Raw genomic sequence first — 68,049 nt, forward strand, 5'->3', positions numbered from 1 at the left:
AAAACCTCACACAAAAATGGGTATGCTGGTGCACACCTGTAATCCCAGCAACTCAGGAGGCTGAGACAGGAGGATCACAAGTTTGAGGCTAGCCTTAGCAACTTAGCAAGACCTGTCTCAAAATTAAAATGTTAAAAAGGGCTGGGGATGTGACTCAGTGGCATAGTGTCCCTGGGTTAAATCCCCAGTACTAAAAACCAAGAAAATCGAAAAGCTCAAACAGTCAAGTTAAAAAATGAACAAAGGATCTTATAAACATTTCTCTAAAGATGTGCAGATGACCAATAAATACATGATTATGTTCAACATCTAAGCAGTAGGGAAATGTCAATCAAAGCCACAACCAGGGACTGTGGGTGTAGTGCAATGGTCCTGAATTCTACCCCCAGCATGCATGCACACACATATACAAAACAAACCAAAACAAAAACCCCACAATGAGAAATCATTACAAATCCATTAGAATGACTGCTATCAAAGAGTAGAAAGAAGCTGGGTGTTGTGGTATACACCTGTAATTCCAGCTAATCAGGAAGATAAGGCAGGAAGATCTCAAGTTTGAGGCCAGCCTGGGCAACTTAATGAGACACTGTCTTAAAATTTAAAAATAAAATAAAATGGTCTGGGGATGTAGCTAAGTGGTAGAGTGTTTGCCTAGCATTCAAAAGGTCATGGCTCCAGTCCTGAAGCACCACAAAAATAAAATAAAATAGAAAATAACAAGTGTTGGCAAGGATACAAAGAAATTGGAATCTTGTGCACTATTGGTACAAATGTAAAATGGTATGCAAAAAATTAAACAGAATTGTCATATGATCCACCCATTCAACTTCTGGGTATGTATCCAAGAGAACTGGAAACAGAATATCAATGATATAGTTGTACACCCATGTTCATAGCAGCTTTATTCACAATAGCTAAAACATGCAAGCAATTCAGGGATCCATTGAAAAGTGAATAAACAATGTGGTACATCCATACAATGAAATATTATTCAGCCTTTAAAAAGGAAATTCTGGCTGGGTGCAGTAGCACATACCTGCAATCCCAGTGATTCAGGAGATTGAGGCAGGAGGATTACAAGTTTGAGACCAGCTTCAGCAACTTAGGGAGACCCTGTCTCAAAATTAAAAAATAAATAAAAAAAGACTGGAGGTGTAGCATGTAACTCCACGGTAAAGTGCCCCAGGGTACAATCCTCAGTATCAGAAAAGAAGAATAAGGAAGAGGAGAAGGAGGGGGAGGAGGAGAAGAAGATGATTAAGAAGATTATGACATGGATGAGCCTTAAGAACATTATACTAAGTGAAATAAGCCAGTCACGAAAAGAAATACTGTACGATTCTACTTACAGGTACTTAGAGTAGTCAAAACCATAGACAAAAGTAGAATGGTAGTTGCCAGGGGCTAGGAAGAGGGAAGAATGGGGAGTTATTGTTTAATAAGTATAGAATTTCACTTTTACAAGATGGAAAGAGTTCTGGAGATAGATGATGGCAATGGTTGACCAACATTATGAACGTATTTCATATAACTGAAATGTACACTTAAAAATGGCAGATGGTAAAGTCTATGATATGGGAATTTCACCACAGAAAATGGAAAAAACTGCATAAAAACACAGATTGGTAGATATTTTCCCTTATGCTTCAGGTTCCACTATGTCTTGGTATGCTCCTGTTGAATTTTGACATTGGGTTCATTGTGGATATTTTGCACTAATTCTGAATTTTTAAATTATTGCATTAATATACTATTTATCTTGGTTACTGAATTTTTTGGCCATTCCCTTACATTTTATAACAAATATGAGGTCCTCACTTGCCTTACCCTAATCCCAGCCATAATTATGTCCCAGCTTCAAGAACTTGCATGAATTTCCATCACCTTCTACAGAAAGCACAGGCCCTCAGCCTGGTGTTTGGCACCAATTCACCGTCTCTCCACTCTATCTCCCCACTTCCCTACTCCTGCTCCACTGAGCTCCCATGTTCCCTGGTCTTATCCAATCAACAGAGCCTCTACCTCAAAACTCACTTTTGCTCCCAGGCTATCCCAGTGGTATCTATTGGATATCCCATAGCTCCACCCCTCAAGAGGCACAAGTTGGCCCCATACTCCCAAGAGTGTCCCCAACATATCAGGCCATGCTGTCCTTCCTAGAAGGGGTCATCTTCCCACTTAATGTACAGTCCAGCATTGGGTACTTAATAAATACCAACAATTCATGATAATTAAGCCCTCCACCACCCCCTCCAAGAAAGGACAACTGGGACCTGATGCAAAAGTTTATTGCTGAGTCTGCTGTGCATCTAGAAAAGGGAAGTGTAGACTGTGTTCTGGTTTGGCCAGACAAAGCTCTTTATCCTCAACTATAGCACAGGCCCTGTCCCATGGGCATAAGCAAAGACATGCTGCTTGATGAGGAAGGAAGGAGCAGGAGATTGGGGACATGGTTTTTTATCCCTGATGGTTCAGGCATGGCTCTCAGTTTTCCCTACCAAGAAATAGGCCCTCGATAGAGAGGGCAAGAGGAGCTATTGGCAGGGACAAAAGGGTTACCTGGGTTTGCCTGTAACCCCACATGAGGTAGACTCCTTTGGGCACAGCCTGCACCTCCATTCTATCCTGAATCTTCTGCCTGATCAATAGGAGTCGGACTCTGTCCCCAGCCACCCCCTAGGACAGCTTGACTATTGGCCAAGGTTGGTGTCAACAGTTCGCTCCCTCAACACACCATCCCCCTGGCTGACCAGCCTGGAATACTGTGTATATGTGGGTGGGTGAGGTGGAGTATGGTTCTGATCTGGTGTCCAGGGACAGAGGAGGCAGATCCGAAAGGATGTGAGCTGGGGGTATTCTGAGTCTTATATTTGGGGAAGGGTCCAATTTATGTTTCTTACTAGCACCAGGGACTCCTAGCTCCACCCTGACAGTCACTGATTTATCTATGTAGAGGCTTCCCAGCTTGGACAGACCAGCTTGAACTTTGGATCCCTGAAACTGCTGAGGGACAGTCACTGGCCACTGAGTAGACAGGTGTCAGACTTGCCACATGGAGGTGGCAGAGCTGAACTGGGCTGCTGGTAAGCAGCAGGCCTAATTGGGGGAGGGAGTACCTCAAGGGTACCTTCATGAAACTGTGGGAGGGAGGGCTGTTTGCTGAACTTAAACCTGCAAGGTGAGTTGTGGGCCCCCGAGGGCAGGACAGCTGCAAGAGATTGGTCAGTTGGGCACTGCTGAGTCACTGTGAGCTCCAGCTGCCCCAAGTACTTCCATGTCCTAGCTGGGGCTGGCTACTGTGGGTCCAAGAGGCCAGAGCAGCCAGGCGGTGAAGAGCAGGGGTGGGGTTGTGGGGGAGGATCTGTGACTCAAGGCTCAGGGTTCAAGGCTTTGGTTTGTGGCTAATGGGGCAACAGACTGGAGTCCAAGAGTCCTAGAGATCTGATAGGGGGGCTACTAGGCAGCTAGGGCTACAGGGTCTCAGGGCAAGGAACATGCATCAGTTCAGACATCTGAAGAGAGAAGGAAACTAAGTCAACAGGGTCAGCATCCCTGAGATTCAAATTGGTTTAGGCATTTTGCTGGGGGATGCCCGGCAAGATGTGACACCTGGGGGAGGCAAGGTTGGGTCACTATATTAAATGGGTGGAGCTTTTGCGCTGGGGGAGGGACCTGTGGGCTGTGAAAGGAGCCTGAGTAGACCTAGTGGGGCCCTGGAAGAAGTGTGATGGGGATATTGGGGCGGGGCTCCAGGGAGTAGGGCGGAGTCTAACCAGGAAGACAAACAGGGAAGAGAGGACAGCGTCCAGCAGCGAGGATCCCCCACCTCAAAAGAGGCCGCAGTCTTTGAGATTCTCCTTGATGATGATGTCGGTAACAGCATCGAAGACAAATTTGACGTTCTGTGTGTCAGTGGCGCACGTCATGTGGGAATAGATCTCCTTTACGTCGCGTCGCATGTTGAGCTCCAGGAACTGCACCTTGATGTAGTTACCCGCATCATCGTACGTATTAGGCCCTGTGGCAGAAGGGAGCGCTCACTGCCCGCCTCAGCCCTTCCTGGTGGGAGGAGCGCGACCCAGATCGTGGAAATGGGTCGCCGCCTGGTGGCAGGGCCGGGAACTCTCACCGTCGTAGTCCGGGAAGCAAATGTTTAGGGGTGCCTTTTTTATCTTCTCGGAGAAAACGTCTTTCTTGTTGAGGAAGAGCACAATGGATGTGGTGGCGAAGTATCGGTGGTTGCAGATGCTATTGAACAGGTGCAGGCTCTCGTGCATGCGGTTCTGAGGAGAGCAGTGGCTGTCGGGCACCAGAGGACACCAGCAACCGCCTTCACATGGGCGGCGCCCAACACACCCGCCCAGTCTTTGGGCTCCCGGGCACGCGGAACCGCCCCGCTCCCAGCGCTTTCAGAGAACCTCCGAACTGCCCCCTCCAGCGGGGCTGCGGGCTGCCTGCTCGCCTCCTTCAGACTGCCCTGGAAAGACTCTCTGTTCTCAGGCGCTCCCCCAGTTCCGCTTCCTTCCTCAAACATTCAAGGTCCGGCGTGGCACTCACCACTTCGTCGTCCTCCACCAGCACCATGTCGTAGGCGCTCAGCGCCGCGATGAAGATGATGCAGGTCACTCCCTCAAAGCAGTGGATCCACTTCTTACGCTCCGAGCGCTGCCCGCCTACATCGAACATTCTGTGGGGCATATGGAACCTGAAACCGCGTATCTAGCCGCCCACCCGGGATTCCCTTTCCTCCTTGTGCTGGCTGGGGAGCTCTCAGATGGGATTGGCATCTGGGGGGGGGCGGACCTTTCTGTTGGCAGGGCATCCAAGAAGGGGCAGGGAGCGAGTCCGGCGCAGTGCTGAACAAGGGCGTCGGATCTTACCGGAAGTTGAGATCCTTGAAGGAGAACTGCGTCTCGATGATACCTGTGGTCTTGACACGAGAACGCAGCACGTCCTGCTCAGTGGGCACATAGCCAGGAGCCACCAAGCGCTCCAGGTCCGAGAGGTAGCTGCGGGGACGCCCGGGCGTGGGTTAGTTGGTGACCTACAGGGGCGCAGAAGGGTCCTGCCCGCGCCCTCACGCCCTCGCGCCCCGCCTGCGCACTCACTAGCCAGCCGAATCGTTGAGCTGGTACTCCGAGGCGCGTTCGAAACAAGCCTGGATACCCGAGTCTTTCCACAGCCGCTGAATGATGTCCGACATCTCCTTCGGCATCGTGCCCTCCTCGATAGTGTCTGCCATGTGCATTAGCTTCCGGGCATCGTCCTGGAGGCAGGGTGGGATTGGTAGTTGATGATGGTGAATTTGAGCACAGTTAGGTCCTCCAGTCCCCCGGGGCCCCACCAGCCCTCCTCCTGGCGCACCTGGCGCGCAGGGTCTCCGTACTGAATGTTGAGCGTGGTCATGGCCCGCACGATGGCCAAGATGGATTGCAGCGTGTTGCCATAGATGATGGCAATGAACTCGAGGCACTCTTCCAGCGAGTACCCGTCTTGGTGGATAATCCTGTGACCAGGGGGATCAGAGTCAGCGCTTCGTGGGGCAATAGTAAAGAATAGGTCCCGGTGTGCTTGCGCCCACCCCCAGGGGTTTAGGGAGGGCAGGAACACTCACTTCATCTGCTTGACAATGGTGCTTTTTCCGGACTCACCCGCACCTGAAAGGGAAGCTGCGTTTTAGAACCGCACTGATCGCCACCCCTTCCCTCAAGGAGGTGGGTAGATAAGTTAGCTAGGTGAACCCTCTTCTAAGGGGCCTGAACACCAACTAGATCCCTAGTCATACCTGCCTTCACCCTACCCACAATAAACACATAAGCGCTGTCAGAAAAACGTTTGTAAATGTCAGAACAATGACGAAAGGGAGCCAATGAGGAGAATCAGAGATCTTAACTATCCAGGGGAATTCCCAAGACCCTGGTGTTAGTATTCTTCATTAGGCTGTGAGACCAAAATAAAGAAATCCTGGAGCTCCACTTTGTGGGACTCTCTGGTACTGCATGCACAGGATTATTTGAACAGCTTCAACCCCTGACTTTCACCAGAAGGCCTGTTGTCTTCTAGAGGCTCAGAGGGAATTAGAGCCTTTGGAGGCAGAGAGGACATAGATGACATCCCTTTTGAGCTGGCCTCCTTGGGAACACTGGGCACAGTTAATGGGATTTCCAGCTTAGTTTCTCTGTCTTTCCCCTGGGGGGTCCTGGTTTAGTCCTTCTGCCTACCTCCAGCTGGTTGGCTGGATCCTGGAAGACTTGGGTGGAGCCTGCCCCACCCTCTTAAAACAGCTCCTTCCCCTTGGGGGTTTAGGAAGTGGCCTTGGGACAGGCTTAGATTAGCCCCATCTCCCTTCACTATCCATGGGACCATGAACTCTGGTTTATCTATTCCCCACAGTACCTTTCCATTCCCTTTAGCTGCTTTGCAGGTCTGCCAACAATAGAGTTTTGGCATCTGAGGGTCATTGTTTGGGGATCTGGATGGTCCTAGATCCTGTTCCCAGGATGACTTCTTTCCAAGGGAGCAGCCCTATGTGAGGCCCCTGGTTTCTAAGTGCTGCCCAGCTGGCCTGTTAAGCTGAAAGTGTGCCTCCTACACACTTGTGCAAAGGTATGTTTGGCACAAACTTCTGCAGTGGGGAGATTGCTCTCTGGAGATTGCCATGGGATGCCCAGCCTGTGGGAACTGGGACATCACCTGTCTGGTCTGGCCTTACCTGGCCAGGGCTCCCACACTGTATCCTACCCCATCATAGACTTACTTTCCCCCCCAAATAATCCCTACCTCACATAAGGGCTGCCCACTTGACTCCAGGTTGCTGACTCACAGCAGCTGCCCTTCCCCACCAGGGCCCACACCCCTACCCAGAAGCAGTAGTTTCACAGTTCGAGCATCCTTCTCGGCATCTTCTTTCAGCTTCTTTTCCAGCTCTCTGGAGTGCTTCTCTTCAGCGCTGGCCCCAGCCCCCATGATCCCAGCAGCAGGTGAAGGGACAAGGTGAGCAGGTGGCTTTTCTGGATGGAGGGGATCCCAAGAACTTGGCTCAGGCCAGCCTCTGGCCTCCAGGGACTCTCTTCTGGCTCCAAGACTAGTAACCAACTGACTCTCCAGAGACCTGTCAGGCCCTGGTGGGGGCTGCTTAGTGGGATTTGGGAGTTAGGGGTGCCCAAAGGCCAATCAGAGGCAAGGACAGGTGAAGCCAGCTCAGTTCCCCAACCCTTCTAATCAGGCTGGCATGGCCCCAATCCCTCAACTGCTGACTCTGCATCTCTTTGAGCTCCCTCCCTCCATCCCTCCAAGAGGTGGCCTGAGCAGTACTTCCCCTGCCCTGCAACAGTAAGACATATTTGGTAGGGTAGACCTAAGAAAGGGGAGGACAGGACCTGGAGCCCTGGGGGTGAGGATGGCAGGAGGAGGGAATGGAGAAGCAGGCATGGATCACCTGTCACTTGCCCAGCACTGGACGCAGCACTGCTTGTTCCTTATTTTTAAGCTCATGTTGGTCCTAGGAGATGGCTGTCCATTTCATGAGCCCTATTTTACTGATGAGTAAGTAGAGGCTCACAGGGTTACACTGAGGTAGCGGATAAGGAGGTGGTTAGCTCCAGACCAGAGTTCTATGCCTTGCTGGGAATCATGGTGGAAAAGGTGTGCACCACATTTACCCCATACTAAAGGCTATATCTGACCCTGAGCAGGGCCTCTGCATGCTTCCAATGACCTTGGTCGGCATGCACATCAGCTACATGTACTTGAATTGTGTATGTATATGTGTGCTATTGTATTTGCAGTGCTGGGGCTCACCAGGGCCTCACACATGCTCTACTATTGAGCAACATTCCCACCCCCCCTATGCATTTCTCTTCATGGACAGATGTGCTTGTGTGGGTTCACTTGTGTGCTTGAATGTGCACATGCATGTTCTTGTGCAATGCATGTTAGAATGCACCTGCCTGTGTGCATGTGTGAGCACAGTTGTGTACCTGAGCATTTATATGGGGCTGTATGTATGCATACATACTTGCCTCTGCCTATGTATACATGTGTATTTTGGTGCAACAAAGCCTCTGATCTACAGAGGTGGCTCTTCCAGTGCATCTTTTCCAGCCTGTTGTCAGATGGGGGAAACTGAGCCCCAGAGCAGGTTTGGTACCCCAAAAAGCATGGAGAAGTGGGGCTCTCCATAAGGTCTGCTCCTGTTCTGGCTCTAGGACCTGCCTAGGGGTACCTTTCTGATGGGGCAGGGGGTAGCTGAAGCTCTGTTCAGCTGCAGCTCATTGTTGGTGAAGTGGTTCAGGTTGTACCTGCAGGGCTGAGTTTGTAGGCTCAGATTTCCCACTCCCAATCCATCAGAAAACCCAAATCTTCAGCTCTCCAGCCCAGAGCCTCTTGACTGGACTCCTTCCCTGAAACCTGGATGCCATTTAGTATTTAACTCTGCCACTGACTCAAAAGACCACAAGGGGGTGCCAGGGTCCCAGACACTGAGCACTGAGGCTGTCTCTAAACAGGATGCATGGGAAGTAGACACTGGCTCTTTCCATAAGCTGGCAGCTTTGACATTTGCCCTGTTGGATGAAAGGGGATCTATCTAGGAGCAAGACTATTTCATTTGTGCCAGTTTCCGCCTTTGGGTTCCACACCCCATTCCCACATTGTAAGTGGCCCCAAAAGTCTCTGAGACCCTTTGCACTACCTAAGGGCTAGATTAGTGCAGGAACTCAGTCTCCTTAAACCAGACCTGGTTTCAACTGAGTTTTTAGAAGTGGGACCAATCTGCTGTCTCCCAACTGCCCAAGTGGCTCCCCTTACCCAGTAGGTATGGCCCTAACTCCTCCCACCACCACCACCACCAAGGAGAGAAGCCAAAGTCTAGTCCCAGAGCCAGTGTTTATTAGCAAGATGGTACCCAAGAGTGATTGTGATCTGGACAGCAGAGGGCTGCCAGGGGCCCCCACCCACCTACCCAACTGCCCCCAGAGCTATTTACACCCATTGCCTAAAGTGGTGGGCAGAAGGGGGCCCTGGGGAGCCCCTACAAGCCCCAGGCCTCTGCAATGGCCCCTCTCCTCTCAGGACTGGAGACTCCCTTCAGCCCTGCCTGCACCTGACCCCATTTCTATTTTCCCAACCTCCAGGTCAAGGTGGCTTAGGAAAAGCTAAGGAGGTAGAATGGGGCAGCCCTGCTCTATCCAGGCAGGTAGGAGAGAAGGGGCTGCAGGTCCTGCCCCACCCAGGTAGGACTCCTGTGCCCAATAAATAGAGAATAAATACCTGGGAAGGGCTGGCCTCGACTAAGTGCCCCCAACCCAAGCAGGGGCCAGCATCGTGTGATGACCCCTTCTTCCCTTCTGAGTTCCCTGAGCCCCCATACCCAGACTCCAAAGCAGTCCTAGCATCCGTGCCTACACCATAGCACAGCTGACAGCACACATTGACAAAGATGTATGGTCCATGGCCCTTCAAGTAGGGCTTGCTCCCTCCCTGTGTTCTGTAGATCTTGGCAGCCTTCAAACAAGCAGACTTCCAGCTGAGTCTGGGGACTGTGCAGTTCTGGACTGGCCCTGCCAACTCACTGGGCCTGGTTAGTTGGGTTCAGTTTTCTGTCATTTCTGACCAGCATGGGTCTAAGTTCTGGATGAAGCTGCCGCTGAGGAAGGCTATGTACAACCTACCAATAAATACTGTCTTTGCAGGGGCAGGGTGTGTATAGAATATAGATATTTTTATATATATATATATATATATATATACACATATATATATATCTTTTATATTAAAAGGGACGAGGGCTAGACTGGCCCAATGCAGGGCTCAGGCAGCTGACCTCATGTGTCTGGAGGGTGGTGCCGACGATTCCGGGGCTTTTTCTGGTCCTGGGGCTCCGGGGACCTGGGCACCTCTGGGGCCTCCCTGGGGCTGGGGGGCACATGACGCCAGTAACCCTGGCAGTACTGGTGGATGAGGCCCACTTCTGGCTGGGCCAGCAGCTGAGCCAGATCCTGGTAAGGAGGTGTAGGGAGGCCCACACCAGGGGGTGGTGGGGCGCTGACAGCCAGTGGGGGGAAGAGGGCAGCATGGACGGCATCCCGGCCCAGTACATGCAGCTGCACCCGCGTGACGATGTGCTTGAAGTTGTTCTCAGTGGCCGTGCAGGAGTAGAGGCCATGATCACCGAGCTGCAGGGCGCGAAGCAACAAGCCCTGCTCTGTACGCAGGAAGCGGTCCTCTGCACGGATCTGCAGGGGCAGGGGCGGGGGCTCAGCAGATGGATGACCACTTTGCTGCCCTAGCCAGCTTCCAGATGAGACCACCTTTGTGGCCATTCCAAGTAGAGGTACCCATGTGAAATTTCCATATACCAAGAAAAACCTACATGAAGTTTCCACATAATGAGAAATATGTGAATAAGGTATTGGCATATATTTCCATTTCAGGAGGGATGACCCTGCAAGGGTTCTATACAATGAACGAGAGAATTTTGGAGCACGCACACAGAATTTTCATTTAATGAGAATACCCAAATGTGGCACCCACATAGAATGTCCATGTAAAGAGGGACACCTGTAAGACTTTTCCACAAAATGAGGGCTACCACAGAATTTCCATACATTAGAGCTCACACACATGATATTCTGTACATGGAGTCATACCCCAATGGAGTATGCATATGAAAGTTTCATGAAGAGGCATGCCTATAAATGGTTGCTATATAATGACGCTTATCCTGCAGAGTTTCTACATAATTAGTTTCACTCAAATTATTTCCATACAGGGAAAGAAGCTCAGAAGGGGTTTCATAGCATGAGGGTGGCCCCAGATTGGTTCCTACACTACATTTCACCCACATGGAATTTGTACTGTACAAAGGACTCCCACATCCATGGTGTAGCACTGTGGGCATAGGAACTCACCTCTCGGCGTCGGTCACCAGGATCTCGCTGGAACAGCCACTTAACAGTGGCTTGGGGTGAGCGGGGCTGGCATTCAAGGAAGGCTGTGCTGCCCACCACACCATACTGCACGGACTCCACAGCATTCTTGTTGGCTGTGGATCAAGTGAGCACTAAGTGGAAGCAACCTTGCCCCAGGCAGACTGGGGAGGGGCAGGTACCCAGGGCACCTACCCTCAAAGGCAGAAAGGCACCACTGAGAATTCACTCCTTGAGGGGGTGAACAGGGACATCCTAGTCAAAAACCCCCAGTACCCTCACCCACAACTAACCATCTTGAGTCCTTACGGTGGGGACCCTGTGAGCAGCTCCATGGGCTGCACAGGGTTGTGCACTATGAGGAGCACCCCATGGAAGGCACAGCACACTCACTCACCATTGGAGTTGAACCCACGGCACTGCCTGATGGGGTTCCCATGCCGGACATCCTGTCGTCGACTCCGCCTGGATGAAGATAGCTCCTGAGGGAGTGTTCCCAGGAAGCATGCCCCCTCAGGTCCCTGCATCCCCAAGACCCCAGGGCAGAGCCTCATGTTCCCAGAGCAGTGATGTCTTACCCATACACCCTCCCAGGGTCATGTCACATCTACCTCCAAATGCCCAGGACAGGGGTTAAAGTCCCAAGTGTTTGGGGATCCACACCTCTTGGAGGATGCTGTGTAGCGGGAGCAGGATTGGCCATCCCAGGCACAGTAAGGGTCCCGGGCAAGGCAGCAGTCAGCACAGGCAGCCCCATATGCTTGGCAGCGGTGCAGGCTCAGGTGTGTGACACCCACAGCTGAGGCCACATACAGTTGTTGCTGGGAGCAGGGGCAAGGACTTGTCAGTTCTTTTCCCAAAGATGGCCCACATCAGCAGAAGTTGGGTTGGGCTCCTTTTCTTCCTTGTTCCATGCCTTAGTTTCCCCATCCCTATGCCAAAGGCATAACACCAAGGGAATGTGGGTGCCATCCTGACCCACAGCCCACACTGCCAAAAACTCACCCTCTTGGAAGAGATGGTCATAGTCTTAATGGGTGCTGGGTCCTAGAAGAAGACAGGGATCAGCTTGGGACCTTGGGACCTTCTCTCTTCCCTGACTTAGAGGTCTAACATCAGAGGCTGGTACTAGGGAGGGTCAAGACGGGGAAGATAGGACCACACCCACCTTGAAGACCTCCACCTCCTCCAGCATGAGCTCCTCCACCTCCTGGTCATCCTTGGGCAACACAATGACCTTCTGCACTGTCCCGCGGTCTGGAACGGGCCGGGCAGGACCTCAGTGGGGCTGGGGACACTGGGGAAGGGGCAAAGCTTCAGCCCCTTCCCCACCAGGGCCCCAAATGTCCTAGGGCAGTGCAGCAGGCATTCCTTGCTGAAGCTGAAGTATTTCCCTGGGTCTAGGATAAAGGGGTCTCAGCTGGGTTCTGCCTCCCCTCCCCCATTTTGGGCCCTGCTGAGAATAGGACACTGGGGCATTCCCCTGTGTTGGGAGTTGCTGGAACCTTGGGTGCATTTCTTTATGTGTGTGCACATGCCAGCATGTTAGTATTTGGATCTGGGTATCTCACATGCCTGCCATCTGTCTCAACCCCTTTTCTGTCACACAAGGGCTATAAGGTGCCCAGTGTCCCTGCTCCTCTGAGAATGGAAATGGAGTTTTCCCATCCTTAGCCTCAGCTATCCTGGCAAAAGGGAGGTTCCCAAAGATGAATATGACAGAGCTGACCTTGATGAACCTATAGTAACCCATACGAAGGCAGGTTCCAGCCCCAGGGACCAGCACCCCCACCCAGTGGGCCCAATGTGGAAGGGGCTGGGAGCAGCAGTGGGTACCTGTGCCCAGGAAAAGCACCTCATAGCGCCCATCGGCTGCATCCACCTGGTCCACAGCAATAGTGGTGAGACGGTAGGGAGCACCCGTGCGGACCACCAGTGGCCGCCGCTGCAATGGGTACACAGCCTGGTACATAAGTGGGTGACTACGCATGAAGTTGATCACTTCATCAGGATAGTCTTTGGTGGACTTCATAGATGGTGTGAAGGTTCCGCCAGGACACTGCAGGTAGGTGATGCTTGTCAATCCCAGTCTGCCCAGGTGGGGCACATGGACCCATTAGCTCAAGAGAGGCCTCTGTACTGTCTGTCCCCACCATATCCACTTTCCTGCTTTCTACCCTACACAAGGCCTCTCTGTGGGTTCTGTTGTGCCAAGGTCCCAAGGTCACACATAGTCAAATCTTTGGCCTCACATACCATGACCTTGTGGCAGCATCTGGCCAAACTGACTACTCCCATCCCATGTTCTCATGCCCACCCTGCTGTTTCCTTCCCTTTCTTTCTGGCTGTCCTTGGGATCTTGCCCCTCCTGCTCCTGCTAAGCTGGGTAGCAGGCATTGAAGTCATCCTAACAGACTAGAAATGCTCTCCTCTTCCCTGAGGCTATCCTTTCTGCCCTGGGGCTCAACCAGCCCACTACCCCTGTCATCCTTCCAACTCCAAGTTCACCTCTAGGGGGAAAGCTGTCCCTGACCTTTAGAGAGCCCAGCTTCCCCATGCCAGTCCTGACTCCATGGAGTGGCATCCACTGCTACATTAGATCAGATCATGTCTAAATCTCCTGCTGTGTCTCCTGAAGTGAATATCAGCAAGATGCCTCCCATTGCCATAGAGACCCTACAGGCCTGGCCTTGCTCACTCCCCACCTTCTTGCCCAGTATTAGCCAGCTAAGGTGACTTTTAGCTTCCTTCCAACTTTTGCTTGGAGATTCTTCCTTCTAACTTTCAGCTCCCAAATAGTCCCTCAGAGGGCCTTCCATGGAGCATTCTACCACAACCATCCACATCACAGGATCCTGGTTATCTCAGCTCCTTCACAGCCTGTGCTGTACATAAATGGTGGGTTTCTGAATATCATGGTCCACCTTCCCAACTGGCTGTAAGCTCCAAGATGGTGGAGCCCATGTTTGGCAGACCCAGAATATGCCTCTTAGAAGGAGATGAAGGTGACAGGCAGGGTGAGCAGGGGCTTACCGTGCCAGGTCGGGGGTAGGGCATCTTCCCTGAGAAGGGCATCCATTGGTAGTTGGGGCCCTCCTTGTGGGCAAAGGGTCCATTGAAGACCATGCGAATGTCAGCCATGGAGTAGACACACACAGCAGAGCCTCGGAACACGGAGCTATGTGCAGGGCAGGCAGTTGCTGTGGGTGGGGCAGAGCCTCGGCCCAGGGCCCCTACCCTCTTCAGCTTGCCCCAACCCCACAGCTTGCAGGCAGGCTGGTGTCCTCTGAAAGTCATAATACCCCAATCCTGTCACCCTGTCACTGCTGGCCTCAACCCCAGCCTCACCCTGAAGAGGTAAAGACAGCATAAATGACTGGGTTCCTCACATCCTGGGTCTGCTGGACAAACACATCCTCTGGGAACAGAGAGAGAAGGTACTGGAAGGGTATCTTAGGCAGGAGCCCCAGTGCCCTTCCCATTCCTGTCCAGGGATGGGGGTCCACCAGAGGTACCCTGGCCATCCATTCACCCTCCATCCCTCTGCAGCCATAGGACACTGCCTGCCTGCTGGGCACTCACGGAGCTCATCAAAGTGAGTCTCAATGCCATCCTCTCCTGGTACAGAGCAGACAAGCCGTGCCTTTAGGAATGTGCTCCACTTGTTGACCAGACAGCAGTGACCTCCATCATCATTCTGGGGGTGGAGAGGAGGTCAGGTCAGACCAGCTCACTCACTCCCAAAACCCTGCTGGGGTGAGCAGGGTTGAAAGAACCAGAGTTGGGCCTGAAAGGGGCCCCATGGATGCATACCAGGCAGATGCGTCCAATGCGGGCATATACAGCAGGGCTCTGCGTTGCCTCTGCTGACCGCTCTCGGAAGAAGAAGTAGAGCTTATCATCATTGCGTTCTGCACTATCAGGGATGAGCTCAGCGTGGATGAATGAAGGGTCTGTGGGTGATCAGGGTTCAGCTGTATGAGCCCCTCTTCTGAAGATACCCATTTTCCCCAACAGAATCCCTGGCCAAGTACAAGAACACCCCTGACTGTTTTCCAGACAAGAAACCACCCTTGCCCCAGCTAGTGGCAGGACAAAAATTCCCCATGTAGGCTTCTATAGGATCTCCTTGCCACATCCCAGACATGCTGTCCACCCAAAGTCTTGCAGATTGTACTCACCATTGAGCCACCGGGAGTTATACTGATCAGTGCGCATGGCTGTCTGCTTTCCAAGCGTGCGGAAGATAGCAGCATCGGTGCCCATGAAATCGATGTACACACCAGCATAGAGTTCCTCATCTGTGGGTAGCCAGTGGGTCAGTCAGGAGCTGTCCTTTGCTAGGGCCAGGGCGTGGCCTCAGTAACCCCCAGGCAGGGTCTCATGTCCCCCCTCAGGCTTCCCAGGGTGTGATTGCATCTCCAATAGGATGCTGGGAAGTGTTTAACATCTGGCTCTGGAAGGGCTGGGAATGGTAGCAATGAACTCTGATCAGTAGCAACAGCCAATTTCCATGATCAAATACTCCCACCACAGTTGATTCTGAGCTGTTAACACCCCACAAACAAGACTGGGAAGCAGTGACATTACCATTGTATAGTATTTCTATCCCATAGATACAATAGATGTAAATAACTCCAAGAGCATAGATACTAATAAAATGTAGTAAAATAATTAGGAAGTAATAAGCTTTGAGTAATACCTTTTGTTGTTACCTTTGTTTTTATGTAATTTATTTGATTCTAAGTTTTCTAATTTTATTTATCATTATTATTTGAAATTTTTTTCAGTGCTGGGAATTGAACCCCAGGCACTCTACCACTGAGCTACATTCCCACCCCTTTAATTTTTTATTTTTTTAAATTTTGAGACCAAGTCTCATTAAGTGCCCAGGCTGGTCTCAAACTTGTAATCCTCCTGCTTCAGCCTCCTGAGCCAATGAGATCACAGGCATGTGTCACCAGGTCTGACTTGATTCTAAGTTTGTGTAACTTAATTTTAAATAATATTTATGTTTAACAACTGGTTCACAAAATTCCTAAAAATGTAACCACTGAGCTGGCTCCAGCACACCAATTCATGTCTTCCCTCTGAGATTCTCCAGCGCAGGCAGGCCCTGTCTTTCCCTATCAGACTTCCTGGTCTGGAGCCTGCCATCGGGTTAGGACCTTCTCATTCATCAAGAGGAGGATGAGTCCTGCCCGCTGCCCCAGGGGCCTTTCCCAGGCTTGCAGATGGCACAGTGTCCAGCAGCTGCTTTGCAAGGCAATTTGGGTTGGACAGCCAGAAAGTAGGCAGAGTGCCTGGACCAGGGGCAGGATCCCCAAAGTGAGTGATCCCTCAGGGGCAATAACTGTTCTTGAGACAGATAGGACCTCTCCTCAGAGAACCTTCAGCTCTTCCTGACCTGCCCAGTCAAAAAATAAGCTCTCCCCAGCTGGTCACAGGGTCAGAACTCTCCACTGGTGCTTCCACGTGAGCCTCTCTCAGTCTCTGGACATGTGGAGAAGCTATGGGCTGCCTTATATCACCTTCAGTACACATTCAACTTTTCTTCTCTTCTAGGTAGCTAGCCTATGGCCTGGAAGATTCTGGACTTTTCACGGACCATACAGTGTGTTTTCAGGGAAGGACCTGGCTCCTCAGTGCCTCCATTCAGCCCCTCATACCATCTAGTCTCTGTTCCTCAGCTCCCACTGGGGTTTGACTTGAACCCTTTCTCCCTGCCAGGTAGGGCCCCATGGGGGGCTTCAGGGATAGCCTGGTCATGGGCTCTGCCCTGGCGTATTGATCCTCCTCCCCACTCAGGTGGCAGAGGCCACATATTCAGACTTTAGATCTGGGAAGGGTGGGGGCACTCACTGATGAGAGCTGAGGCTGTGTCCAGCTTGGGGTCGTAGGGACACTTGCCCTTCCCTGACTCGAGTCTCTCAGGCTCCAAGTAGAAGATGTAATCCTGCAGGGCAAAGCAGGGCTTAGCAGTGTCCAAGTCAGTCCCATAGTCAGGAAGGGCATCGTCAGATTATCAGATTTTTAGGGCAAGAATGAGCCCCCAGGGATACCCTGAGCCCACCCCCTAGAATCCCCAGGGTTCTCAGGCTTATACTCCATCCGGTCAGGTCTCTTGGGGCAGGGCCATGCTGTGGTTCCAAGGGAGCTGCTTCCTAGTCTCAGGTTTCAGGCAAGACCTGGGAATCAAGTCTCAGAAGGTTTGATTTTGGGGGCGATGAGATGGGCATGGAGTGGGCTTGTAGGAGCTAAAGCCCCTCCATGCCAATTGGCTCAGGAAGATGATGGCCAAGGCCCCTTTGGGTCACAGAGGCCTGAGTATTTGAGTTATAGCTTCCTGTCTTGGATTCAAGAAGAGACTGCAGACCTGGTCAAGGTAGGGGGCACAGGTCAAGGGCCTGGGGTCCTGTACTTTGCCATCAGGTCAGACCAGGCCAAAGAGCTCTAAGATTACTGTGTCCCCAGGCTTTACGCCCTACCTGTAGTCCTCAGGGTAGACAATAGGCCGAGGCCTTCCTGCCTCTCAGCAGAGCCCCCAGGCTCCACATCTCCCCCTGGGAGCCAGGAATTGGGGGATCAAGCCCAGAGCACACGGAATTCACAAAGTCCCAGTGCCTCCCAGCCCAGCCTGGAAGATGATAGGAGGGGTGGTAAAGGCACTGGAACCAGGATGAGCTCATGGGCCTGGCAGGAAAGGCAGGGAAAAGGGAGGGAAAGGGGAGAAGACAGAGACAGAGGCAGGAGGAAGTGTCAGCAGGTGGCAGGATGGTGATGGGAAGGTGCACACAGGCCCACTTCTAGTTACACTCTGCATACATAACTTCCTGCACACACAGGAGCTGCATACACAGCTCTACACATGTCACCACCATCACACAGAACCCATGGCTTACACCCTGGACACACACTCATGGAATGGAATGACCCGACTTTTCAGCACTCCCCACCACGCGTGCACACACTCTGTCATTCACCGGCAGCCCCTGTCCCCCTGCCCGCCCCTGCCCAGCCCCAGCTCACCCAGCCCAAATCTGAGTCCTGACTAGTGAAGAGACATCACCCACCCAGAAGAAAGCCCCTATATGTGAGTGTGCAGGGCACCAGATGACCCACAAAAGGCATGAGCATGGACACCTAGCAGTCATGCATCAGAGTGCACGTATGTGCCATGTTCCCACTCTGAGCAAAGGGTGCTCAAGTATATGTTGGTATGTGCTCATGCAATCTCCACACGAGTTCTCAGTGTGAGGCACAGCTGTTCCCAGGTCTCCTGTAGCTTCATGATTTCTTGCCTGCAGGGGTCATACTGAAGCTGACAAGAATCCAGCTGGGACTGCCTTCAGAGCCTAAGGGTACTGCAGGGGAAGGGGTGGGAGTTGGGTGGGGAAACAGAGGTAGAGGGGAGCCCCTGCTGGCCTAAAGGGCAGGCCCAGGATGAATTGACCTCAGAGGTTGTGCTGCCTGGCAAAGGCCTAGAGGAATGAGGCCCACCTGGCGTGGGGCTGTGGGCGTCGGATGGAGGGCACTGTCCGTGGCTCTGCTGCCGCGGCCTCTGACCACCTGCGTCTGGGTCCATGGTGAGGCCTGAGAAGATGAGGAATAGGGGTTAGAGCTGGGGATGGCAGGGGCTGGGGGAGCGGGCTTGGAGCTGCCAGCCTCTCACACCACACAGGCCAGGAACACACGTGAGCACATGGGCCCCCAGAGTACAGATTTGCATGTGTACATGCACACATACACACAGGCTTGGCACACGCCTACCCACACACATGTGCCTCTTAGGTCCAGTCACTCTCACACATGCCCTATGAAATCACAACAGTTCACATACATGTCCACATGGAAATGGAAAAGGGCAGAAGCAGGCAGGGTGGAGTAGAAGGGGAAGGGGCAGCTCCCCCCAACCCCTGGACCCAGAAGAGGAAGACAGCTGCTCCCCAGGCCACATGGCAGCTGACCCAGGCATCCAGTCTCCTGAGGCCTAGGTCCCTGCCAGGCCCTCTGGCTTGGCTGCAGGGGCACGATCCACAGGTGTAGGCAGCCAAGAGAACTGTTGTCAGTATATGGGGCAAGTGCTTACTATGTGCCAGGCACAGTGCTAAGAGCTTGGGATCATTAGCTCTCTGCCTCCGCCTCACACCGACCTGTGAGAAAGGCAGTTGTTAGCCCCATATTCAGGTGGAGAAACTGAGGCTCAGAGAGTTGAACTAGGTCACTCACCCATGGTCACAGGGTTCAGAAGTAGTAGGGCTGGGGCTCACGCCCATCAGGACCCTGAAATGCAGCCACCAGTGGGGATAAGATGGGGCCATTGTGGGCCAGGGCTTACCTGAGCGCGGCGGCCACGATTCACATAGGTGCACATAGGGTTGTAGGCTCCTGTCCCACACACATACAGGTGTGTTCTGTTCCAGGGCTGAATGAGCCTGACGAAGTTACCACACTCGCCCTGCGACCAGAGAGAAAGCTGAACAAATGCAGATAACTGCCTGGTCCCATTCCTTCTCAAGGTTCACTCACCCTGCTTCCCACCTGTGAACCCTACAACACTCACATTGCCATTCTTGCCTGAGAGCACGCACTCCTCAATGCGCTGAGGGGAGGCCGCCCAGTGGATCTGCCAGAGATGGGGGTCAGAGGGCGCAACCTGCTGGACAGGGCCCTGCACCCTCAGGTCCCATGTCCTCATACCCCCCCATGTCCCACTTCTGAGATGGCTCTTACAATGAGGGGCTCACGGTTGATGTCATGAAGGTCCAGGGACAGCACATAGTCCTTGCTGCCCACATACATGCGGTCATGGTCCTCATCCTTGAGCAGAATTCGGTAATCAGTGGTGTTGAGCAGGAAGTTGAAGAAGTGGGCAGTGCCTGTGGCTTTCAGCTCTGTGGGTGAAGGGCAGGGCACCAGTTAGGACCTTCAGGCGACCATCCAGCCACATTCCCTCTGACAGAGAGGGCACTGATACCAAAGTGTCCCTCTGGGACCCCTCCACACCATTGTCTTAAGTCTCTTAAACTTGATCTCCCAGGGCCTCTGTAGCTTCTTCTCCAGTCTCTGACAGGCTGGGAAGAGAAAGTGGGACAAGTAGGCAGGTCAAGGAAGGAGCCACACCCAAAGCTGATTCATAGACAACCCTAGCCAGTCACAATGAAAGGCCAGTGGGTACAAGATGGCATCAAAGCATCTTTACTCAGTGGGGGTTAATGCTCCCACGCTCAGGGTGGGGCCAGTTTCCTATAGGAACCTAAAAGGGTTAATGAGCAGGTGGGAATGGGGGTCAGGAATACCCAGGACATCCAGCATGCAGATGCTGGCATGAAGCCTGGATGCCCACCAGGCAGAGGGCACAGTTGGTGCACAGCAAGGTCCCCACCTGGTTTGAAGCAGGTTAGCAAGATGCTGGAAAGTTCTGCAGGAGTCATGCTGCCCAACAGACCTCTGGCTTTACCCAGACTCCAAAGGTTGCTAATGGTGTAACACTCAGGCCACTTTGAACCAACCAGAAGGAGAGGGGAAAGAGGCTCTCTCCTTAGTGCCTGAAAGTCCCCAGGGCTGGGACAGAGTCCAGTTGGGTCCTCTGTTTTCTATTTTGCATGAGTTCAGCAGCCTTGGCCCCCTTGCCCACAGGACACTGGGGAAAAGTCCTCTTTCTTGGGGAGGAAGAACAAGAGGGTGCTCACCCAATGACAGTCACAGGACTTTGGGAGCTAAGGGGTCCCCCTGGTAAGCTCCTTCTCTGCCCACCCCCACCTGTTTTTAGTTCAGCAGGAGAGAGAACATGTGGTGAGGGTGATGGATACTCACATGCACAGGGGGCTGGCATGGCAGCACAAGGAAGAGCACACATGTATACACATGGTACCAGTATGCACACACCCACATCCTACAACAGCTGAGGCACTCAGCCAATAACCCACTTCACAGGTGGGGCAATCAAGAGGGAGGCCTGGGCCAGGCCTCAAGGCACCTGGAGGGAGAACAGCTGGGATCTAAGGCCCTGGGCACAGACTAAAATTGGCACCAGCAGATGTCTGTCCTTGACTGGCCTGGCTGACCCTGACTCCAACCAAACTGTGTGCCAGGGACCCTAGGATGGGCTGGGGACTTTGCCTGAGAGCACCTTCAGACAGGAGCTCCAGGATGTGCTGGGCTGGGCATGTAGGGTAGTTGAGATGGACTGGGGACCAGGAAGATTCAACAGCCAACCTGGAGTTAATGTCTAAGACCTCACTCTAAGAGGCTAGAGGGTCAAGACTTGACTATGCAGCAACAAGGGAATACAGGTGATGACCTTGTCGGGTCGCTGGGACACAGGGACGCCAGGATGCCGAGGGATCAAAGGGCCGATCCCTGCCTGGCTATGGCCTCACCCGCCTGTCCGGCGGCGCCTCTGAAGTCCTGGGCAGGGCAGCCTGGGCACCTGTCCTGCACCTGTTGTTGGGTCACTCGGAGTCCCCTGCCTGGCCACCCCATCATAGTGACAACAGGAAAGTAAACACTCCCCCACCCTCCAGGGCTGGGAAATGGCCAGAGAGGAAGTGGGGCTGCCAGCAGAGCCCCTCCAGGCAGGGACAGCCCGCCAGGGGTTATTTATACCCCGGCTGGGGGCATGGCCTTGATTATGCCCTTACTCATCCTGCTGGGCTAGGGGGTACTTTGGGGACAATGGAGGAGTAAGGGGCAGAGCTCAAGTGGCTACCTTCAGATGTAGCACCTGAGATGGGGGGAAGCTTCAGACATCTAGCTCCCAGGGACCCAGGCAGTCAAAATCCCTACCCTCTACCCCTGCCCAGCCTTGGCTTCCATAATCCAGACCCTTCCCTCTGCTATGCCATGACTCCCAGGGCCCATGCCCCAAGTCCAAGAAGACCCCAACCCACTCCCAAAGCCCCAGTACCCCAAGTTCCAGCTCCCTCTGAGAGAAGGGCAGGGGAAAGATTATTTGGCAAGTGAGGAACATGAGTGCTAAGAAGGGAAACAGGAAACTAGCCTTCATCCTGACATCCTGCCCCTGTACCCCTTCCCCTGTTTGTCCCTGTGGGGAGGTAGGGTGGTAGGTGCTTCTCACTCAATCATAAAACACTATCACATGCAAAGCCTTGTGCTCACATATCCAGTTTATAAGTGAGGACATCAGGGAACAGGGAAGGGAAGTGACAGGCCACAGTACAGGGGGGATGGAATTCCCAACCAGGTCTGTAGCTAAAGAAGTGGGAGGCCCTGGGAAGCCAGTCCTGGTGGTAAAGACTGCCTGTCAGCAGAGCCAGGACCGGAAGGTGACTCGCCCTCCATCAATAGGACACATGACTCAGGACCCTTGGACCCTTCCCAGTGGCTATGGGATATGGCGTCAATGGCTCCGGTGTTTAGGACCCTCTGGTGTCACAGGACATGATGCTTTAGTCATTGTGGAAATGGTGGCAGGGGAGGGAAGCCCCCAGGAGGCGGAGCAGGGTGGGGAAGGGATGGAACCCAAGATCAGGAGTCCTTGGCTGTGGCTCAATTTCTGGCAGGGGCTTTGTGACCCTGGTTGGAGCACTCTGGTTTTCTGGGTCTCATTTTCCTACCTAGGACATCTCCTGGGCCCTCTTAGTACTGACATTTAAATTGACCCTAAGGGCTGAGGATATAGCTCAGTTGGTAGAGTGCTTACCTTGAATGCACAAGGCCCTGGGTTCAATCCCCAGTACCACCAAAAATAAAAAAAATTTAAAGAAAGAAAGAAAGACCTACAAGTTGATCCTGAGTTGGGGGTCCCTCTCTGATCTCAGAGAGAATGACTGCTAGGCAGGGGGACAGGATCTTGGAGGATATCCTCCCCCATACCCATCCCTGCTGCCCCATTTCCTAGTGCTTGGGTGGAGAGGAGAGAGAGCTATGGAGAGGGAGGGAGCTTCCTGTTGACTCAATCCCAACCTCCACCAAATCCAGCATGTCCCCACCCACCTCAATCCACAAAAGCAGAGCTAAATCCCAAATCATTCATCCAAAGTGGACTACAGAAGGGAAAACTAAGGCAGAGAGAGGTGAGGGGTTTCCCAGTGTCCCAGGCAGAATTAGGGTAGGATTCTGGCTTTATCAAGCCATAGCAGAAACATTTATGGCAGATGATAGGAGAAAATAGAAACAAGGAGCCCCAGGAAAGCCCTGTATTCCTAGTTGCAGACAGGAAAACCGAGGGAGAATGGTGATCATCCCAAGTCATGGGTTGAAAGGTAGAATTGGTATCCAGTCTCCTCCGTAGCCCATGCACCACAGGACAAAGGAACAGAGGAGCCACATTCCTTCAAGCACCCTGGATCAGAATGGGGTGGTCAAGTAGCCCTAGATACTTTCCTCTGATACCCACAGTATCAGCAGGGGCCAGATCCCACTGAACCCAGCTTCCCAAAGGGGCCTGGAGCCAAAAGGTTCCAGGGGCTCTAGGGGGCATCACTGAGGATAGGTCTCATCCTCAGGCTAGTCCCCACCTCTGCACCACTTGTCCCCTGCCCATCCCTGATAGCAGGAGTGTCACCCCCGCCCATGACCATAGCAATATTGAGGGAGGGCCTGGGGTACAATCAAGGGTTCAGTGAATATCAAGACTCAAGCCTATATAAGCTTTGACCTTGGCAGGAGGGAGGGTGGTACACCTGCATGATGCCTCCTGGGAAGGCCCCCACCCCATCCTCTCACTGAGGCTAGGCACGAGTTGGGTGGGGTGGCATCCGGGAAGGATTTTCCCCGTCATCGTCATCGTCATCGGGAAGGAAGAGCCTTTTCTGGCATCAGAGGCCTCATTTCCGCAGCCATTCGCAGCCTCCAGGCCTTTCCCTCAGTCATCAGATGGCCAAGATTCTGGCCCAGAATGGCCTGGCCAATGTTCTGAGGCAAGGAACATTCTCAGTGCCTGGCAGGGTTTCATCCTGGTGGTCGCATCTTAGGAAGCAGCAGCTGATGCCTTACTTTAAAAAGCCCCAAGTGTATGGGAGGCCTGTCCCCTGTTGCCTGTCTCTAGGACACAGCGTCTGCTGCCAGAGAGGCAGGGTCTGCAGCAAAAAGAGGGTCTTGGAGCAGAGGTGAGCACTCCGCCCCCTTGGTTACAGCTTCACAAAGCAGGAGGGTCTGACTGACAGGGTCACCTCCCTGGCAGAGCTGGGTCTAGGAAGTGATAGACAGGTCTCTGCAGCCTACCTCTGACCTCTGACTTCATGTGAGATAGTGCAGCCCTAATCCTTGAGCTTTAGAGAAAGGGAATTGGGGGCAAAGAGGCAGGGTGTGCCGTCCTAAGTCTTTGTTAGTGTATCTATCAGGAAGACAGACTTCATGAATTTCTGAGGAGGAAAACTGAATATAATAGCAGTGGCAGTGACAGGAGAGTCAGGGACCAGGCAGTCCATATTGGACACCCGCATTGGCTCTAGGGAGGGGTGGCCCCCAGCTGCTTTCACTTCCCCAAAGCTGTAAGGGGCCCCAGAGGAAGGTCCAGGGGCTGGACTGGCCCCCTGGCTTCCAGCCTAATCCCCTTTTAATGAGCGGCCAGCCGGAAGGCCTCAGCCCCTGGCCACAACCCTGCAACCCTGGGAGCCAGTCTGAGATGGGGGCAGGGCAGCCCAGAAACCTTTGCATTCATGGTGTCTTTGCTCAGTACACCCAGCCCACTCCTACCCCAATGCCAAGCCCTCAACCACTGACCAGGTCAACCCAGGGCCCATCATCTGTAACGACCCCTGCCTTGTACTCTCATGAAACTTCTTGGGCACTCGCCATTTATTGGAGGCCAGGTCTTACATGGAGCTGGGCAGGGGAGGCTGTCTAACATTGCTGATCCCTTTTCCCACCTTGGGTGTTCTGGATAGAATCCCTGGAAGCCAAAACCAGGGTTCTGCCCTGGGCTTAAGCTGCCCTGCCTGGTGGTAGGTTCCAGGTTCCTCTGGCCCTCCTAAGCCCCCCATCCTCTCCCTGGCCAGACTTTCCAGATTAAAGATCCAGAGGCCTCCCCAGGAGCATCCGCACCCACTCCCCTTCCCTTCAGGCAGGTGAGCCAGGTCGGTGCCAACAAAACCAATTAAACCACTCTCACCCAATTAGCAACTAATTATGGCCTTATAGTCCATTCAACATAATTAACATGTAAATGACTCCTTGTGTTTATATTCAATAACCACTCTGATTGAATTTAATTTAAATGTCTGAACTGGGAATCTAGTTACCGTATTTCACCACCTAGAGCTGCCACTTCTGGGAATGAGGCTCCTCCAGGGGAGGGGGATCCATGCCAAAGAAAGGAGTGGAGAACAGGTGCCACTGATGCAGGGTAGGTGGCTGCTGTCCCTACATCCTTGGCACATCCATACTAGGGTATCAGGGAGATGATGAGGTGGGAAGAGCCCTCGGTGGAACCATCAAGATGGAAAATCCTCTGGAACAGGGGGCCCCTTCTTTTAAGGGTACTGTAAACATCCCAGCTATTCAGTAAACACTAAGCAGGGGTAAGAGCCAACCAGCTGGGCTACAACTCTGCTCTGCTTCTCCCCCCTAATTCAGGGACTGGGGGCTGGGGGCTGGGGGCTGAGGGCTGAGGGCTGGAGGCTAGGGGCTGGGGCCTGCAGGCCCATGCATGCTGTTCCCATGCCCGTTCTGCCCCAGTGCCCACCTGCTCCTCCCAGGAGGACATGCTGGGGGCTGGCTCATTGCTGAGCCAGGAAGAGCCAGCCAGGAATAAAGGAGCAACAAGGTCATCCCCTAGCACACATCAGCCCAGAATCAAAAGTTCTATACCTTGTCCCCACAGAACATCCAGTGACTTTGGACCCTCAGTCCCAGCAGATGGGCACTCTCCAGCCTAGGTACCTCCACTAAGACCTGCTCATTCCATCGTCCCCTGACACCTGATTGTTTCAAGTCAGTGTTGGTGGTTCAGGAGCCACAAGGTTCTACATGAACACTTAATGGTGTGAACAGTTGCCTATGAGAACACACGTGGGCATTTGGGGGATGGGCAGAGGCCAGCTTGGGAAGGACACAGTGTGGTCAAGAGAAGTCCTAGTGCGGGAGTGGGAGGAGGTGACCAGGGCCAGGCAGGCAGATCACATTGGAATGTGTCCTAAGAAAGGCGATGGGGTAGGGAGAAGGGTTGGTCCTAAGGGGAATGGCTTGGGTGATCCATTTCTCAGGTAGAGAGACTAAAACGGCTTTCCGAGACTCGTCCAGTTCCAGAGACCCCAGGGGCCCACTCCTCCTCCCACATTCCAGACCTGGCCCGGAAACCCCTCACTCCTTCCTCCACCACCACCTCCTCCTCCCAGTGACTGCAAAAGACAACAAACTCTCCATGGCTCATTTACTCCAATAAATCACCCAGCTGGATGGGCCAGGATGGGATGACAGGCTGGTGGGTGTCAAGACCCTCCCCCTGCCCAGGGCCCAGCCCCCACCCCTGTTGCCCTCCTCAAACTCCTGCAGTCCCCGAAGTCTCTTCACATCACCTTTACAGGATGCCACAGACAGTTTAGCTTCCTTGTCAATACTCTGATGGGAAAACTAAAGTATAGCTCAAGTTCAGTCTTAGAGGCTGTCTTGAGGCTGGGTCAGGAGCCCAGGCAGGTTTAGTGAGCAGCCATTCAAGAGAAGCAATTGGTACTCCACACAGGCCTAGTGCTGGTCAGGGAAAGGTTGATCAAAATCATAGTGCAAGCAACCCTGAATTGAGGCCACCTCAAGGGCTAACCAGTCAGTCTCAGTGCTTGCAGGCGTCCACAAGTCCCCCACATTCTAGCCACTGCTCTGCCAGTTGTAATATATGACCCCCTAGGAGATAGCCACACTGACCAGCTGATACACAAAAGCCAGGGACTCTGCCCATGGAGGGAAATGAGGGCATCCACACTGGGCCAAGTGGGAAGAAATAAGGTTCTTAGCTGGATGCTGTGACTTCAGAGGAAAGAGCAAGTCGGAGTAGGAAGTCAGGGAAGGGTGGTGGTAGAAGGGGGTGAAGGCAAGTGGGGAAGGGGGAGGAAGGAAGGAAGGAAGAGTGGGGGAAGGGAGTCTGGAGCTGAGGTCTCCAAGCCCCAAGGGCTTCCTGATTCCTGCTTTGGGTTGGTCTCTGCTCTACATAGTGATGCACCAGACCACCAGCACTTGCAACTCCAGGAAGAATGCCACAGTGGGCCTAGCCGAGCCTCATCCCCCACCACAGGTTGGTGCCCTGGATCCTAGATCAGCAGCCACTGCCCAGATCCCATTCTCTGCTAGGTCAGAACCAGTGGTCATGGTCTGGAGCCCAGAAGGACTCCACCCTCTCCCTCAGCAGCCTGGGTAGGGGTGCTCAAGTGCAGGCTCCCACGTGAGCTGGGCTTTAGTTGGATTCAGGCTGCAGCTTCTGGCATCCAGACCTCTGGCAAAGGCCCTCTTGCTATTTCTAAGAAAAATGCAGCAGGAATCCTCTCTGCTTCTTCAAGGACTCCCTTGAGGCAGGGCTCAGATTCCCAGGATAGCACCAGGCCAAGCAAGGCAAACACATTCTCTGCCCCGCTGTGTAGATGCCTGAGTGAGCAGCCCAAGTCTGGCCACCCTAACACAAACCGCAGGAGCCACAACAATGTTCACAGAGGGAGTCACTGGAGGTAACCAGGTGCTCCAACCAGGCTTTGAGTTGATCTCAGAAGGGGGCTACTTCCAAGGTACCCACTCTCCACCCAGTGCATCTCTATCATTAGAAATTTCCCACCATCCATATTAGTACCTCTGCCGTAAGAAAAGAGTTAACAGTTACAAGTTCAGCATGCCCCCACCCCTGCCTCTGCTTTCCCTCTCCATAATCTCCTTTCCTCTGAGTTGTTGGCTCCTCCATAAAGCCTGCCAGATACCTGTATGCCAATGATAGAAATTCCCCTCTTGACATCCCCACATCCAGCCCGCAGGGCTCAGTGTCCTGCCTGCAGTTCCTTCCAAGTACATCTCCCTAACCAAAGGTTAGAATTCCAGAGGGAGGGGTGTGTTCACCGTGGGGCATTCCCCTCCATCAGCCCTTACCTGTCAGGCACCATCCTAGACAGAGACTTCCTTCACTGCTAGGGCAGTAACAATATTCACATCCTTAATCCTCCCAACAACACAATAAGGCCAGGACTATTCTCCTCCCCATTTTCCAGGAGGTAATGGGAGCAGAAAAGTTCACTACTCAGGGTCTACCCACACAAGATTGCAAGCAAAGCAGTCTGAGCCTTCAGGCTGCTGCTTCCAGGGAGTAAGTACCAATCCCACTTTTCATGGGGTGAAACCAGGGCTCAGAGAGGCTAAGGCACTTGTCTGAGGTTACACAGTCAACAAGGGTAGAACTGGGGTTTGTCTGCCTTTAGAGTCAGCCAGTTTAACCACCACCATCTCTGTGCCATACCACTCAGCCATGGGTGTGGAACTGGCAGGATCCCAGGAGTCGGGGGTCAGAAAGTCATAGCCCTGAAGCCACCTTCTGAGCTATCACTACTTCTGGAAGGATCAAGGGGTCAGAAGTGCTTACACACAGGTACAGAGAGCCACAAGCCCCCTCTGAGTCTGGCTGCCTCCTGAGCCACACGGTGAAAGATACCTCTATGAGCCAGGGTGAGATTTTTATCCTGGTGGTTTCTCTTTAAATTCTTTACGATTATGAAGCAGTGGGGGCTGCCAAGGAACATGATTTACTCCTTGAGCATGCACCAACTCCATGCTCAGTGCCAAGGGAAGCTGGAGCCAGGCAGGGAGGGGCAGGCAATATGCCAGGGAGCCAGAGACAAGGCCTGTGCTGCGGAGGCCCAACCAGTGGCAGTCCCATCCAAAGCTTGGCTGGAACTGGATGGGGAATGACTGAAGGCCCCAGCCCCTGGTCCAGCTGACTCAGACTGGGCCTCACACAAATTCTTAGACAAATACAATGACCCTGTCTCTACTTTCTCCATGGGCCAATTCTCATCCTGGAATGCCCACTACTCCCTATCTTGTTAATTCCAAACCTCACTGTAGCTGTCAAAGTTTCCTGACCCCAGGTCAACTTCCTGATGCCACCCTTGGCCTCAGAGCTCCTGGGTCTCTACCTCCTCCTCTGCAACTGAAAGCTCCATGCCCAAGTTTGGCTGGCCACTGAGCCCCTGAAGGGCAAGAACAGTTCATCTAACTCTCCAGCCTCACCCCCACCCTCATCCCCATCCCAGCAGCTAAACCTGGGTCTAAGACTCCAGCCAAACTTGTTGCAGGCTTTCCACCTTATATTGTGACTTCTCCTGACTTCCAAACTTGTCATTTCCAAAGAAGATCTGACAATCTTGGCCCTCTGATGTGGTAGTGCTCTCTGGAGCCATTCTCCACGGAGGCTCAGAAGCTAGGCCAAGGCAGGTGGGAGGGCAGCCACCAGCCCCACCCATTTACCCTTCACCTGCAGAAGGTCCTTCCTCCTAAGGAGTCAGTTACATCTCCGGTCAGAGAGGGCCCAGATGTAGAAAGACTCTAGACATCGAAGCCCCTTTTCTTTGGGGGCCCCGGTTGTCCCATGTCTGACTTGAGAGGGCTTCCTGGCAGACACTGCTCAGTGGAAGGGCTTGAGTTACAACCTGGAAATAAGCAAACTCCAATTCTGCTCCTTTAATAGGCAGAAGGCAAGAGGAACTTGCCCAGTGCCACACTAGCCCTTTCCTTGGGAAATAAGACTACACCAAGCTCTGTAGGATCCTAGAACCAAGCTCTAACTCATGGCTGTAGGCCATGCCACAGCACTGCCAGCACCTCACCCTCCACTCTCAGTCCTGGGACAGGTTCAGGCATCAAGCAGAGCCAGGCAAAATCTCAATCTTCCACCTGGATGACCTGGGAAGCTCCTCTGAGCCTCCTCAGAGGAAACCAGGCAGGCCTCTCAGACCTCAGAGGGACAACAGCCTAGTCATCATCATTATTATTTCCATTATTTTCATCTTTCCTGACCTCCCTCACAAGGTAACCCTTTGTTCTTTCCCTTTTCCTGCCTCAGTTTCCCTAGTAGTACAGCTGCCTGTCATCACAAGATCCCTCTCTCCCACCAAATATCTCTTGGCCCCAAGTCCTGGCCAAAGCTAGTCCAGGCAGCAGCAGTGCATTGAGGGGTGGCTTCCTGGGAAAAAGTAAACACTCCCCAAGCTAAACAAAGCTATGGCAATGGCCTTGCACCTCCCTGTGTTGCAGGGGATGGAGGTGGTACCCCAGGACCTGGGTCATCTCAGGGTGGAGAAAGGAAGAGCTTTTTCATAGAGACTTAGCCTGTGACTCTGGGTGAAGAGGACTCCAGACCCTGGCAAGGATTGCGGGGAGGGGAAAGGGTCTTGTACCCAGGCTCCCCAGTCCCAGACATCCATGAAATCTCCAGAACCCAGGTGAGAATCTAAGAACAACTTGTCAACTCCTAAAAAACTGCCCCACTTTACCCCTTACTTGGACCTGACCTTGTCTGTGCTACTGATGGAGGCTAAGGAGATGGGCCATAGGAGTTACCAATCTGAATAAACTCTGGGCCCTTTTGCCCTCACACCCTTCTAGCTCTAGATCTGGCTGGGCTGCCTGGGCGGATGGGTGGGTAGCAAGCCCAAGCCTGGCCCCAGTTCCTGCTTTTGTTCCTTTATCTGTCCTGAACAGTGTGACCCCTTATGCCAGCACCTCTGCCTTGGAAGGTCTAGCCCTACCCAGGCTGAAACTAGCACCTCCTGCCTACAGCACGACTCAGGGCAGGAGAGGTCCACCCTGGATCCTTGAGACCTGGGCTGCCAGTTGCTAAATCTGTCTAAGGGAAACTGAGTCATGAAGCCCAAGTGGTCAGCCTTGCTTCTGAGAATAACCCTTTCTGTGCCCCTTATGTGTACCCTGGAAGGAAAAACTCCCTTCCCCATTTCCCAGCATGGCCTAGTTGTGGGAGCCCAGTTTCTCTAGGCATTGGTCTTCACTCTTTCTCTATAAGCATTTGGTGAGGGTCTTCTCCTCACCGAGGGATACTTGTGTGTATATGATCAGTTGAGATCATTCAGTATGAGGACACAAAGGGCCACAGGAATTACCAGTCTGAATAAACTCTGGGCCCTTTTGCCCTCACATCTTTCTGGTGCACAGTGCACTCTGGCTCCCTAGGGCACTGACCAACTGAATATCCATTGTCTTTTCAGGTGTCTACCTGTGAGCACCCCATCACCAGGATTTAGCCATGGCCAGGTGCACAATAGGTGCCTAAGAATCTGCTAAATTGAAGGAATTAAGCATAAAACTAGGATGCAAGGACAGGTGAGAAGAGGGAAGGTCGTTCTCTGCTAGTGAACTTGCCTGGGGAGGGGGTGACCCCAGGTGACCCCCAGCCCCACTTCAGTCCTCAACAGCATGAGGCACTGCAGGCTGGCTGCCAGCAAGCCTGGCTTTTAGTCACTGTGGGTGTCAGCTTCAGAACTAATTGAGAGGGAATCGACCCAACAAGATGTGGGCGCTGGCAAGGCCAGGACACCAGGGTTCTATTTCTGGCCTTGCCTCTGCCTCCTGCCTGACCTTGCTGCTCCCCTTGCTTGAGACTCAGTTTCTCTCTCTGGAAAACAAGAACAAAAGTCTTTTTACCCCTTTACCCCTGGAGGTCCAAGAAGGTTAAAGCCCTCCCTGCTTCCTTGTGTGGATAACGACAATAACACCCAGTGAACACAGAGTCCCCAGGGTGTGAAGCCTAAGCCACTCCTCCCTTCCCCTGTGAGGGAAGGAGACACTCCACTGGCCCTGCAGGCACCCTGGACAGGGAGGGACTGAGGAGGGGACCTTCAAGATTTATTAATCTGTTCTGAGGAATTCCACCAGGGAAGGGTGGAGGTATCAGCAGAATAAATATCTCACCTTTCCAAGCCTGGAAAAGGGAGGTACTTTTCTAACCCGAATGGATTAACTCTTCTCTGCTCATTTCCCAGGCCATACTGAGGACTCCCTCCAGGCCCATCTTCAGAAATTCCAGAAGTGAGGGACTAGGAAAGCTGATGGGTAAGCAGCTTACTTCCCACTCTTCCCATCTAGTTGCCTGGGTGGCATGAGGCTAGGGAGGGGCCCTATGAGGGAGGGGAGACACTTGGTGAGGTGGGGGCTGGGTCTCAGCCAAGCCTGAGGAAGGAAAGGTCAGCCCAGCCTTCCACCCACTATGGATGCCCGGAAATCTGGTCAGCCAAGGCAGAGTTGGCCCCACCCAGGGCAGAGAAGGCTGGACAAGTTACCTCTGGTCAGAGAACAGCTGAGGCTGAGAACTCAGCAATGACTCCAGGTTTCCCAGGCCCCAGCATGGCCACTGCCCCTCTTCCCAGGCCCAGGGTGGACTCTGGAGACCACATCCTCCATTGAGGAAGTTGCTAGCTATATGTCCTCTCGGGTGTATGCACCATGTATTCACCTGCCCAAGTGGATTAGGTGCAAAGGTGATGGAACTGGGAACCAACTGCAGACCCCAACACATCATTAAAACCTTCCAATGGCATAAGGCATGGTGGCATGCACATGTGGTCACAGCTACTCAAGAGGCTGAGGTGGGAGGATGGCTGGAGCCCAGGGGTTTGAGATCAGCCTGGACAACACAGTGTGGCCTCATCACAAAACAAGCAAATAGAGGAGAAAACATACAAACCAATAAAAACCCTTCCAATGACTTTCCAGTCAAAGTCTCACTAGGGATCCAGGGAGCTGAGATCTCTCACAATAGCATAAATTTTCCCTGTACCCATAGGTGGTCTTCTGCCTGTCACAGGCAATAGTACTCTCCCACATTCCTGGGAACTCCTCCCACTTGGAGATCATGGGAAGGCTCCTTGGAACCCATGCTCCAGCAGGGGAGGTCCTGCTCCAGATTGCTGAGGCTCCAGTGTCTGCCTCAATGTCTCCACCTCAGGGGCTGTCCAGGACACCAGCAGACAATGCAAAGCAGTTGCAGGTTTAGAAGGAATAACATACCCATCTCCTCAGTTATCACCCAGAGACAGGCTCCCTGAAGACCCTGAGCCACATAGCCCAGGAACTCAGATGACCAGACTCTGGACCTTCTGTCAAAATATTTAAGTGGTCTAGTCTCCATCCTTTTCCTGCAAGTCTCAGTCTCCTGTGTTCCCCCTCCCACCATGCCCAGGAAAACCCATGTGGCTCTACAGTCTGTCCCTTTTTTGCCCTAACCCTTCTTCTCTTTCTTGTGCAATGGAGTCAAGTGCTCTGAAGAAAGAATGGTTTCTGGGGAAGATCAAGGCAGCTTCTTACCTTTGTATGAGAGCCGGACACGGGGAGTGGCCTGGAGGTGGTCCTGGATAGGGGTGGCTGGCCAGGCCCCAGTCAGTAGGGAAGCCCAGAGGAGGAGACCAGTGACAAGCATTGTGGGAGGGGCCTAGGACCCAGGAAGCAGGCTTGGTCTCTGGACACCTAGGAGGGGGAACAAGATTGAAACGTAAGAAGCAGATGAGGGTTCCCTCCTTACCAACACTTCCCTTATTCAATTTCTACCCAAGGTACCACAATTACCCTACCTGAACAAAAAGAGGAATGGGAGGTCTCCATGTTTATACACCCAGCCATGAATGCCCCAGTATGCAAACCTCATATATGCTCTTCTGCCTATCTTTGTCTGGGAAAGTGTCACCCATGAACAAGACCAGGCCATAGTGGGTGGCTTGGGATCACCAGAGGAAATGAGAAGCAGCTGTAGACTTAAATTCATAGCATCCTGAATTACATTTAAAGTGTGCAGCACAAGCAGGTGATCTTAGAGCCCTCTCCAATTCCCAGCAGGCTCTCTCCCCTGCACCCACTGCCAGCAAGGTGGGCTCCTTTGCTCCCTCCCACCTTGAGCAATGAGGGAAGAGATAGGGTCCATCCCTGACTGCTCTAGTCAAGCTCTCCTCCCAGTGTAGGGAAATCTGGACCTGATTATTGGTGTGTGGAGAGGAAGCATGGGAGAGAATTGGGGGGATGAGTGAGATACACACAGACAGCCCAAAGCAGAAGGGACAGCAACAGTCAGAAAAAGAGATGCAGAGAATAGCAGGGCTCAATTTTAATAAAATCAAAGCAGGAAGGACCCAGGTCAGACAGGCAGAAGGACTTCCTGCCAGGGAAAAGTTCCAGTTTTGCCCCTAGAGGGTGAAGAAGGGGAGCTAGGATGGCCAGTGGGCCTGGGACGGGGTATGAGATGGCTGAATTGTCCCCTTCAGACCCCCCCACATCCTCAGCAGATCCAAGTTTCAATACTGTGTTTTTCAAATATTGTCTCCCCAGGCAGGCTGGCTGTTGGGTAAACGCAGCCCAGCACCAGTTGTCAGAACATATTGCTCCCTCCCGGCACAAACCAGCGCCAACTCCCACCCACCCCCCCTTGCACGCGTGCACGCACAAGCACACAGAAGAACTGGGGTTGGGGGGGGCGTCAAGAATGACGATGTAAGCCCCATCCCCCAGATCTGCCCTGTCTGTTCCCATGGGAGGCAAGACCCAGGCCCATTTTTAAGACTCTGAAGGGGATGGGGGGAACTGTGGCCTATTACTCCCCTGCCATTGCTAACCAATGCTAAGCCAAGGACCAGGCACCACATCTGACTCTTGGGCTTCACTGGGCAGACCCTGATGCCCTCCCCAGACCCACCTCCCCTGAGCCCTTGCTACTCTGCCAAGGCAAACCACTCATGGTCCCTCAAACAGGAAGTACAGCTTCAGGCCTCCTGGCCTATTCCTCATGTGGTGCTCTCTGTGGGAACAGGGCTCCAGAGTGCCTGGCACACCTCTCATGTTCCTTAAGATATCTCCCATTCCAGATGCTCCCTCGTGAGGAGGCCAGTTAGGGGTGGGGAGAATCAGAACCGGCCCCACCCCAAGTCTGCTGGGGCACAAAACTAGTGCTGACTGAATGGCAGGCTCTGGTAAGGGGCGGGGGTAGGTGGGAGAAAGGGCTGCGCAATCTCCTCACCCACCTGGGAGGCCCCCACTAACAGTCTTGGATGTGCACACATCCATGCCTGCATGCCTACGCATGTCCCCACAAGCATGACTTTGCTCAAGAACTTGACCTGCTAGTGGGGTGGGGCTCAGGAAAGCTGGGAGATACTGTCCTGGCTTGGGAGGATGCAGTCTCAGTCCCTTTGAGAGCTTTGATTCTATGTAGCAGTGGGCTTATGTCAATCTGCCTCCCACCTAACCCTCTCCTCATGACCTCATTTTTCTTGCATTCATTTTCATGGCAACAAAGGTCAGGGTCACCAAGGATAGGGGTTGGATTCACCCAAGGTGTCCAGAAGGTGGGGGACTTCCCACAGTGCCCCTACAGGGATGTCCTACAATGCTCTGGTCCTTGAAAGAAATGAATGGGGATGTGAAGTCTGCTGGGGTCTCAGGCCCAAGTCCAGGCTCCCTCCTTAGCCTAAGGGTGGCAGAGAGAAGGAGAAGGAAGAAAGAAGGAAAGAACTGAAAAGGAAAGGGGGAGGGGGCTTCCACAGTCCCTTCCTCTCTGTCAGCCCCTAGATGCCTTCCATTTGGCCTCAGCCCCCCAAAAGCCCCCAAATCAGAACAAGTTCAGGTGGGTGGACAGAGAAGGAACAGCCACCGCCACCTGGGAGCCCACCAGGAGGAGAGCTGAGAAGGAAAGGAGGAAAACTGGCGGGAGGGAGCAAGGGAGGGAGGAGGAGAGCGGGAGGAGGAGAGAGGGAGGAGAGAGGGAGGGACGGAGGAGAGACGCCTGAACAAAGAAACGAGGAGCTGGGGCTGGCAAGGGGTGCAGGGAAGGGGCGGCTAGAGGAAGAGGTCTGGAGGCACCTGGGGGGCGGGACAGGGGGCCAGGTGGTCAAATTGTCCAGCCTGATCCAGACCTCCCAGGCTCAGCTGCGGGTGGGGGTGGACAGACTGCCTCAGGAAAGGGAGGTTGGCTCCTCTGAACTAAAAACTGCCTAGAAGGAAATGAGACAGGAACAAGGGCTGTGGGGGAACATGGGGAGGAAATTATTGAGAGCACCCCACCAGCTACTCAACCCATCAGATATAACCCACCCCCAGAGCTTCTTCCTAGCGGCTGGCTCCCCCTCCCCCAACACCTCATGGACCAGGAAGCAAAGCCGCCCCAGCATAGCTGGGACTGAAACCCCGCTTTTGTGGCCAGGGTTTTCCAGTCAAGGTCACCTGGGCCTGGCTCTATCCTCTCCCCAAAGGTATGCAGAGCAGCGAGGACTGAGGCTAGGCTGCTGGCCTCCTCTCTGGCCCCCACCTCTGCACTTCCGGGCTTGGCTCCTTCAGAACTGAGGGGAAGCAGTGGGGGTAGGTATCCCTGTGCCCTTGTCCTGCCCAGACACCAAACCTGACCCAGGCTAGGCACACCCACTGAGTAGCCTGGGAAGAGGCACCAGCTCCATCTAACACCCTGGGCTGGGATGAGTCTCCTGATTCCTGGGCACAGTTTTCCCATCTCTGCAAGTAGGATAGCGGCTTCCAGGAGACACACTGGGTAAATTCAGAAGGACAGGGGGTCCCCAACTTGGCCCAGCTCCAGGGTGAACACACTGGTGCCTTCTGATTGTCCTCTCTCCAGTCATTAATGGGCTGGTGGCAAAACGCAGATCTCTCAAGAATTAGGAGTTATTTATCCAGTAGGGGCCCCAGTTCTACTTCCAGAGGACTCCTCTTGCCAGCACTACCTAATTCCTGGGCCACACTGACATTCTTCTTTCCTACTTGCTCCAGGCAAGCCCGGCAAGCCCATCAAGCCCCTGTTGATCCCTGTCCACTTTAAGTACTGGGACCCTGGGTTCAAACAGGGGCTTGATTGCTGGCTCACCTACACCTCCACATGCAGGGGGCCCATAAACCCAAGCAGGACTCCCTGCTGTAAAAGCAAACACAAGATGCGGATGGGGGATGGCAAGACACTGGGAGAAAAACCTCCGAGTTGGCTGTGTTCCTGCCCTACTGATCTGGGCGAACCCCTGCTCCCGTGGGTGCTGCCAGTACAGCGCTTCCCTTTTGGCTGACCTGATCTTCAGATAGAGACACTGAGGCAGGGCAGGCGAACCTAATGCAGAAGAGTGCTGCTTCAGGCGCCAGAGGGAAAAAGAATTGAAACAGGAGAAGGGGAAAAGGAACTCCTGCTCCAGGATAGAGGGTGAAGGTATCCACCTATTCAGAACCCGTCATGGGGGGGGGAAAAGTTGCTTTGCACATTGGTAACCCCGCAGGCCACATCACCCAAACATCCATGCATTCTTACGAAGCCCCACAGCTAAGGGGTCCGGGCCGCCGGGACAGGTGGGAAACCCACCCTACTCCTGTAGCCCCTTGCATCCGCGGGCAGTGCCTCCGCTGGCCGAGACCAGTTCACTGGACACTTCTGCAGAGTTGCAGTGCTGCAGGTCCCAGAGGGGTCGCGGGGTGGCCCGGTCGCCCGCCCACTCGCTCCAGTTACCGCTGCACTCACCTCTTCCGTGGCGCCGGGGCCTGGGCGCCCGGGCTGTGGCGGCCGCAGTGGCGGCGGAGCAGCTCCAGTTGGGCCGGCCCGCGCTAGTGGCCCCCCGGGGCCATGGCCCTATCCGCGCCCTCTTGCCGCTGCGCTTGAGCCCGGATCCACACCACGGTCGCGGCTTTAACTGGTTCCGCGGGCTTGGGGAACGTCAGCAGTCGAGGCCCGGGGCCCCAGCCCGGGCCATGGGAAGGATTAGGGGCGCTCGGGGCCGCCTCCCCCGGGGCGGGCTGCGGGCGCCCCCTGGCCGGCGCGCCGAGGGCGCATTCCCCAGCGCGGGGCGCGGGCGGTGGCGCGCGCTGGGCTTCGGGGCGCTGCGCTCGGCTCGGCGCGGTGGCGCTGGGCTCGCCTGGCTGCGGGAACCGGGCCGGGCAGCCGCGCTGGGCTGCACGGTTCCTCGAGGCGCGCCCTGGCCCTACGCTGCGCTCAGGGCTCCTTGGACCGCCGCGGTTGGTTCGCTTGCTGCTCTGGTCTCGCGGCCGCTGGCGGGACAGGGCGCTCGGAGCCGCGCGGGGAGCGCCGGCAATTGGCCGCCCGTGGGCGACATTTGCATAGCACGGCCCCGCCCCGCCCCGCCCGCCCGGCCCCACCCCCGGGGCGGGACCCGCCCGGCCGCCGCCCCGCCCCCGCTCCACCTGTCTGAGGACTGGGCTCAGGATTCCCAGGCGGTGGGCAACCAGTGCCAGGGGAGGCTAATCTGCACCCCGCATCCCCGCCCCCGCTTTGCGGGCGGCGCCCCCGCCCCGCCCTGGCTTTGTCTCTCGGTGGATGCACGGTGCACATCGCGCCTGGTGTTTACCCGGGCCCTCAAGTCCCTGGCGGGAAGGGCTGGCGCGCCGGGAAGCAACCAGCCTGCGCTCACCTGCGCACCCCCTTCAGCGTCCCTCTTTCCCACTCGCCACCAACCGTGCCTGAAGCACCTAGCTTGAACCCAGCCGCGCAGGACCTAGGACTGCCCGGGCCGCTCAGCAGGTGGCGATGCAGCCCCTGGGACTCTTGACACCGCTGGACCTTTCCGCGGGCCGCCCCTTCCAGCCTAGGGCCACATCGGAATAGTCCATCCACCAGTTCTTTCCAGCCACCAAATGCTCCCCACCTCCGTGATCACCTCAATAACCAGCCCTATTTCAAGCCAGCAGATCCCAAAGACTATCCCTTCATCGTTCCATATCCCAAGGAATCAAATGAACTGAGGCCTCTTCTAAAAGGGATACTTGCTTTCAAATGGCCTGGTGATGACCCAAGGACTTAGCAACTGAGCAGGGGACTACTTTGACCCCAGGAAGGGACCCTCTGCTCAACCCAGCCCCCAAGGTCATGTCCTCATTAGCCAACACCACTTCTCCCTACCCTATGCACTTTGCCAAGGTCCCCAGAGATTCTGGCCCTCTTGTCCTCCGATTTTGCCTCTGCCTTCTACTATTCTTCCCTCCAACTCCTCATCCCAGTCTCTCTCTTCTCCTTCCTCTCCCTCTTCCTCTCTCTCCTCCTCTCCCTTCTGCTTCATCTCCTTCCTTTTGAGTCTTCTCCTTCCCACATTACCTCTCTTCTTTCCTGTCCTTCCCCTGCCTCAATCTAGCCTTTTTTCCTCCCTCCTCTTTTTCCTCCCATTCTTCCTTCCTACTTTTTCTCTTATTCTTCTTTCTCTCTTCCTCCTCTCCTCTTCTCCCTCATCCTCCCCTACTTCTCTTCCTGGCTAAGACTCCCAGAAGCAAACCTCTGTCTCTCTGAGTCATTGACTGGGTAACTATCAGGCCATAGAATCCTGCTGAGGACTCAGGAGCAGAGTGCTATCCACATGCTTTGAGTAGAGACTGGACATTTGAGGTGAGGAAACACCAGCTGGGGTTACGGGGGCTGCAGTGACAGTGCCTGCACCTCCTCTGTCACGCTTCATTCAAAATACTGTAATAGGACTGGGGGTGTAGCTCAAGTGGTTGAGGGCATGCTTAGCATGTTCAACTGAGTGGGGTGGTGCATACCTGTTATCCCAGCAACTCCGGAGGTTGAGGCAGGAGGATCTCAAGTTCAAAGCCAGCCTCAGCAACACTGAAGTACTAAACAACTCAGTGAGACCCTGTCTCTAAATAAAATATATAAAAAAGGGCTGGGGATGTGGCTCAGTGATTTGAGTGCCCCTGAATTCAATCCCCCCCCACAAAAAAAGACCCAGCACAGGGGTGGCGGGATGGATTAAACCCTGTAACAATCATCCTTCCTCATTCTCATTCCTCTGTACCAGAACCACCACTGAGGTTACCACCACTGCACCACCACCATGGCAGTGAGGCCACCATCTCTGTGGCTTCAAGCACCCTCTCTTCCATCCCTCCACAGCCTCCATGGTGTCCTTATAGCCTACCCACTGCTGTCACCATCCTGGCATTATCAGCATCATCATGATCACTAAAGCAGAACTGTGAGGATCTGAAAACACCTACAGGTGCAGGGTCCAGAAGGAAAGAGACTCAACTGATCTGTTCATGAAGTTCTACTTAGGTGACCTGGAAGGGGAGGGGCAGGAACAAGTAGAAGGAAAGAGAGTTAGATTTGAGCTTGACTACAGGGTGGAAGGTCAGTTCTCTGATAAATAATTTGAGGGCTGAAAAATCAATCCAAAAAAATTACTATTAATTGCAGCAGTGAATCCTCGCTGAGTCTTTGTTTGTGTCAAGGCTAGGTTAAGCATTTTTTATCATTGTAATATGTTGTTATATAGTATTATTTGGAGTAATATTGTATAGTTTTCTACAATTTTGCCTTCAATTTCAGGGATCCAAAGATTCCTTGAAACCAGCCCTGGTTTCACAATCAAGAAGCAAGACCTATTATCCTCATTGTGGAGAAGAAGTGGAGACTGGGAGAAGTGGGGCATGTGACCGTCAGGCCATAGTGCCTGAAGAAGACAGCATTTTCAGGAGCTTTGAGAACCCAAAACAGAGTCCGGTGGGGCACACACCTGTAATCCAAGTGACTGGGGATGCTGAAATAGGAAGATCACAAATACAAGGCCAGCTTGGGCAACTTAGAGAGACCCTAAACAATTTAGTGAGACCCTATCTCAAAAAATGAAAAAGGACCAGAGATGTAGCTTGGTGGCAAAACACTCCTGGATTCAATCTCAAGTACTGAAAACAAAAAGAAAGAAACTTCTAAGACAGAAGGACCAGGTTAGGAAGTCCACATGGAGACAAAGGCCTGCAACCCAGACAGGTACTTAGGATTGGTTCTGAGGGCTACAGTCCTATGTGACTTTAGGGAAGTTCAATAAATCTTTATTGAACAAATAAGAGAACAAGGCCTTGAAGCACTGGATCTTGATCTGAGAGGGAACTTGAGCCAAGAAGCCAAAAAGCCAGAGAGTCAATTCCCATGCTGCTACCAAGCTACTGCCCCTATCCTAGGCTCTCCCTGACACCAATATTCCTACTGTCCTCCCCTCCAAAGGCCACTGAGCTGTTCTAGCTCCACCTGAGAGTCACCCAGGATGCCCAGGGTGGCTGAATGGAAACAGCCAGGTCTCCCTCCCTCCTCCCAGTGTGCCAAGCATCTTCTTCAGCCCTACACTGCCCCCCATAGCTCATCATGGTACCAGTCTGATCACATGGGCTGGAGAGGGGTAGAGACAAAGAAAATTAGGCTTCTAAAGGGTTTCTGGGCAAACAGTGGGGTTTACAGTTGAGAAGAAATTGGCCCAGCCCCCATCCTGGGTGATGATGCTGTCAGCAGGCAGGAGAGCCTTGACAGGCTCCTCCTCTAACACCCTCAGCCCTTCCACCTGGCCCAACTGTTCCTGGCAGTACCCAACAGTGCTCACGCCTGCTTCTCTTCCTTCTGACTCCTCCAGGATGTGCTGTGGGGACTGAACTGCCGCCTCTTGGCCTCCTGCTGCCTGTGCATCCTCTATCTGTCTGCCCCTGGCCTGCCTGAAGTCAAAAAGGGAAGCCCCTTGATGCATCCTGGGTAACCTGAGAGAGATGCTGCCCTTCTGGTCTGGCATATGAAGGCTGGCCTCAGAAAGTCTGGGCCTCAGAAATTCCCCCCATGCCCCCAGGATGAAGGTGGCAACTACTCTGGCACTCCCTCCTCTGCCCCAGTCTCAGGGGAACCTGTTTCCCGGGCCTAGCAGGCTGAGCAGGCCCTGGCCCGCCCAGCATTGCTGGCTCAGGTTTCCCCACTTTCTGGTTTTCTCATCTCCCCTGCCCCAGGCGCTGCCTGCTCTCTGGTCCAGGAACCGGATCCTGTAGAGGGGGGTGTTGGGAAGGGGCCTGGAGGGGGGAACCAGTCCGTTGGGCAGCAACAGGAAGGGGGAGCAGTGAGGAGTCACCATGGCCCAGGGCCAGGATGAGGTTTAGTTCAGCTTTCTCCTGCCCAACCTGCCCCAGGGACTGGCTCTAAGGTGATCAAAAGCTGGAAAGACCTACCTCCTTAGCTGTACCCCATAACTGACACCAAGTCTTTTCTACTGTTGTTCCCTCTACCAGGAATGCTCTTCCCAGATTCAACACCCTTAAACCCTGCATTTCCTCTAGGACTGGGCCCTTGGCCACCTCCTTCACCCAGCCTCCTTTTTTAAGTCTGCTGCATCACATCTTTCTCTTCCCCTATTGGGCCCCTCAAGCATCCCAAACCTCTTCCAGGAGCTTTATATGCTCTCTTTCATCTCTGAGTCTTCGTACACGCTGTTCCCTGTGCCTAGAATGTCCTTCCTGTTTCCTCCTAGATCTTTCAGGTCTTTGGACCAAGGCATTATCTCCCAGGAAGTCAGCCTTAGTGGTTATTTCAGGATTGAGTCCTACAGGTCCTGCACCTTAATCAAGGCACTAAGAGATTCTGCCCAGGGGTCCCAAACCTTCCTGCATTCTCCTGGGGCCCTGCAAGGATCTACCAGCAACTACTGCCCATGTGAATTTAGCATGAATAATAGAGAGGGATACAGGACATTGAGGTACTTGCTTGTTATCCCATCATTTAATACGTGTGTGTGTGTGTGTGTGTGTGTGTGTGTGTGTGTGTGTGTTGGACCGTGTAGGGTCTAGTAGGCCTAAACTCCACTGGCTTTGAAGTGACCCATGACCATTGGCCAGCCTGAACACATCCTGTTTAGAGAGATGCCAGAGAAATAGCCCTCCCTTATCCCCTTTGGATTGCCCAGCCCCACCTGGGGAGCCCAAGTCTAGGCTGAAAGCTCAATCCCTATTAGTTATGGAGAGGCCTTCCCAATAAGATTTGGGATAGAAACTCGGGTTTCTACCAAGTGCAGTGGCACACACCTATAATCCCAGGAGCTCAGGACACGGAGGTAGGAGGATCGAAAGTTCAAAGCCAGTCTCAGTGACTTAGGGAGGCCCAAGGCAACTCAGTGAGACCCTGTCCCTAAATAAAATATTTTAAAAGGGTTGGGGGTGTTGCTCAGTGGTTAAGACTCCCTGGGTACAATCCCCAGTACCAAAAAAAAGAAAGAAAGAATTCGGAAAGAAAGAAACAAACAAACAAACAAACAAACTTGGGTTTCCTCTGCCCCCATGGCAGAGGTCTTAACTCTGCGAATCTGGGCCCTGGATCTGCCCCTGCAATGGGGCAGCCCCCAGACACTGGTCAGTGAACCTGGCTGAGGATACTGTGCTCAGGTGAAAAAGCACCCAAACTAGGAGCCTACACCAGTAATCCTGACCTTACCTGGTTCAGTGGGGGAAGTTCTGTCCTTCCAGCAGCTCAGGTCAAAAGTCAGCCTGGACTCTCACATTCACATCCAAGCCATCGACAAATCCTTTAAACTTTACCTTCACCATGTACAACGTGTCAAGTAACCACTTCTCAGCTTCCCAACCACGTGCTCTGCTGCCACTGCCTAAGTGGCCACCATCTCCGTAGCTAACCTCATCTCTTACTGATAAGTTTGGGAGCTTTCTCCCTGGTCTCTCAGCTCCTATAGCTTACTAAGCCAGGATTCAGATTCGGCCTGGTAAAGTGAAAGGCAGGTCATGTCTCTTTCTTGCCCAAAGCTCTCCATGGCTCTTACTTTGTTGAAAGTCAAAGTCAAGTCCTAAGAGTGACATCATTCCCTCAACTCCCTCCCCACCTTTCTGACTTGCTTCCTTCTGCTTTTTGCTACAGCCTCCTACTCTTCTTCCACACCTGGCACACTCTAGCCTCAGGGCCCCTGCAGTGGTTATTCCCTTATCTGCACACCCTTCCCACAGATGTGTGCATGAGCTTTTCCCTCCCTGCCTTCAGGTCTTTGCTCAGATATAGCCTTCTCAGTCAGGCCCATCCTGGCCACCAGTGCACCCAGCATTCTTCACCTCCTTTTACCTCCCCTCTCTTTTTCTCTTTCCAATGTATTATAGAATTTACATTTTTTTTTTTAATTTTTTTTTTTATGCTCAACTGTCAGCTTCAAGAGGGAGACTTTTGTCTGTTTTGTCTCATGTTGCTTCTCCAGGTGTTGAATGAATGACTGAATGGAGCTTTGGGGGACAGGAGCTTCAGTCCCAGGCCCATCCATACTCTGATCACAGGCTGTGAGCTGCTTTTCACCCCTGCCTTGGGGTCTTGGCTCACACTTACCTGGAGCTGAGGATAGACACAGAAGGGTAACTGTTTGCTGTTTCCTCCTCTTCTTAAGAGCTGTGATGAGGAAAGAGGAGAGAGCATCTCAAGGAGCAATAGCAGGGACTCAAGATAGACTCTGCTTTACTTACAAGGTAGCAAAGGAGCTAGGGATGTATGCTCAGTAGTAGGGCGCTTCAAGGTTCCAGGTTCAATCCACAGCACCACCACCAAAAAAAAGAAAAAGAAAAAGAAAAAAGAAAGAAAGAAAGAAAAGAAAAAAGCCGGGTGGGCAATGACACTCTACTTGAGCTCCCCAGGGGCAGGCATGGTCCCTTAGGCAGAGGTTGACCTCAGGACTAGGAGAGACTCAGGCAGCTCCCTGACAAAGCCAACCACCAGCAGGCTCTGGTCTTGTGAAGTTTTTGGCTACCTCCCAGGCCCGCATCTGCTGAGCACACTCCCTCCATGTGTTTGTGTGGCCCCAGTCCTGGGGGAGGGGGGCCCCCTGAGGAAGGTTCTGCAGCCAGGCCTGCAAGCTGGGATCTGGACTTACTTAGTTCCAAATGACTGGGGAATGTCCCTTTCGTGACAGCAGTGGTGGGTGGCGTGACCTCCCCTAGTCCCACACTCCCAGCAGGGGAGTGGAGACCAGATGAAGGCAGCCCCGCTGGAAGGGGAGGGGTTGGTATGCAGACACTGGGCACCCTGCCATCCTGGCCATCCTCCCTAGGCCTGGTTCCAGGTCATCCCTGAGAAGGGCTTGCAATCGGAGGTCACTATACCTGCCCTGATACTAGAGAGCTGAAACCAGAGCATCCCAATTAGGTCTCCAGCCTTGCCAAGCCAGGAAACAGACAGGCTACACTGGCAAGGTCTCTGTGGTTCAGCAGCGTTGGGACTGACCAACAAGCAATGTTCCTTCCAGAAAATCTCCCCTTTACAGCTTATGGCCTCAGTGCCTTAGAGGAAGATCAGGGTAACAGGGCTGGCACCAGGCCTGTGGGGAAGCTGAACCTGCCCCTGGGGCTGGCTAAGCATTCCATCCAGAATGGTGAACCTCCTTGCTCCCTGTACTGTGGTTGGCAGGGCAGTGAAGCCAGGCCTATCTCCTTGCCCTGGGGTTCTGGTGATTTCCTGTCCTGTTAAGGTCTGTTTGTTTGTTTGTTTGTTTTTAGTTGTCAATAGACCTTTAATTAATTTATTTATATGCAGTTGCAGTACTGAGAATCAAACCCAGTGCTTCACACATGCTAGGCAAGCACTCCACCACTGAGCCACAACCCCAGCCCTTGTTAAGGTTTGATTTTCAAACATAATTGAGCAGAGCAGGGACCATTGGCTATACCAGGGGTCTCTGACCTTTCACCCTGGAACTGGGGACTCTTCTTGTGTTTTCTGTGTAGTCTGGGGAAGGATCCAAGCTCAGGTTCACCTAGGTCAGAACACCATTATGCACCCATTTAATAGGAGGGAATGCTGAGACCTTGAGGAGTAAGGCCCTTGGGAGACCTTATCTGGGAATTCTAGACTAGGACTCCCTTGAATTTAGGGTGCAACCTTTGAAAGAGAAAAAACTAAACTGACTTGAGGATGAAGGTTGGAATGGCATAGTCTGATTTTAGATTTTATTTTTTGTTTTTTGATACTGAGGATTGAACCCAGTGATACTTAACCATTGAGCCATTTTTTTTAAAACATTTTATTTAGAGATAAGTTCTCACTGAATTGCTTAGGGCCTTGCTAAATTGCTGAGGCTGGCTTTGAACTCATGATCCTCCTGCCTCAGCCTCCCAAGCTGCTGGGATTACAGGTGTGCACCACCACACCCAGCCTGATTTAGATTTTAAAGGATCCCCCTGGCTAGTGGGGTGCCAGAGAGGAAGCTGTGGGCATCCAGAAGAGAGGACAGGGATCTGACTGGAGCATTGGGAATGTTGCTGGGTACCTTTGAACATGGTCAGGGTCTCTTTAGCCTTCCCTTGGAACCATCTATCAGGGCTGACCTGGATTTTGGGGTGGGGAGAAAGGGTCTTCCCTGGCCTCTATACCCCTGGACATATGGCCTGCCTGACCAACCTCCCTTCCCCCTTCTCCTGAAATAGTGGTTTAAGCTTTAATCTGAGGGCAAGTTTCTGCAAAACTCATGTTTGCTGCTGGAAGGAACAGGGACCAACCTAGATGGAGGGATAAGAGACAGGACAGGGTGGGGGTGTAAGCAGGGAGGAGGCAGGGCCTGCTTGGGAGAGATCAAAAATCCAGACCTCACACTCTGCCCTGCCTGGCTCCAGCACCCTCAGACTTACTAGCGACAACCTGGTTCCTACCACTTGGAAGAATGCATTCATATGTCCATAACCTGCCTAAGTACCTATGGCGTGTTACTCTAGTCATAGCCTCAGCCACAGTCACAGTTCATAGGGAAGAGGTCTCTGGGGCTCATGCAGGCCTCCTGACTGGTTCAGACCTGGGTGGGTCCAGCTTTCCCAGGTCACTAGTAGCCAGAGTCAGAAGGGCACTGCTATTCCCAGAGGAGGGAGTTGTCCTCCAAATCCCTAAGGGGATCCAGGCATGGTGGCTCATGCCTATAAGCCCAGCAACTCTGGGAGGTTGACTGGAGAATCTCAAGGTCAAGGCCAGCCCTGGAAATTTAGTGAAAGATCCTGTCTCAAAAATAAAAACAAGCTGGGCACAGTGGTGTGTGCCTGCAATCCCAGCAGCTTGGGAGGCTGAAGCAGGAGAATCATGAGTTCAAAACCAGCCTCAGCAACTTAGTGAGGCACTTAGCAACTCAGTGAGACCCTGTCTCTCAATAAAATATAAAAAAGGGTTGGGGATGTGACTCAGTGGGTAAGCAACCCTTGGTTCAATACTCAGTACCAAAAAATAAAAAATAAAAAGGGCTGGGACTATAGCTCAATGATAGAGCACTTCTAGGACTAATCCTAGGTTTAATCTGGGAAAAAAAAAAAAAAAAAAAACAGGTGAGGGCTGGGGAGATAGCTCAGTTGGTAGAGTGCTCGCCTCACAAGCATAAGACCCTAGGTTCAATCTCCAGCACAGCAAAAAAAAAAAAAAAAAAAAAAAAAACAAAGAAAAAGAAAAAATTCCGGTGAAACTGAGGCCTGCAGCATCCCCACATCTTTTTTTTTTTTTTTTTAAGTTGTCGATGGACCTTTTCTTTTATTTTTCTGTGGTGCTGAGGATCCAACACAGTGCCTCACACATGCTAGTCAAGCGCTCTACCACTGAGCCACAACCCCAGCCCACCCATTCCTTTTGATGTCCTCTGGCCAAGTTGTCCCAACTTCTTCCAGTCTAACCCTCACTACAGTCCTCATCCATGGGGCTGCCTTCCCCTGCTTTCTGTGTACACCCAATTCCTACTTTTAGGGAGAAGAGACACATGGACAGCTGGCTGGTTGGAACAAAGAAACCCCAACTCCTTTCTGTTAGCTCTCTCCAGTCTCAGGGCAGCTATTCTGGGTTGCAGCCAGGTATGGGAGAAGGTTGGTCTGTCACTCCAGACCCAGTCTGCATCTTATTATCTGTAGACAGTCCCACAGATCACCCTCTGCCTCAGTTTCCCTCCCTGGAAATGGACTGTCCCAAACATCACCTGCCCTCACTGTGGCTGCCCCTCCAACTGAATACACCAAGGGTATAGACCAGGATATCCAGATCCCAGCCCAAAAGGGGTCTTAACCTCATGCAGGGCCCGAAGATGGAGTCTCAGGCAGCAGCCAGAGGCCCTGGAATAACAGAGGCTCAGAAAGTCCACATTTCCCAGCCAGAGATCTAAAATGAGCCTAAGCTAGGCTATGGATGTCCTGTTCTCCACAGAGGGGCCAAGGAGGGCTGGCTGGGTCCTATTCTCTGAATAATACTGGTGTCCTCCCCACACCTTTTCTTTCTTCTTTCTTTTTCTCCTCCTCCTCCTTCTCCTCCTTCTTCTTTCTTCCTCTCTCTCTCTCTCTCTCTCTCTCTCTCTCTCTCTCTCTCCCTTTCTTTCTTTCTTTTTCTTTTTGAGACAGGGCCTTGCCAAGTTGCTCAGGCTATCCTCAAACTTTCAATCCTCCTGCCTTGGGCTCCCAAGAAGCTGGGGTTTACAGGCATGTACCACTGCAATTCACAAAAACACTGGTGTTTCTTTTCTTTTTCTTTCTTTCTTTCTTTTTTTTTTGCGGGGGCGGGGGTACTGGGGATTGAACTCAGGGGCACTTGACCACTGAGTCACATCCCCAGCCCTATTTTGTATTTTATTTAGAGACAGGGTGTCACTGAGTTGCTTAGCACCTTGCTTTTGGTGAGTCTGACTTTGAACTCGCAATCCTCCTGCCTCAGCCTCCTGAGCCACTGGGATTACAGTCATGCACCACCGCACCTGGCAACACTGATGTTTCTTGCTGGAGTTTTAGTTACTTGAGAGGAGACCAGTCCTGGGTCATAGAGTTGCTCAGGTTCTGTGACCTTAAGGGACACAAGGTAGCCCAGCTGGGAACCTCATCATCCTGGGTCTTTCAGCTAGAGAAGGGGCCTCAGAGAAGAGATAAGGGCTGGACTTGGGGCATAAGGCCTGAGAACCCCTACCATCTGCCAGACTTTGAAAGAAATTCTGTGTTCACTTCTCCATGCATCCCAATATTTTCTCACAAGGGGCTTGTGGTAGGGAGATACCTTACTGCTCCTAACTGTCTAGGCAGGTGCTAGTTCCTGCTCCCTCTATCACCTGTTGATCAAGGCCACCTCCCCACCCCACCCCCAGGAAGATACAACTGCATGTCTGTGGGTTCAGGACTCTAGAGAACTCATCCCTAGTCCTTGTTCTTCCCATGCCAGGGACCCCACACCCTCTACCATGCCAGACCTCAGACAAAGATGGCAAATGAGGAAATGAGGTCCCTGATAGGGTTCCATGGAAAGTCTAAGTCACACATAGCAATGCCCAATTTGCCTGTTTTGTGATCCAAGCAGAACGAGTCAGAAGGGTCTCTGGAGGGCCTCTCAGGCAAAACTCAGTGGTTCGCCTGGGCAGTTTTTCTGGTTACTCCAGAGCCAGTCTCATCATCTGTACTACCTTGTTGTGCCCAAGACTTTGCCTCAGCTTCTCTTCCCCCAGGAGTGCCCTTCCCTGTCTCCCTAGTAGGGGGACTCCTGGCTTTTTTGGCCTGGTTCAAAATGCTCTCCTCTGAAAGCCTGCCCTGAATGTTTAGCTAGTCTTTGTCCTGTGAGCTCCTGGGGGGACCCTGTCACTGCCCTGTATCTTAGTCAAATGTCATTCATCCATTCATTCTTCAGATATCACATGTGCCCAGCCCTGTGAAAAACCCTGGGCAGAGAGTCTGGCTTCATCCCAGTTTGACTGGAAATTTCAATAAAACTGTTTCTAAGAAGTAATAGATCAGGCTCTCAGGCTTTGAGCTGAGGGCTGGGAGTTACCTCAAGAAGAGGAGAGGCAGACACTTCACAGAAGAAGATATGCAGATGATCAACAAATACATGAAAAGTGTTCATCATCCCTACTAATTAGAGAAATGCAAATTAAAACCACCCTGAGATTTCATCTAACTCCAATTAGAATGACTATTATCAAGAACACAAGCAATAATAAGTTTTGGCATGGATGTGGGAAAAAAGGCACACTCATACATTGCTGGTGGAGTTGCAAATTGGTGCAGCCACTCTGGAAAGCAGTGTGGAGATTCCTCAGAAAACTTGGAATGGACCCACCATTTGACCCAGCTATCCCACTCCTCGGTTTATGCCCAAAGGACTTAAAATCAGCATACTATAGTGATGCAGCCACATCAATGTTCATAGCAGCTCAATTTGCAATAACTAGATTATGGAACCAACCTAGATGCCCTTCAATTGATGAATGGATAAAGAAACTGTGGTATATATACACAATGGAATATGACTCAGCCATAAAGAAGAATAAAATTATGGTATTTGCTGGTAAATGGATGAAGTTGGAAAATATCATGCTAAGTGAAATAGGTCAAGCCCAAAAAACCAAAGGCCGAATGTTTTCTCTGGTAAGTGCATGACAATATATAACAAGGTGGGGATAGGGGGGAAGAGAAGAATGAAGGAAATTTGGATGGTGTAGAGCAAAAAGGGGTGGAGTGGGTGGGGATGGAAAAACAGTAGAATGAAACAGACAGTATTACCCTATATGTATGTACGATTACATGAATGGTGTGAATCTACATTGTGTACAACCATAGAAATGAAAAGTTGTACCCCATTTGTGTACAATGAATAAAAATGTGTCTGTAAAAATAAAAAAAAAATTTTAATTAAAAAAATGAAAAAAAAAAAAAAAAAAAAGGAGGAGGAGACCTTTAGGGCTGGGGTTGTGGCTCAGTGTGGAGCACTCACCTAGCATGTGTGAGGCACTGGGTTTAATTCTCAGCACCTCATATAAATTTTTAATTAAATAAAGGTCCATCAACAACTAGAAAAAAATATTAAAAAAAAGAAAAAAGAGGAGATCTTGCTGAATGTGGTGGTACACACCTGTAATTCCAGAGATGCAGAAAGTTGAGGCAGGAGAATTGAAAGTTGGAGGCCATCCTCAGCAACTTAGTGAGACCCTGTCTCAAAATAAAAAGTGAAAAGAACAGGGGATGGGAATGTAGCTCAGTAGTAGAGCACCCCTGGGTTCAATCCCCATTACTTAAAAAAAAAAAAAAAAAAAAACAAGAAGGAGGAGGAGGAAAAAGAGAAGGAGAAGAAAGGGACTATAATGACCCTGGGTTGGGGGATCTGAGTCCCTGCAGGGCCCAGGCCCCACCCTGACCCAACACCTTGATATCCCCTAAGGAAGGGAGAGGGTCCCAGGCAGGAAAGGGTCTCGCATCTAGAGTTCAGAGACCAGTGCAGTCTGACCAGTGGAAGACCTATGGGTCTAACCCATTGTCCACAGAGCCACTAAAACTACCATGGAAGTGGAACACAGGCAGACAAAGGAAAACCACCAGGTTGGCAGCATGGCCCAGGAGCTCTTTAACCTAACTATGCCTCATTCTACCTGTCCAAACCTACCAAGCTGGGACCATAGGAGCATGTGTACACTTGCAATGTGGGAAGCCTGCTGATTCTCTATAAGTCTCCCAGATCTAAATCTGGCTATGTGAGGCTCTCACCCACCTACCCATGTGCGTTCATTTCCCCCCAATTTTCTCATCTGTCAGATGAGAACAAGTGCCTTACTCATGGGATCTGGGAGGATCAAACAAACCACCAATAACAGACCACCGGGAGCAGCCTGCAGCGTGCAGGGCATACTCTCCCTGTGTCACCTTTGCTCTGACTCATTGACCCTCTGCTGTGGGTGACACTGAGGCCTAGATACCAGTGCTAGGGGGCCTGGCTAGAATTTCTCTGTTGGGACCCTAGAGCAGGTGGGCGTTTGTCTTCTCATCTAATACATGGGTCCACTTGGGTTGAGATGGCCACAACTGCTTAGCCTTGAATCCATCTCCTACCATGGATAGCTATCCAGGTCCTATGAGAGCACATGAGGCACCCACATTCACACCCACTGGAGACTCCTCAAGTAAGGGCAAACTTACTGTCCTCCCCTCTGGGAAAGGGCCTGCTCACAGGTTGTCATGGGAACAGTGTCAGCAAATCAGGCCACCTGAGACTCCTGGGTTCACTGCTTCCTTCCTTCCTTCCTTCCTTCCTTCCTTCCTTCCTTCCTTCCTCCCTCCCTCCCTCCCTCCCTCCCTCTTTCTTTTTCTTTCTTTCTTTCTTTCTTTCTTTCTTTCTTTCTTTCTTTCTTTCTTTCTCTTTCTTTCTCTCTCTCTCTCTCTCTCTTTCTTTCTTTCTTTCTTTCTTCTCTCTTTCTTTTTTTTTTTTTTTTTTCTGGTACCAGGGATTAAACCCATGGGTATTTAATGAAGGAGTTATACCCCTAGACTTTTTTTTTTAATTTAAAATTTTGAGATAAGGTCTGGCTAAGTTGCTTAGGGCCTTGTTAAATTGTCAAGGCTGGCCTTTAACTTGTGATCTTCCTACCTTAGCCTCTGGAGCCACTGAGATTACAGGCATGTGCCACCTCACCCAGCTTCATCCTTCCTTAAATAGGTCAGCCCAGGTCTGGTCCTAATCCCAGCATCCAGCTCACAATTGATTATGCACCAGGAGCTGTGAGAGTTGGCTAAATGATAAAGTCCTGGATCAGCTCCCAAGTCTGCAGGGAGGTGTCCTGTTGACAGGTATGCAAGTGCCCAGAGGGGCAAGAGAGTGACTAATGGAAGGCTGCCTAAAGGAGGCGACACTGCTGCTGGGCCTTAAAGGAACAATCTTTTTTTTTTTTTTTTTTTTCAGTTGTTGATGAATCTTTATTTTATTTTTTTATCTGTCCTACTGAAAATCAAACCTAGTGCTTCACACATGCTAAGCAAGTGCTCTACCACTGAGCAACAACTCCAGCTCCTTAAAAGAACAATCTTGAAAGAAGGGTAGGTACCAGGCCTAGTGGCACATGCCTGTAATCCCAGTGACTCGGGGGCATGAGATAGAAGGATCCCAAGTTCTAGGACAGCCTTAGCAACTTAGCAAGACCTTCAGCAACTTAGTGAGATCCTATCTCAAAATAAAAAATAAAAAGGACTGGGGATGTAACTCACTGGGTCCCTGGGTTCAATGCCCAGTAAACCACCCCCCCCCCCAAAAAAAAAAAAAAAAAAAAAAAAAGAAGAAGAAAAAGGAGGAGGAGGAAGAAAGAAAGAAAGAAAGAAGACTAGACCTGGACAAGGGCCTGGAGGCATACCCTGTTGTAGTGTATCCTAGGGACCAGAAACTTATGCTTCCTTGAGCAGGATATGGCAGTATCTAAACCTACTAGGGATGGGCAAGGGGCTAAGGGGGCAACAATGGCACCTGAGCTCCACTTGCACACATCCTTCCTAGGACCAAGAGGGGCCAGGACTGAACAGCAAAGAAGTAGGGTGAGAGCAGCTATAGGCCCTGGAACAATCCTTGGGGAGGCTGTAGCTGGAGGCCAAGGCCAGGTAACCAGTAGATGGCAGGGCTAGTCAAAAGGGGAAACAGAGGTGCAAAGAACCAGGACAGATTTATATAAGGCACTGGGGCTCATGGAGACCCCCAGTCTGGGTCTTTGCTGCCTCTAAAAGCATTCTGTTGATTGACTGAAAGCTATCCTCCCCAGAGAGATAGGACACCGACATTCCCTCTGTATGACATGCTGCTTTTATGAGGTTTGGCAAACTCAGGGCACAAGACATATGGGTCCCTTTCATACTTTCTTGTACCTTGTACCTGGGCCAGTTCCTGTCCACCTCTCTCCCTCCAAGAGTCCTTCCTAGGAACTTCATGCTTCAATGGGTTTTGGCTCATCTGGGGGCTTCTCTAGGAGATAGATCTGCTAAGCCAGGTAAGGGGAGACCACCTGGGGTAGGGGTGGATGCAGGAGCCAAAAGGGGTTGCAGGTCAGGGAGCACAGGAGGACACCCAGCCTCAGTCTCCTGAGCGGCTGTGTTTCAGGTGTCAGGCAGGACTCTAGGCTGCCCTGCCCCCATCAGGTGTGGGGCTTCCGGAAGCTCAGAGGCCCCTTTGTCCCTTATCTTTGCCTCCTTGGTGGCAGCATACAGATAAGCATCCCATTCTGGGTTGAAATTCCAGCCTGGCTGCTACTCTACCACTCCAGGGGTCTGGGACCTGCCAGCTGCACTCTTCCTTGACCCACCCAAAGGGGACATTTCATTTAGGATTTCCCCCCCGCTGTACATTTTCCCTGGACCCCTCCCCCATCTGCACACTTGAACCTATACCCTCACCACTCCCTTGTCCATACAGGCACATGTCTCCATACACATACACAGGGTCTCATTACCCCTGACCCTCCCCCATTTTGTTGACAGTGGGCCCCCTCCCCCTTCTACTTCACATAGCTGGGGGTGGGGAGGTTTGCGGATGGAGCCCCTGACATACCACCAGTGGGAGACTGAAACTGAAGAGTTGACCCCTATGTGATCCTAAAGACCCCCTCAAGCCCAGACACACACATCCCTGAGGCTTCCTCAACCACCCTTCTCAGGGACTGTCTCCATCTCCCAGCCCTGTCTCAGCCTCTCTTCTTTCCTGTCTCCCCCCTCCCCCCTCATTAAGCCTCCTAAACCCGCCAGCTCCCTGAAGCAGGAAATTGCATTCTGCCAAGATTAAATGGACTTGAACGCCCTGCCTCTGCCCTCGAGGGAGGGGCGCTGAAAGGAGCCAAGTTTGCTGGGGGTGGGGGCCAGGACCCTGAACTCCAGCTAGAGGAGGGGAACCCACAAAGGAGGGGTACTTCAGGATAGGGTGGGGGCTTCCTGAAGGACAGAGGGGAGAGACAGGGCCTATAGGGAGGCAGGGGCTGGGATGATGGCCCCTCCTTGATGCAGTTGGACTGAGCAGTGAGAGGAAGCTGCTCTGTGGGGTGGGGGGAGTTCTGATTAGGTGGGGGGAGGGGTAAGGAGTGGGAGGAAATGCTGATTGGGAGGTGAGAGAGGATGCCTGTCAGGTTGAGCCCCAACCAACGGGAAATGGAAAATGAACTTTGAGGGTATACTGATTGCTTTTTGGAGTACCTAGAGGGAGGGTTTGCCACACTCCGCTCTCTCCACTGGCCCAAGTCTCATCCTAAGGGTATAGTCAGGGACCCCTGTGTGACCTTGAGTCCTGGGAGTCTTGCACAGTGCTGCTGGCATGTAGAACCTACTGGCCCATCCTAGCACTGACTGAAAGTGCCCCATCAGGACACAAAGAGGACTGAAGTCTTTAATGGGGAACAATGAGTGGAAGGGTACCAACTACTTCCAGAGGACTGGAACCTAAGGTCCATAGTAGTCCACACTTCCTGGATAAGAGGTCTGAGAACAGACAGGCTGTCTCCCCTCCCTAAGTCATAGTGCTCCCTCAAAGCCAATCCCACCAGTCCCTTCCTTCTCAGGTGGGCAGCATAGTGATGGCTGGGTGGAGGGTGGGCCTCCTATGGAGTCCTGGAATCTAGCTTTGAAACTAGGTAAAACCTTCAGAGCCTGGTAAAGCCCTGGGCCTGGAGCCAAGTCTAGAGGAGAAAGGAGGAACATAGTTTGTCCAAACTGGCCAGGTGCATCCCAGGAGCACCTATCCTGGAGCTGTGACGAGGGTGACAGTGCTCACTGGGCCAGCCAATTCTTGGCAGTGGGATGCTAAGAAGTACCACCCAGATCTATCAGTCTAGTGGCAGGGAATGGAGGGCCATGGGGGAGTCTTCCTGGAGGGAAGCAGAAGCCTTTTGTGTATCAAGAGAGAATAGGTTGTCTGGGGAGGGTCTGAGAGAACTATAGCCTGGCTGAAGGTGGGTAGGGAGTAGTCAGCCACAAGGTTGAAGGATTAGAGGTTCATGTAGTCATCAGGTAAGACTGGGATCACCGACAGTTGAGGGAATTCATGTGCACTCCAAAGCAGGGCTAGAGGGCTGCCTCCAAAACCACAGCAGCCCCGCCCCACTCAGGGCTACTGCCCCACCTGGCTCCCAAGTTCTGTTTGTTCATATGCTAGTGCCCATTTCAGACAACCCAAGCTGGGCAGATGGTTCCCCAGGAAGGAGACTGACTCCATTCTGGCAGCTAGTGAAAAATGGGCTTCACATGTCCAAATGTGGCAGAACAGACCCTATGTTCTAAAGGGGGCAGGCAAGCTATGGAGAAGGTATAAGATTGATTAGTGCACCCCTAGGGTCAACCTGGCAGACCCTGGGGGAAGACAAACCAGTCCCTGGAAGGGAGTGTCTGCTATTGTAAGAGCTGTGCTGTACCTGCTAGGAAGGGACACAGATGAAGTGATAGGGCACCCTCAGTATGATTCCCCCAATGTTCCCTGATTTTCTGGTTGACTTCTCAATCCCCAGTGGGATCAGTAGAACCAGTGGCCAGTAAGACTTCAGCTGGCAGGGTACAGTGGTGCATGCCTATAATCCCAGCGACTCCAGAGGCTGAGGCAGGAGTATCATGAGTTCAAAGCCAGCCTCAGCAAAAGCAAGGTGCTAAGCAACTCAGTGAGATCCTGTCTCTAAATAAATACAAAATAGGACTGGGGATGTGGCTCAGTGGTCTAGAGCCCCTGAGTTCAATCCCCAGTGTACCCTACCTCCCAAAAAAAGACTTGAGCTGACTTGTCCTTCAGATTACTGATAGGCAGTAACCCAAAGCCCTGCCCCTGCCACATCCCTTTGTGAACAACAGGTTTCCCCAGCACCTAGCCTCTAACCTCCCCTCTCAACACTATCCTCTGAGACGCCTAGAGAAAGTTTACCAAGACAGCTCTAGTCATGAGGGATCTTCCCAGATCCTAACCCAGACCTCCCCTCTAGGCTGCAGGTTGGAGACACTCTATCTCAGCTAGCTCATCTCAGGGACTTCTCAGGGCTTCTCCTCAAAGAAGCCCCCCTCACCACCCCTCCTCAGCATCTCACATCTCCTGTGACACCCATCACAGATCAGACCACTCTGTCCTTTGTCCTTTTACAAGGCCTGTGAGTCTTGTAGGATGAACGCCACATCTGGTTTAAGTCACATTTGGTTCCCAGCTCCCATCATCACTGGGTAACAACTCAGTCACCCAACTGAAAGACTGCAGATACACATACATTTCCAAGGCTTTAAGGCAAATTCACCTACTCCCTTGCACACTTCAGAAGGGCCTGTATATCCCTTTCTTTCCTAGGTATTGAGGTAGTGATGGGTAAAGAGGGGTGTGGGCATTAGCCAGATGTGATTTCTGCCTGTAGGGAGCTCAGAATCTTCCTGGAAGATAGACCTTGAACCAAGAAAAGAGGTTTCAAGCCCCTGGTATCAGAGAAGGCCCCAGCAACCTGGGATGAGCAGTCTGGCAGCACATCTGGAGACCTGGGGTAGGTTGTTGAAGTCAACAGTGCCTCCTGCAGTGGGACCAGGGGAGCACCCAGTGCCCCAAATCCACAGATCATCTGAAAGCTCTAACTCCACAAGGGCAACTGAGCCCTTCACTCCCTTTCAAAAGCCCTGACCTGGAAGCCCCTCCCACACCACACTGAACTCTGGGCTGGCCTTCCCAGTCCCCCTGTCCAGCACCTAAAGCAGAGCAGATCATGACTTGTAAGATTTTAGATAAATCTCCTGCACTTTCTAGATCTCTGTGGTCTCCTAGCTTAAAGCAGAAAGGCTCACCTCTTAGCTGGCAGGTGGCTACCCAGAGAAGGCTTGGGCTAGCACACACCTCAGGCTATAAATATTTGCTGGCACTTCCTCAGCTCTTCTTTTAAATGCTCCCTTGGGAGGCAAGTCTCTGGGCAGTGACACCTAGTCCTGGAGCCTTAGGGACCCCTCCCCACTGAGGCAGAGCAATTCAGAGTTTTGTGTTTGTTTGGTTTTGGTACTGGGAATTGAACCCAGGGATACTTTACCACTGAACCACATCCCCAGTCCTTTTTACTTCTTATTTTGAGTGTCTCACTAGATTGCTGAGGGCCTCGCTAAATTACTGAGGCTGGCCTCAAACTTTTTTTTTTTTTCGTGGTACTGGGGCTTGAACCCAGGACCTTGTGCCTGCAAAGCAAGCACTCTACCAACTGAGCTACATCCCTAGTACTGGCCTCAAATTTTGATCATCCCGCCTCAACCTCCTAAGTCTCTGGGATTACAGGTGTGTGCCACCACTCCTGCCCAGGGTTTCTGGATGTTGAGGAATTCGACTGTTCCAGGGAGATCACAGTGGAGTTTGAGGCTTGCTCTTTATGATAATGTATATATAAGGTAGGGTCAAGGGGAGGGTGCTGGCTCTGACCCTAGAGGAGAGAAGGTTCCAGGAGTCTAGGCAGTGCTCAGAATCTAAGTCATCAGGTATCTGGGATGACTCCTACATTCCCATCCTGCTGATTATTGTTCTACTCCAGCAGAAGGCCTTGGCCTTGGATCACTCCTACAGTGCCCTTCTTGGTCTCTTTCTCACCTAAATCCCTCATTTGACTCTGGATAGGAGTTTCAGTGCTATGCAAGCCTGCCAGGGCTAGCAGACTTTCTTGGAGTTTCTGCTCAGCTAGACCTTGCTCTGGTTCATGTCAAGTTTAAGCAGGTCATACTGACTGGGACTCACCAGCAACCTGCAGTTCACTTGAGAAACCTCTAGCAGCTCAGCCCAGCACCCATGATTTTAGCAGTAGGGTCTCAAGTGTGAAGATCCTAGTTGGAGCTATAGTGTGGTACAAAAGCAATTCCCTAGTAGGCTGGGAATGTAGCTCAGTAGTAGAGCATTTACTTGCATGCATGAGGCTCTAGGTTCAATCCCTAACCCTGAAAATTAATTAATTAGTTAATTAATTAATTAAAAATGAAACAGAAAAAGGCAGAGGCTATCATTGACTTTAGAGGGGAGGCACTTGAGAAATAGACACCCTTTCTTCTCCAGGTGCCTACCAGTTGAGGGTGGGGAAAGACCAGGACCAGGGTTTTCCTACCTAGGACATACCCCTTCATCTAGGACTTGCTTTGGGCTCCTTTCTGCCTAGCCTAGTCTGGGTCTTGGAGCCTAGGAGGAAAAGGGGTGGCAAGAAAAGTAGGCAGGTATTAGGGGTGGGTTGCCAACATACCCTTCCATCTTCATACCCCTGCTGGGCCCTGCCATTTCCCTTTTTTGTATAGTACTGGGGATTGAACCTAAGTTTTCTATCACTGAGACACACCTCCAGCCTGTTTTATTCTTTATTTTGAGACAGGATCTTACTAAATTGCCCAGGCTGGCCTTGAATTTGTGAATCTTCTGCCTCAGCCTTCCAAGTGGCCAGGGATTACAGGTGTGCACCACCATACCCAGCTCCCACCACCTCCTTGCCTGAGGAGAGTGTAAGCCTTCTTTTCCCACCCCTCCCACCAGTTGACAGGAGAACAGAATTACTATGCCTGCCATTGAGAACCCTGTGGCTTTGTCTGGGCCATGGAGCTGGAGGTTGGTGGGAATACAAACTCATGAAAAGTGTTACAGACTTTATTATCCTATACATGTGGTGGGGGCACAGACCCAGGTGTTCAGGTTCTGTGGACCCTGTAAAGTCCTGTGGGGCTTGGTGGGCAGGGCAGCAGGATCCCCTTCTTGAAGTAAAATGGATTTGGGCTGGGGTCACTGTTTATTAGAGGAGATTAGGGATTGCAATGTTTACCCCAAACAATACTTCTAGTCTCTAGGACTTCCCTGCTTCAGGAGAGGAAATGTGGAAATGAACCAAATCTCAGGCAGGGGTCTTAAACTAGGGATTCTTTGTATCCTTTTAAATTCAGATGGTCGATCTCTACCTCCAGAAGGGCTGTTGCTATTAGGGTTTTGGCCCTTGTGCCCAAGAGACAGGGAGGCTGGGAGTGGTCTCCCACCTTTCCAGGGGGCCATAAGGCCATGATGGGTCCCTGCTCCCTAGTATTGGGTCACAGGAGAAAGAATTCTGGGGAGGGCTGGGGTTGTGGCTCAGTGGTAGAGTATTTGCCTGGCATGAGCGAGGCACTGGGTTTGATCCTCAGCACCACATAAAAATCAGTAAATAAAATAAAGGTCCATCCAGGATCTAGGAAAAAATTTGAAAAAAAAGAATTGTGGGGAGTAATCTCCTAGCTCCCACCTTTGTCTCTGGTACCCATCTGATGGACCTGCAGTCCTTTGCTTTGGGGAACCAGGTGTGGGGCTCCAAATCCAAACTCAGGGAATAGGACCTCCATCCAACCAACTGAGGAGATGGGAAACAGGCATAGGCCAGAGCTGGTGGGAAGGGTTCTCCTGCTATAGGACTGTCCCAGACTTTTTTTTCTTTTTGAAACCTCTTCTCTAGGGGAGGCCCCACTTGGGGGAGAAGCTGTCTGCTATAGGGACAAGCCAAAGTATGTTACCTGCAGACTAGGCAGGTTCAGGCATCTACCTGTCTGTCGTGGACTGTCAGCATCTCTTCTAGTCAAGAGGCAGGTGGGGGCAGGGAGTGGATTCTGGTTTTCATGAATTTACAATGACTAGACTTAATGAAGCAGGTGCCTTGGGATAGAGGACTCTGATGGGTAGGGGGAGGGGCAGCTACTGGACAGTGTCTGCATCCTCTTCCCTCCCTTCATCCCTCTCAGATGCCCTCTGCCCAAATCTGGCAAGCCCAGGGTTCTGCTATGCTAAGCTTCTTAGCACCAGGACACTGCATAAACAACATCTGTCCCCTATTGTCCTAGGGTCTAAGCCTTGGTGTCTTGAGATCCTTAAATGAGCCTGGGGACACAGTGGGGAGGCCTGGGAGGATCCCTGGGGACTCACCCTGATTCTGCATAGGTATACAGTCACATGGGCTGCACCCTTATCCAGACCTCCCAGGTGTACTGGCTGCTTGTCAAGCCATGCAAAGCCTTCGTATTCTCTTCACAGACCCGGGCCTGGGGGTGGGAGTGGGAAGAAAGCTATCCTACTCTCTAGGGTCTAGTCTGGGTGGAAGAGTCAGGGAGGATTTGGTGATGTCTTCCCTCTGGCCCCTCTTATCATCCAGCTCTGGCTGGTAGCTATGATATTTGCACCCCCCCCCAACATTCTAACATTCAGAAAAGGGAAGAAACGAGGTGTCTGAGGATGAGGATTGAGGGGTAGAAATTACCTCAACTGAATTTTAAAAACCCCTGACTGGTTGCCATAGTAACAGAAAGGTGCATCCCATCACCATGGCAACAGGCAAACACCGAGGAGGTCTGCTACTGGATTGGGGATTTGGGATGTGGCCAGAGGGGATGGGCAGAGGAGATGGGCCTGGGCTACAGCACTTGGGGATGAGAGGCTAGAAAGACCTGGAATTAGTCACCCCCAACCTTTCCAGGGGGCCAGAAGACTAAGATGGGTCCCTCTTCCTTAGCAGTGGGTCACAGGAGAAAGAATTGTGGGGAGTTATCCCCTAGCTCCCACTACCTACGCCTATCTCACACCATTCCCAGCCTGAGAGTCTGGAGCCAGGTCCTGAGCCTGCTTACCTGGGTTCTTAGCTGGGCAGAGTCTGGGGCTTGGAGACCATCTAGGTGGGTTCCTAACCTCAGGGGTTGACAGTCTGAGAGTCACCATCACTGGTCACTGGTCGTAAGAAAGAAGTACATGACCAGGGATCAACTCCAGGATACCTATCGAAAAAAGTAATACTCTGAAGACAGTGACATACATCTGGAGAGTTGCCACACACATCTGGAAGATGACTGCACATACCTGGAAGATGTCTACTCAAGGTGGCACTCATCTTCTCCAGGGACCTGGAGGAGAAGACCTATCACCAGGACTCTGATTTAGTGTGAGGGTCCAGGAGAGGTAGAAAAGTTCCTGTTCTGTCATCACAGAGACAGGGAATCCAGGACAGCCTGGTAGCCAGAATCACAGGTGAATTTGGCAATTCTCAATGCAGGCTCAGCACCATGCAGCCATCACTGTACATGTGACCATTTCACCCCCACATGCTAGGGGCTGGACATTCAGGATAACTAACCCCATGGTCTGATATTCTACCATCAGAGTGGGTCTCTTGGATTACCCAGGGATGCCATGAGATGCTGGTTAGACACACCTGGGAGCACTGTGGCTCCTAGAGTCTAGGGCTTTTCCATTAATGCATTAGTAGTAGTATAGCCAAGCTTCAAAGATTATATGGGCTGCCTGTGGCCTTGGAGACCTGGCTCTGTGTGTGTGTGTGTGTGTGTGTGTGTGTGTGTGTGTGTGTACATGTGTGCACAGAATAGTCAGCAACAGAGGTGGGGGGTGTAAACTTCCCAGCCTGTCAACTTCAAGTGGGCTTGTTCCAAACTAGACTTCCAGACCTATGCCTAGGTTTCCCTTGAGGGCATGGGCTAGGCACAAGAATACCACAGAGACACAGGAGTACCAGGCAGGCTACTTGGCCTGGGCTATCAGATGGGCCATATAAACCCTCAGGGGTTGCCTGGGATGGACAGAGCAACAAGTATGGTGGAGGTTTGGAAGACCAGCCCTCAAAGCCAAAGTACAGTAGTGCATGCCTGCAATTCCAGTAACTTGGGAGTCTGAGACAAGAAGATGTCAAGTTCATGGCCAGCCTCAGCAACTTAGTGAGACCCTGTCTCAAAATAAAAACTAAAAAGGGCTCAGTTGTGGTTCAGTGGTTAAAAAAAAAAAAAAAAAAAAAAAAAAAAAAAGGAAGGGAGATTTATGACTGGAGAAGTAATTAACAAAACAAAACAAAACAAAAAAACCCCAAGGGCCATCCCTTCAGGATTCACTGGCCCACTACCTTGTCACCCTAGGTTGATGAATTCTGAGGTACCTGTTGACAGTTGACTGACAACAATAATTCTGCTAAGAATAGAACCATCCTGGACAGCTGGATGCACCCTACTGACCACATTAGTCCTGAAGATGAATCCCCTTGTCTAATCACCTGGAACCCTTGACTTGGAATCACTGAGGCTGGAGTTAGACTGGCAGGGAGGGGTCACTGATCCTGATCCCTAGTGGGGATGGGGGAATAGTGTATATCCAGGCTGTGCCTCTTACTCATAAATGTGGGCATGTATATACACAGGTACTGCTGGAGCTGCCCCCAGGCCTGTGGCCCTGAGCCTGCATCTATCTCCATCCCTATTCTTTCCCAGAACTGTGCTGTGCCATGTGGGGTACAGCCACTGCAGACCAAGTGTCCTAGGTCCTACAAATGATAGTACCTGGGATCACAGGCAAGAGACTGATCCCAGAGCAGAGGACCACAGCCCTGGGCCTAGCTCCACTTTGGTTTCTACACAGCTTCCACCCCGTATCAAATGTACTTGGTGGTTCTCTCAGAGAGCTCTGCTGGACAACCCTCAGGCTTTCATGAGGAGAAGGAAGGGAGTCTAGGGCCCATTAGGCAGCAGCCAGAGTGAAGGAGGTAGAGGCTCTCCCTCAGTCTCCTTGGGCTGCCTCCACAACTTAATGATCCATGAGCCCAGCTTGGCAGAGCTGGGTTGGATGCCTTGTGGGGCCCTTATCCTGTGAGAAGGTTTGGAATCCATGGGTAACTTTATTGGTTACCTGGGGCCCCACACCGTGGGCCAGGAACACCTGGAGTCTCATTGGATTCACTATTAATAGGTCAATCTCAGGGTTTCTTTGAATGTCTTAGCTAAGAACTGTCCCTAGTGTGGGTACAGCAGTTCTCCACACAGGAGCACAGGTTAAGTGTGTCCCAAGTGCAGTATGCACCTGCCCCCAATACAGGACCTAACTACACCTGGGTGTGGATCAGTAGTAGAGTGCTTGTTAGCATGCACAAGGCCCTATGTTCAATCCCCAACACACACACACACACACACACACACACACACACACACACACATACTCAAAAGTTAAAAACTGCCTCAGTGGCACATGTATGTAATCCCAGCTACTTGGGAGGCTGAGTGAAGCAGGAGGATTGTAAACTTGAGGCCAGCCTCCTCAAGTTAGCAAAACCCCGTCTCAAAATTAAAAAAAAAAAAAAAAAGGGCTGGGAACACAGTTCAGTGGGGTAGAACACCCCTGGGTTCAATACCAAAAAAAAGTACAAAAAAAAAAAAAAAGCACCATATGTACACCTACCAAAGGACAATATTTATGTTTTATCCACATTCTATCCACCTAGAGCCTGGGAGATGTGTCTTCCTCTCAGATGTAGGATTTATTCATGGACCTGGAATGGTGTACACGGTGAGCTTTGTTCCCTTACAGCTTAGACAGAGTATTCCCTGGAAAAATGCTTAGCCATGTCTAAGAGGATGTGCCCACACTGCAAGGGTGGTATTTACCAGTACTTAGATATACTCAGTAGAGTAAGAATCTGCCCTCCTTTGGGTACAGTATTAATTTTCTCTGCAGCCTGGTATCTGATATCATTCAGATTCAGTATTTAGCCTGTAAATGGGGTACAGTATTTAATAACCTGCATGTGCACTGGGTACAGTATCTAACATTCCCTCCAACAGTGTTCCGCTCTCTTGCTCATGAAATGTTCAGTCCCTCCTGCTGTTGGTCCTAGCACCCACATGGGAAGACATATGGGGAGATAGGAAGGAAGGGGAGGGTGGGCCAGCCCAGAAGAGCATATCTTGGGCTGGGGGCCTGAGAAGCCTGGGGATCTATGACCTATGACAGGAGGCTGGAGTTTCTTCCCTGACACATTCCCCTCCATGGGATACTGAGTGGCCCTCCTTCCAGGCCCCCTCGTCAGTATTGCCTTAACTTGGGGGTTGTGAAGCCATGAAGACTCCAAGGAAGTCAGAAGGCAAGGTGACAGCATCAGTAGGTAGGAACTCCTATATAAAAGGCCAGTCAGCTTAGTCTGGACCCACTTAACCTGGCTGTGAGGACAGCCAATGTGGTGAGGGATGCTGGGATCAGGTCTTGCCAGTATGACACCTTGGAGGCAAATCCTTCATCAACTTCTGTTCCTGAGCCCTGTTCTAAGTCAGGGGCTTTCCCCGTGGCTGCCCAGCCCCCTCCTTAGCATGGAACCCAGGAGACTTACCCAGAGGGGTCTACCCTGACCCATACCTTGAGACTTGGCTCTGCCCCAGGAAGCTCCAAGTCCTGGGTTTAAGGCTGCTTCTCTCTCTCTTGCTCCCAGGACAAAGGTTTGGACTGGGACCTGGCAGATCCTGCTTATCTCCTCATAAATATTTATAAGGCTCCTGGGGCCAGAGTCTGCAGCTGGCTGGGAGGGGGTTGGGGGTGGGGTGGGGCAGATGCTGCAGAAGGATCTCAAAGCCCTTCCCTAATGAGGGTGTTGAGAGGACAGAGTGCCACCTGGGCCTTGGGATCCTCTGGGAGGAAGAGGACAGATGGACAGCGGGACAGAGTTAGGGAGAGCTTCAGGGACTTGGGCATAATCCAGACCTCCCCATGCACCCTAGGAATGTGGGGAGGAGTCATCCAAAGAGGTCAAGGCTATCAGAGACATTGCAGCCTCCTCCCTGAACTGTCCTCCCATGGGACATCCTTGAGAGCTGGCTCCCAACCTTATTGTTCTCAGATTGTGTCCTCACTCTTATACAGTGTTCCCCACACAATCTCAGGACAGTGCTGCCCAAGTGTCTCCAGAGCTGTGCTTCCCAGCACCCACATTGTCCCAGCTTTGCTCCCAGAACCATGTTTCCCATACTATCCAAGGAACTATGCCCTTGCAAACTTCTCTCCTTTTCTACTCCACTCCTTTCTCCTAGAACTGCTCTAGGGGCCCCCATTCTCCCATCTTCCCAGAAATATGCCCCCTGAAGCATCTCCCTGTTCTTCATCCTCCAGACCTGTTCTCCCCTGCATTCAGGGGTCCTCCTTCGTCCACTATGAATCCCTTTCCTTGCTGACCACAGGAACAGCAAACCTCTCCATGATCTGAGCACACTGTCCACCCCCAGGATCCTGCTAGAGCGTCAGCCAGCTCTCCTATGTGCTGTGCATGGGCGGGCACCCTGCTGCCTCCTCATTGGCATGCTAGTGGGGCCCACAGGTGGAATCAAAGCTCTCTGCTCAGAGCTGAGCTGCACAGCAGGGGTCTGGGAGCCTTTGTTTCCCTAGTCTGGGGAAGTAGGGGCAGAGAGGGCATATTTTGGGACCCAGAGCTGCCTCCTCACCACCACAGGCAAGCACAGCTGCAGATAAGGGGGACAGACTGAGCCAGTGAACACCCCAGTAGATAATGAAGGGCCATGGAGTATGGATGGCCTTCAGGAAGCCTGGGGGCAAGTCTGCCTACTAAAGCCCAGAGCTCTCATTAGTGGAAGCCTAGGGGGAGAGGCAGCTAAGTGGGTCAGTCCCCCCCGCAGCTGCCTGCCAGGTGTGGGTGAGGAGGATCCTCAGTTTATATTCCCCCAAGGAAGTCATTCCCATTCAGAGCCCCTGCCTCCAATCACCCTCATTCCCCTGTTCCTCTAACCCCTCTCCCTGAGCCTCTGCCCCTAGCCCCCTCTAAGTCCTCTGCCTCTCCAATTCCTCTCCCTTAGCCCTCACACTTCATAGAGCCCCTACTTCCTTGAAGGGACCTCCCCCTCTGAGTTCCCTTTTTTCTCTGAGACCCCCTCTAACCCGGTCTTTCCTGCGCCCCCTCTCTTGAGTTCCTCCCTGTCTCTGCAGCCCCCACCTCCAGGTGCCGGCCCCTTAGCCAGCCTCCCCAAGGCATCCTCCAGACTGAGCCACACCTGGGAGAAATTGAAATCTTAGACTCTTCCTACCCCCGCCAATGAAGCAGACATCCCTGTTCTGGCCAGGAAAGGCCATAAAACAGGGATCCACTGGGGCCAGGCTCAAGGGCTGTGCCAGAACAAGCCTCCAGATTCAGTGAAGGAGCAGGCAGGGCATGTTATAGGCTCCAAGCCAGGGATTTTCTGCTCCCACCCCTGATGCCAACTGGTCTTGGGCATCCACTCTGGACTCCCAAACTCCCACTGTTTGCCCTTAATAGTCACAAAGATAATGGTGCTGGCAGATCTATCAGGAATGAGGTGGGGTAGGGGGAGGAAGAGAAATCTGAGGCAACATCTCTGTGCAGGGTGCCTCTCTCAAATTAGGAAAGAGCTGGATGAGGACAAGACACATAGTCTGTCAGCTACTCCACCTTGTAGTCCCCTTTTGCTTCTCTGGTCTTTGGTGGAGCCCTTCCTTGATCAAGGACTTTCCAGAGCTCCCCATTTCTGTCCAGTCCACCTTCCTCAGGTTCTGAGAAACCTCTGAACATTCTCAACTGGCCACAGGACAAAGGGTTGAATGTGGGTGCTTCCCTGCCACCCTTGATTTGAGGATAAAATTCTGGGAGGGGCTAAGTGATTGACCTGGTCCCCAGCAAGCTCACCCCAGGCTCAGGGTCACTGCAGCCTGACTAGTCTGGGTTCAGCTGCACAAGAGTTAATCTCAGGGTTTCCCCCACCCCACGTGTGCACAGTCGAATTCCAGGAACGCTTTCCATTAAGGACTCTCAGAGCAGATTTCATTTACATTAATAAGAACCAGAAAAATCTGCAGGGCGGGGGGTGGGTATGGTGGTGGCTCAGGCTTGGGGCTGCTTCTCATAGTTTGCTTTTGAATCTGGTAGAGGGCTGTGAAGGGGCTCAAGCGGGGGCTCCTGGTCTTAAAGAAAAGGCCCAGTCTAGCCAAGGCTGAGGTGCTGGGGAGAGTTAGGGCCTACCCCGCCCTGGGAGAGCCTTCTCTGAGGGAAGAGGCAGCACTCAGCTGATCCTGGAGACTCCTTGCCCAAGAGGGGAAACAGAGCCCAGTTTTGGGGGAGATAGGACACTAACCCATGGAGATATCTGGGCCAGGGATAGCAAGAGCTGTTGGTGGGTTTGCATGGGTTGTTGATGAGCTCTCTCAATTGGGCATGCTGAGGTTCATCTCTGAACCTCAGTTTACCAATCCATTGCCACTCCCTCTCGTACCCATGAGGTGTGGCTGCTGTATTGGAAGGGGAAATGCTGTCTTGAGCTCATCTACTTAAGGACATGATGCCCCTTCTTCAGACACCTACTGCTCTAGCCCTCTTTCGACCCTAGAGCTGAGCAGCAACTGGTCCTTTTGAATCTGTTCCATGAGCTCAGGAACCTGTTTCAGATGAAAACCCCCAAGATCCACCTACCTGGAAAAGGGGGAGCCACAGAGTAATTTAAGTACACAAGGGTGTATAAGCTAGGTGGTGGCTTGTGTTGTAGTCATGTTGTAGCCCTGAGGGCCCTTCCCAGCTTCCAGCCAGCTGCTAGAGTAGGCTCTTCCCTTCAAGGGTAGCAAGGGGCTGGGGCTGTAGTTCAGTGGTAGAGTACTTGCCTCACATGAGTAAGGAACTGGGTTCTGATCATCAGCACCACATAAAGGTATTGGTAATATTTACAACTTAAAAAAAATATTAAAATAAAGGGTAGCAAGAACATCTGATTCCTGCACACTGTGGCAGGACCCAGGCCACACTTCCATGCAGGGTGAACTTGGTGTGCCAGTGGCCAGGGCTTTGGATTGGCGTGTGCTGTGGCCTGCAGCACATCTGCATGTAGTGGCTTTACACACCCCCAGGATGCTGGGGGAAATATGTACACTGCTTGCTGCAGT

At 52.2% G+C, this 68,049-nt stretch overlaps 2 protein-coding genes across 3 annotated transcripts; both read right to left on the reverse strand.

Moving 5' to 3' along the window:
• Positions 1 to 1,386: 1,386 nt before the first annotated feature.
• Gnat1 (G protein subunit alpha transducin 1) lies at positions 1,387 to 8,694 on the reverse strand. The gene is made up of 9 exons (XM_047563629.1): positions 6,864 to 8,694; positions 5,618 to 5,660; positions 5,368 to 5,509; positions 5,112 to 5,269; positions 4,884 to 5,012; positions 4,561 to 4,690; positions 4,133 to 4,286; positions 3,830 to 4,021; positions 1,387 to 1,407 (listed from the first exon to the last, which is right to left on the reverse strand). The coding sequence occupies exons 1-8, from the start codon at positions 6,967 to 6,969 to the stop codon at positions 3,831 to 3,833; spliced, it is 1,053 nt and encodes a 350-aa protein (XP_047419585.1). The 5' UTR covers positions 6,970 to 8,694; the 3' UTR covers positions 1,387 to 1,407; position 3,830.
• A 190-nt stretch (positions 8,695 to 8,884) lies between these two features.
• On the reverse strand, positions 8,885 to 37,919 carry Sema3f (semaphorin 3F). 2 transcript variants are annotated; one of them, XM_047563627.1, is made up of 19 exons: positions 37,366 to 37,919; positions 33,180 to 33,338; positions 19,665 to 19,825; positions 19,495 to 19,557; positions 19,270 to 19,389; positions 18,432 to 18,524; positions 16,794 to 16,887; positions 15,113 to 15,232; positions 14,745 to 14,884; positions 14,514 to 14,628; positions 14,280 to 14,349; positions 13,965 to 14,109; positions 12,768 to 12,990; positions 12,100 to 12,188; positions 11,937 to 11,978; positions 11,595 to 11,752; positions 11,329 to 11,396; positions 10,914 to 11,047; positions 8,885 to 10,238 (listed from the first exon to the last, which is right to left on the reverse strand). In XM_047563627.1, the coding sequence occupies exons 2-19, from the start codon at positions 33,289 to 33,291 to the stop codon at positions 9,828 to 9,830; spliced, it is 2,358 nt and encodes a 785-aa protein (XP_047419583.1). In that variant the 5' UTR covers positions 33,292 to 33,338; positions 37,366 to 37,919; the 3' UTR covers positions 8,885 to 9,827. The 2 variants fall into 2 exon arrangements, with proteins under 2 accessions (XP_047419583.1, XP_047419584.1); XM_047563628.1 differs by lacking the exon at positions 18,432 to 18,524 and having other exon boundaries at positions 8,886 to 10,238.
• Positions 37,920 to 68,049: the final 30,130 nt, after the last annotated feature.

This window comes from Sciurus carolinensis, chromosome 9 (genome assembly GCF_902686445.1).
Source record: "Sciurus carolinensis chromosome 9, mSciCar1.2, whole genome shotgun sequence".
Classification (NCBI taxonomy): Eukaryota; Metazoa; Chordata; class Mammalia; order Rodentia; family Sciuridae; genus Sciurus; species Sciurus carolinensis.

Bases quoted from the DNA above. Each gene is read 5' to 3' on its own strand.
- Gnat1 (XM_047563629.1), bottom strand. From the start codon at position 6,969: ATGGGGGCTGGGGCCAGCGCTGAAGAGAAGCACTCCAGAGAGCTGGAA. The intron at 5,013-5,111 runs GTGAGTGCGCAG...GCGTCCCCGCAG, and splicing joins CTCAACGATTCGGCTGGCTA to CTACCTCTCGGACCTGGAGC. The intron at 4,691-4,883 runs GTAAGATCCGAC...TATGCCCCACAG, and splicing joins TTCAAGGATCTCAACTTCCG to AATGTTCGATGTAGGCGGGC.
- Sema3f (XM_047563627.1), bottom strand. From the start codon at position 33,291: ATGCTTGTCACTGGTCTCCTCCTCTGGGCTTCCCTACTGACTGGGGCC. The intron at 15,233-16,793 runs GTGAGTGCCCCC...GGCTACCCACAG, and splicing joins CACAGCCTCAGCTCTCATCA to ATGAGGAACTCTATGCTGGT. The intron at 11,048-11,328 runs GTGAGTGAGTGT...CTTGATCCACAG, and splicing joins CCGTGGGTTCAACTCCAATG to CCAACAAGAATGCTGTGGAG.